Source organism: Akebia trifoliata, chromosome 13 (assembly GCF_017979445.1).
Source record: "Akebia trifoliata isolate Shusen 1 chromosome 13, ASM1797944v1, whole genome shotgun sequence".
In the NCBI taxonomy this organism is placed as follows: Eukaryota; Viridiplantae; Streptophyta; class Magnoliopsida; order Ranunculales; family Lardizabalaceae; genus Akebia; species Akebia trifoliata.
Genome location: NC_141387.1, coordinates 4,904,123 through 4,976,211, shown reverse-complemented (window position 1 = coordinate 4,976,211; position 72,089 = coordinate 4,904,123). Strand labels below are relative to the sequence as shown.

Below are 72,089 nucleotides of genomic sequence, written 5' to 3'. Positions count from 1 at the left end.
TTTTAGTAATCTATTTATCATATCATTTCACCGTGATTAATTATCCAAAAAAATACTAACTACTGAATCCATTTTCCAAGGTTTTGTTTCCCGAACTCAACAGAGAAGAGTCACAGAGATATCTAGAAGAGATGAAACTTGCACTAGGGCTTGTTTCTAATTCAAGGTCTAGGAGCAACCTATCACCTTATTCTCGTGAAACATCCATGCAGTCATTTGCTAGCCCTATACCCCCAAACCAAGCAACAGCACCAGGTTTTTGTACTAGCTTTTTCTGAAGTTAAAATTAAAGATGTATTACTTGCAAATAGCTTTTTGTTATCTTTCTTGCTAGATCTAATCGATGTGATGTTCTGATGTTACTTTCCTCCTTGTTTTACAGCCACTAGTGAACATTGGCAGAATTCTCGTTCACTTCTTCCTCCAAGTTATGATTACCCAAGGCCTCAAGAAGTAAGTTAGCATTGACATTATCTTAACTTTTCAGACTTACTTGGCTTTCTATGAAGAGGTTGTATCCAATCTATGGTTTTCAGTGGTCTTGTTTCAGACTTAGTTCTATTATGAGATAAGTTCTAAATCTAGCATGCATGGGTAATGATCTCTTCAAAATGAAATACACAAAAAGATTCCTCATTTTTTATAGAACAACCTTGATTTTAGACAATTCCTAAGAACAATTAGACCTAATTCTTATTCTAAAATTTGAATATGTTAAAAAGCCTCCTATGCCAGAATCAACCTTGTTTCTCATAAGTTTATTTTGTACTGGTTCTTAATTAATATTAGGAACCTTCATCTTTCATTTGCATGCATGAGATTTTATAATTCTTCTATTGTTGTTTAGAGGAGGGTGCCTTCTTGTGTAATTAAAAGCCTCATTCCTTTCTTTGTAACGTTCTATAATTCTTTTGTTGTTTAGTAGAGGAGGGTACCTTCTTGAGTAATCAAAAGCGACTCTCTCTCAACTAAATATGTTTGTTTTTATGGTTTTTTATTTTTTCTATCTTTTTTTTCTCTAAGTTGGAATCCATTGTAAATGGTACAGGTGAGTTCAATGTATTCTGGCCGATTACGTGGACAATCTGAATTTATTTCTGGAGGTTACAGATCCGGAGCAGGTGATCCCAATCCATCTCTTGCGAGGGATAGTCATTACGGGAATTATGATCCTTATCGAAACTATGGGGAGTTAGTTCCTACAGTAGACCTAATTATGAAAGCAAGAGTACCAGGGGTGATGCGGGCCCTTATCAGAGCTATATAGGAGTTGATACATCTTTCAAACCCTACTTTGAAAATAGTACTTCCATTCTCCAGAGTGACACAAACCCCCATCGAAGCTATGGAGGGGTTGATCCATACAGCAGGGCTAACTTTGAAAGGGAAAATTCCTTCGGATCTAACTATGGAAGTCTTGGTGCTCCTATATCATATAGAAGTCCTGGTGGCCACCTTAGAGACCCTCGGAATCCTTATTCTGCTCTACCACAAACAAGAGAACTTGCATTTGAGCCACATCATCCTTTGCCAACCTCCTATGGTAAGTCTTCTAAAGTGTGTTTTTTTCGCTTAAATTAGTTTTGATTTGTTCTATCGTAGTTTTGGAGAGATTCTATTGCCACACCAACTTTTGCTAACGCCCCCAATTCATATGTAAATAACAAATGAATTATACACATCTAGGGGTGGCATTAGCAAAAGTATTGAAGCTCTCTAGTTTTGTGCACTTCTCTTTTTTTGATCAGTAAGCTAGGATGGTATGTATGTCAACTCTTTGTTTTTGGCGGTATTTCCACAAGCTCTAAGTGGGGCTGCACCTTAACCGATTGAGCCGTGGGTTCAAGCTCTAGAGCATCTTATGTTGTTATAGGGAACTTCCAAACACAAACATTTTCAGCTATATTACTAAATTTTTTATATTTCTTAATTAATCTTGAATTGTTCAGTCCCGTGGTTGGTCATATACCCTGTGATTCCATCAAGTGAATCTGGGACGCTTTTGTATGAAAAAGATAATGCTATTTCTATCTCAACCTTCCACCCAGAATAGAACCTAGCTAATATACTCTCAGGCCTTGTTTTTTGGACTTTTCTAGCCTCAGCCCACGATTGACAATCTCCATCAAACAGATGGTTGAGATCAGAAAAACAACACAGATTTATCTTTATAGTGGTTGGAACAATTTATCTAAAGATGCATTTTCCTTGGAAATCCTTAGTATGTCAACCTTCTAGTTGATGGAGAGCTTCAACCATGGATTGTGTCTATTGGGTTTTTTTTCACAGTAGCAAATGATCATCTGAGGAATTCTAACAATTGTGAGATGACATCTAACCATGTAAAATCTGATCTCTGATCATGGTGGGAATATGGAATAAATTTGGTTTTTGGCTCTAGAGTGAGTGTGACAATGTTCCAAACCAAATTAGGGTTTGTAAGTCGCATTGACTTGGATATTTTGTCCATAAAATTGGCAAATTAAAACTGCATTTCCTTTATATAATCACAGTTTGCTGGCCAAGGGATCCTCTTGGTGTGGTTCTGATGAAACCTCCCATTTCAACATCTCTACATTGCCTTTGTTTTTTCCATTTTGCTTCAAGTCTTATATTGTGGCTTAATACAAGGTCGAAAACAGGAATATAAATTCACAAATCAAATAGTATATATTTCACTTACCCAAGAAGTATTGTACAACATAACTGTAATGAGCAGAAATCACATCCCAATTATCTCCAGTCCAAAGAATTTTGGTAAACAACCTACAAATATAGATGTGCTAAGATAAGAAGATTGACAACAAATCTCATTTTACCTCTAGTCTTAATAGGATTTTGATTAGTGACAACCTCATAGCTGAAAGGTACTACTTTGTCTTCTTTTTTTCCCTTCTATTTTTATTTCTCTCTCAAAATATTAGGCACACAAGGGTTGGTTGACAGGTGAAGACTGGTTTTAGTCTCAAGTCTTTTTAGCCAGATTAGCAAGTTGGCATCGAGTAATATTTTTCTGTAAAATTCAGTTATTTAATGTCTAATTAGTATCTTTATATTTATTCTAAAATGTCATGATTTTTATCTTTTTTTTGTATTTTTTTTAGTTAATTTGTTGCTCAAGTAACACTAATTTGAAACTATAAATGTTTATTTGTAGGCTCACCTTATGGAACTCCACCCCTCAGACCAACTTATGGAAATGTTCCAGCAACAGAATGGCCGCAATCTGGAGGATACCCCTCTCCTCGTCCAAGGTATTACTGACCGCAGAGTAGGATCAGACATGCCGTGGTGTTAAGAACCTAAAGCTCATGTATTCTTTTAAGGTTCTCTACATACTTTTCCAATTTATTGTCACAAAATATCGGGGGGGGGGGGGGGGGGGGGGGGGGGGGGAAGATATGGACAGACAGAGAAGAAATCCAGCATTTAAGCTACCATGATATCTGGTTTAATGCAGGTGTAGGACCTTGTTTTCTCTTTGTAGGTCATCTCGATCAACCATCTGTATTTATTTTCCCCTTATCTATCAAAAAATATATATATCTTGCTCAGTTATTAGTAGTGCCACGGTTATGACCATAATGGTTGGACTCTCGCCTCAATTTTTTATTCTTTCCTTTAATATATTGTGAGAAAATACCTTCGTTTTTTTATAACTAAAATTTTATTGAAAGAGGATAAGAAATCCTCAAAAGATAATATAGAACAAAAGAATCAAAAGAGCCAATATAACAAAAAAAAAAAATCAAACAACAACAGCAACAAACAAGGACCACCCCAAAACCAAGATGAGGTCACCCTCTAGAAACGAGCTTCCATCTAAACAAGAAATCCTTAAACCGGTAATCCCTGAACTCATGAAACTGCTTACACCAGTAAAACCAAAGTATATTAAAGAAAATCTTTTGAAAAGAATTCTCCTTTCCTTCAAAAAATCCAACCATTTCTTTCTCCCCATAAATCCCAACAAGATATTGGGGGACTGAAGTTCTAAAGATTCCTCCCCCTACCAATAAAATTAGTGGAACTCCAACAAGCTAGCAAGAAATGGATCGAACGAGGGGTACACCAAGAAAGATTGAACAAAGAAAAGAAGGAAAACCACACTTGATGAACCACCTCCACAATGGAGAATAAGATGGTTAGTTGACTCACAGTTACAGAGAGCAAAACTCCACAAGAACCGAACCCCTCATTCTGAGATGATCAATAGTGAGAATCTTATCCAAAGCTGCAAGCCAGAAAAAAGAACCAAGGACTATATTGAAGTACGGGAAAAGGAAACTCCTCAACCGGGTCGAGAGGGGAATAAAAGGATTTGACACTGAAGAGCCCATTGAAATTACCCACCCAAGTCCAACTGTCATCTGAAGGTAAAAGATTAAGCAGGGATGTCACCATTGGAATTTCCCAATCGTTGAAGTTTCTTCTAAATCCAAGATCCCAAGTGAGAAAATACTTCTTAATATGTGTTTCATCACTGAAAGCTATGTGTGCCTTCAATGCTTTTCAAGTTAGGCAAGGATCTATTGGTACTTCAATCCTTGTTTAAGACTATGGTTTCAAGAAATATGTATGATTACTCTTCCTGTAGACTTGTACATGTAAGAAGTTAGTATTCTGGCACATCATTTACCTTGTTCAAGACCATGGTTTCAAAAACGTAGATGACTTGGCTGGGCTTTAATAATTTATTGGAGATTTTCTAACTGTTGGGAGTTTTAGGAGCCTACCTGTTTGCACAGCAGATATCTAACCTTGATGCGTGTCACTTTTGCTGGATATCAGAGTCCAGATACCTGTCACGTCGACGCTATTAGACAAACACGAATTTCCATGCCCTAAATCCTAGGGTCCTCGATAGAAATCCAAATAATCGTGTAGAACATACAGAGGAGAAAAAACAGAGAGAATTTGAGCCTAAGGGCTGGATTTGCATGAGTGTGCTTTGATAAACATCAATGGGACAATAATAAAATTCCCAACCCAATGAATCTGTCGCACATGATTGCTGCAACATACCAAATCCAGCCCTTGGGCTCAAGTTCATTTTTATAAAACACTGGGAGTCACACGCCACTTTCCATCACGTGTTTGGCTAACAACAATGAATCAAAACAATCATGTGACAGGACTTTCCTGAAAACACCACCAGGAGTCCCTTTTACAAGAAGGCGGCAAATGGCAGTAGACCAAAACAATCATGTGAAAGACCCTCCTGAAAGTAGACTGGACCAGAACAACCATGCGAAACGACCCTCCCAAAATCAATACTAAGAGTCATTTTTCTGAGTACATGGCTACGGGAAACAATAGAATAGACAATCCACGCTTCCAATCATAAAAACTTTTATGTGCTAAGTTGATGAAACAACGGCATAACGTCATGGGTGTTGAAAAGCAATTAAATAAGAGAGATCAGAGTATGGTCGGTGTTGTGCATGCGTGAGGTTCACCAGAGAAGATGGAACGGTGTGTTAGTTCACTGGAGAAGACACAAAGATGCCAAATAAGACGTGGAACTGTTGGAAGAGGAGAACGAACCAAGAGATGCCCTTGAAAAATGAAGTTTTAATTATTTTTTTCTCTAAAATTTAGCCCGCCCTTAGAGTTTGGTGGTGTGTCAATAAAATTTCTCCAATTGTTATTGAGATTGTAATTCCTAGTGGTTGTTTAGTCATAACAAAAATTGTTTTACATATCTTGAATTGAGTTTTCCTTGGTTGACATAATCCTCAAATAGATTAGTTTTCATGTTGCTTGTCTTACATTGATCATGTAGTATTTGAATTTCATGTCAAATTATAACCTCAAAATAACTAATAGAAAATTAAATCGACGATTTTTTGCTATTGGAAAAAACGACTGTCCATAGCCATCATTTAAGCTGTCGAAAATTCGCAACAAACTTCCCATTTTTGGGGGATAAGTTTTTTATTTTAACAACTTTTTCAATTTTTTAATTAAAAAAATAATTGGTCATTTTAGATTTGTGAATTGTGATTCTTTTAATGTGTTCATGCTCTTTCACCGGGGTCTTATTAAATCCAAAATCATGTTGTCTTTTAGAAAGCTTGCACTTGTTTTCATTTTATGATGGTAGGAATCAAGACCAAAACAAGCTGGATAAACCAACAGAAATTTGCATACCATTATGACCACACCACAAAAGAATACACACACACTTTCTCAGGCTAGCAATTATTTAGAACTTGAACTTGAACAGTTGATTTCTGCTTCTGAGGTTCAGCTCTTTGTCCTTCCTTTCAGCTGTGAATTTCTCAAAACTCAGAAGTAGAACAACAATCATAATTCTAGAAAATAATCACGTCTTCCTGAGATTTGAGATTATGTAGTGGCTTGAAACTAGGAGTCTGCCACATGATTGCCCTCCATACAAGCACCGTGTCGTACTTTACTTCTCCAAGCTCATAGTTTCTTGTTTCTCTTGGAATAGCCTGCAAGAAGATTGCATTATGTAAATTGAATCTTCTCCATTTCCATAACCTCCAGTGTGTGCGTGTGTGAGAGAGAGAGAGAGAGAGAGAGTGGTGGGTTAATACCTGAAAGTCATGGTTCACTAGCATCCCTATGGTGCAAACAACAGTAGCAAATAGAGATATCACAAGCTGCATCTCCATCACTAAAGAGTAACTCTGTCTTTGCTTAGCTTTCTTATGTAAACTCCACCATCGGCAACACAGACCCATACAACACCGATGCTGTAAGAGTCTTAAAGAAACCCATATAGTACTGCAAATTCGATGCCCAGCAGGCTGGTCACTACTTTTTTGAAGCCCAAGAACAACCGATCCAACTGTCAACAACACAACCAAGTTTATAGAATAAAGTAAACTTTTGCTTAACATTTTTTTTTTTTTTTGGGAGATTTAAGGGTGGGGGTTAGGCAGACCCCCAACCAGAAGAAAAAGACCACATTCTTTCATATATTTGTCCACTGGCGTCCTTTCTTACAATTCTTTGTAAATCACTAAGAAGGTCCATAGGATACAAGGCACTATCGTCTGGGACATTGAGGTAAGAGGCTAAAAAGTCCACAGCTTGATTACTTTCCCTGTAGCAAAATGAGAATTCGATGCTGAGAAATTTGGTTGCTTCTGTCTTGATGGTTTTTACGAGTCTTTCTTCTTTCCATGGAACTTTGCCTTCCCCATTAATGCAATCTATAGCCACTTTAGATTCAGCTCTTACCTTCAAGTAGTGTATATTCAAAGAGGCAGCCATGTTCATTCCTTTAACAATTGCTTGCAGCTCACGGAAGAGGACAGATCTCCCTTCAGAATTTCCAGCAATAGCACCAACAGTTGCTCCTCTACTGTCCCTAATTATGACTCCCTCTCCTCCCACATTACCTCTGATATATCCATCAGAGTTCATCACATAGTAGTTTTCCGGAGGCTTAATCCTTTTGCATCTGACTGGGCTCCTCACCTCAACCTCAAATGCAAATTCCAAAAGCTCTTGTTGAGGAATTGTCCTCAGTGCTGGGATCGATGCTTTGGATCCTAAGCTGCACATCACGCACTATGAGCCTCTCCAATAGCTCAGGAGGCAGGAATTGTTCTTGCAAAACCAGTACTCTGGTTCAAAACTCAAACAAAACATAATACAACATCCCAATTTAGAATAAAAATAAATAAATAAAGGATATGAAGTTAGCTAACCCACCAAAAAAACTTGTTTAACCACCATCATATCATTAATCATAAGCCCACAAGCCTTCAAACCGCATCATTCTAAATAAGGCTGACTGTGATTTAGGTACTTTAGTTGCAATCTTGACTGTTGTTTTATTATAAAATATTTATTTCTGAGTTATTTTTTTCTTATTAGATTTTAAGATAGAAGACAGAGGCCTTGTGGGTCATGTGAAGTCTGATCAGTCCATTACTTACTGCTAGTCGGGTGCCCGTGCAAATTTTGGAATAAGTGGTGGCAAATACTGTTTTGGTTGTAAGATAATCTCTGCACCATTAGTGGAGGTTGAAGACACCCCGCCAAGATGCATCACATATGCACACTTGTTATATGTTGAGGGATGATATTTTGGGAGATCTTGAGGCAACCCAGAGCAGTTTTGGATTCGAGGGAATGGGGAAATTTTGGAACAAAGGGGGGATTCGTTAATTATGGTGAGCAGTTTAGAATTAGAAACACGATAGTGTGCGCGGTAGATTTAAAAAATATGCCCCCGTCAATAGACTTCTCAAAGAATGGAAAATGGTTGGGTATTGCAAAAGTTTTTGATATTGGCATTGGATGACATAAATGTAGTTGGCTCACCTGTTAGAGAATTGAGGTGGCAATTAGCACTATTTCCACACATATTGATATAAAAAAGAAAAATCAATAAAGATGTTTTTCAGCACAAACAATGGGTTGATACCGGTTGATGGTTATAAACCTTGGATCGTCCGTGTCGAAAAACATCTTTATTGAATAAAAAATTATCAATACATCCGGAAACAGTGTTGATTGCCACCTCAATTCTCTTGCAGGTGAGCCAACTACATTTATGCCATCTACACCAACCTCAAAAACTTCTGCAAGAACTAACCATTTTTGGTTCTTTGAGAAGCCTATTGACAAGGGCATACTTTCTAAATCCACCACACACATTATCATGTTTCTAATTCCAAATTGCTCACCATAATTAACGAATGCCCTTGCATTCCAAAATCTCCCCGTTCCCTCAAATCCAAAACTGCTCTGAGTTGTCCCAAGATCTCTCAAAATATCATCCCCTCGAGATATACCAAGAGTGTATACGTGAAACATCCCGGCGGGGATGTTTTCAACCTCCACTAATGGTGCAGCGATTATCTTAAGACCAAAACAATATTTACCACTGCTAATACCAAAATTTGCATGATTACTCGACCAACAGTAAGTGAAGGACTAACTAGAGCTCACATGACCCACAAGGAGCCTATCTTTTATCTTAAAATCCATTCAGAAAAAAATAACTCAGAAATAAATATTTTATAATAAAATGACGGTCAAGATTGCAACTAAAGTACCTAAATCACGATCAACCCTATTTAGAATGATGTGCTTTGAAGACTCGTAATTTGACGCCATTGAAGAGAATTCAAAAATCGAGAACATGTGAGGGATCTGTAAAAAAACTTGAATAAGGTATCAAGATTCCAATCAAATGTTGCAACTTCACTCAATATTGGGGTATTGTAAACAAGAAATGTTCAAAACCTCAATGCTACATTATTAGGAGTCGCTACCACTTTTTTTTTTTTTTTTTTTTTTGAAAAGGGTGTGAATGGGCACCTGAAATGATTTTGAAATTGGTTTTATCATTGTAGTGACTCTCATATATATATATATAAAAGACATAATCTACCTAAGATCTAAGTAAGGAGGTCTGATTAGAGGATGGGGAAGGTGTTAGGATCTCTAACCTCCCCATTTAGCCAATCATTTTTTAAAAGAACTTAAGAAAATAAAAAGTATATGAAAATGCATGCTTAAAGGTGATGTACGCAATAAATGACAATGTTCCCTTAGAAGAGGATTTTGATGTTCATGTGACATTAGCAAGACCATATGGAAAAGGATGGTCCATCTAGTCTACATATTTTTCATGAGTAGAATGTCGGTTTGAATTTTTTAAAGAGATTCATGATGGAGTTCTCTTAATGTCATAATCTTGATGCATGTATGCAAGACTAAAAACTTAATGTTTCAACCTCAACAAGAGAGTGACACATTTCTTCATCATGACCAAGTATATGTGAGTGGGTGCATAGTGTACAATATGATACATGAGATATGTTGTAATGGAAAAAAAGCTTCAACCCTCACCTTTTCAATCAAACCAAAATCCAACCTACCGAAGGGGGGAAAGGATGTGCATTATATCCTAGAAGTTTTCTAGAAAACAAATAAATAGATAGTTAAAAGTAAAACATGTAAATGTTTGAAAATAAAACCTAATCTACACCCATCTTGTCTCTTTATGTTCTTGGATGAGTTTTGAGTCTTGAGAAATGAACTTGAAGGTTAAGTGTTTTAGTTGACTGTAGATGGCTGAGGATGATGGGAGTTGTTGGTTGAAGGTTGAGAGATGGGTGAGAGTTCTTGAGTTGAAGGTTGGGTTGAGAGAGGGTTGGAGAGATAAAGTAAGGACTTTGGTAGAGTTTTAGGTTGAAAAATAGGGGCTTGAGAGCATGAATTGCTCATAGGAAATGAGACTATTTATAGAATTTTTGGAGAACTTTTGAATGTAAAGTAGTCCAACCCTAAAAACAAATGGAAAATATATGATGTTCAAGTTATTTCTTTTTGGACATTTTATTTTTATGAGGGTGAAGGTGAAATTTGTGATATGAAATCCTAAAAGCATTTTTTATCTTTAATTTTTTGATAAATAAAGGTGAGAGAACAAAAGTACTCTTGAGAAGAAGAGTAGGGGAGTGACATCTGTAAAGGTGAAGTAGTAAGTAAAAAAGTTGACATTGGTTCATTTGTAAATAATTTATAAAGCAAGGATGAATGTATATTTTTAAAATTGATTAATGAGAGAGCTCCATGTATGTACTTAAAGATTTCCACCTTTTAATGTATGATTGAAAATTCTTCCAGCTTTAAGGATTTTTACCAATGGCTAAAATGCATTTTTGGTTTGACCGCACTTTTTAAAAAGGGCATTCTTAGGATTTTTCAAGATAGTTGACCCTCCAATTAGGTTAAAGTATTGGGTATTAGGGGCTTATAAGAGACCACCATGTGTCCTCTTTTGAGAGCAGGTATAAGATCATGAACTTAGAATGGGATTAGTATAGGCTTAGAATGGGCTTAACTTTGGATTTTGATTTTGGAGTTGGGTTATGGGCTTAGGATAGTTTAGGTTTAGGTATTTGGACTAAGCTTGAATGTGAACTTGAGTATTGGGTTAGGATATGGGTAATGAATTAGTTAATTGAGAGTGAGTTTGGATTAGGGAGCAGGTTTGAAATTCGGTCGATTCATGGATTCGGAGACATGGGTTAGGAAAGTAAGTATGAAATTTGATTGGATTGGATTGGATTAAGGAAGTGGTAGTAAATATGGAATTGGATTAGATTATGAAAGTGGGTATGAAATTATACTGGATTAAGGACAAGGTGGACATGCAAAACAATATAAGATGATGCATGTGTGCATGTATGCATGAAAAAGGTGTCAAGGGGCAATGTGGGCCCATTGAAGGACTTAAAGTCTTAATTGAAATCAATTGGAAAAAATTTGAATTTTTCTAATGGGTGTTCGTGCAAATTAGGGTGTCTGTAGGGGGAAAGTCTTTATTATGTTTGTTTCCTTTCCAAAGGTAACAACTGGCGAGGATTCCGAGTTTGATTAGGGTTCATGTTTGTTCGAAGTTCAGACTCCGAGTTTGATAAGGACACGTGTTTCGCATCAATCTTATTCGAAGAACAAATCCTAGACTCCGAGTTTGATGAGGACACGCGTTTCACATCAATCTTATTCGAAATACAAATCCATGGAGGCCAATTTGATGTGTGTTCTATTATGATATTTCGATGTCTGCCCCTTAATTTTAATTGATTTGTAGCCATTGATTTTAATATAATTGATAAAATCAAATTTTCTTATTTTTATAATGCCATTATAATAAATAAAATTAAAAAGTTCGCATCCACCATTAAAATAAAATCTCAAGATCCAATCACTTTCTATCTTCTACCATACGAAATGCTTCTACATAATCCATATCATCTTCTTCTTGATTTAATCATGTGGTATCATGCTCCAAAACAACCTGTTTAGTAGTATTGAAAGTATGTGTATAAAAATACTTGCACGAAATTAATAGTGATTCTTTTTTTTTTTAAAGTCGATTTACATCTAAGGCTTATGCCTCAACAAAAATACTTGTGCCTCAATCATGTTTCAGTTGATGCATACATCGTTTATAAACCTCAGCCACGTCTTATATGTTTGGTTGCCTTACTCAATGCCTCATCACCCTTTTGGTGTGCCTCGCCTCGAGGCTTATGCCTCTAGCAAAAACCCATTATTTTTCTTTTCAATACCAGTCATCTTTGGATGAACTTCTAGCCCTCATTTTTCAACTTTAAGATTCTATTTATTAAGTCTTTAACCTCCAAATCTCAAAGCAACATATGATTTGATTTTTGAAGAACCTAATTAAACCACAATTTAGGGTGGTATGTATACAAAAGACAAAATTGGCAGAGGTAACATAGATTTGTTGTTTTGAAAATTATGTGCTAAGCTGATGAGCCAATGACACGAGGCCATGTGTACTCAAAGATTACTAAATAAAGCACTAAAACTCCCAAACCTTGAATCTCCAACAAACTAGATGACTAGACAAAGGCATGTGTTTTCAGAAACAGAACAATGCCAACACAAATTTTCCTAACACCTCAAATCTTGCAAAATTTACACATGAAAACAGTCCCAATCGACCAGCATTAAATCCTAGAATCTGTCCCAAACACCCACACATTATATCATGAAATCAGTCCCAAATAATTGCCTTCGGGGCTATTATACCCCGAAAAGTTTCCAAGATTCAATTTCGTAATACGTGACGACCCAAAAAAATGACATTTCATTTCCTTGAAAACAGCCATCAAAATTTGATTCTTATTGTGTTAAGTATATCTTTGAACCAATTCCAATAAAGTTAAATCGATTATGCCTTACCAATTCATCATGTCACCAAGATTGCCCATTACTTTAAACCGCCATTGATACCAATGGAAAGGCTCAACAACCAATCTTCTAAAATATCAAATTGGTCTTGAACGTCAAATTTGGGCACCCTGTGACCTGGTTGCACGATCGAATTGATAACTGCATTAACCAGATTTGATCAACAATGGCAATCGATCTTTCCAATTGGTTCCAATATTAGGACAACACAAATTCTGTAATGACAGGAACATCACACAGCCAAACAATCTCCTCTTATGTGGTGAATTTGTCTAATGATATGCACATCTCCCTAATATTCAACGTAAAGAACATATATCCTTACTTTTCGGAGGATGGTTTTTCTATTCTTACACCAAACTCAGAGATGCGTTTTCTCAAAGAAAGGGGGCCTGATGTAGAACACATCACTTTTGATTTTAGAAAAGATTGAATAAAGGAAACATATACTATTAGAGAAATTGATCATAAAAAGACAAAGAGAAAAGAATTTTCATGGTTAAATCAACTTATCCAGATCTGGCCAAGTTGACTTAGTTTGATCAAATCAACTCGATTTGACTAGCCTAGTTCAGGTTGACCCACTTGGATCCATACTCAACTCAATTTTTATTATAGTCATACGTCTTTAACATATTTCAACCATAGGTTTTCAACATATTTCAATTTTAAGCAATTTAAAATTTGTTTCATTAAAATTTATTTCAACTCTAGAAAGTTTCTATTTTGTCTAATTACTAAATTTTTTTAGTCTCTAATTTATTATAAATTTGTTTATATTATTTAAGTTATAATTAGAAGCGCTTAGAAATATCCAAATTTAATTTTAATAAGTTTCAAAATTAGTTTTATGTTATAGATATATTAGAAAGTTACTTTTTAATATTTTAAAAGGTTTCTAAGTCGTTAAGATGAAATTATGTATATAAGGAGATTCAAAAATGAAATTCAATCAATTAAAACATAACAATTAAATTCTCTTAATGACTTTTTAACTCTTTACTTTATTTTCTTTCGAATAATTGCTTGTTTATCTATTGATTTAAATTGATTTTGTGTGTCCCATTATACACAATCTCTCAATTCCTTTCAAATCTATTGATTCACACTCTTTCACTACATCACTTTCCACATTAGCACTCAATTTGATCTTTGTAAAAGGGTGGGAGCCTTAATAGCCCCTACTTACCAAGGGAAAAAAAATTTTTAAAAGTGATTGTAGAGATAAACGTGCTCTATAACTTCAATGTATTGGCAAGTCATGAAGTTGGCAGACCGGCTAATAGAAGAACTTATGAGGAAATGTGTTGTGAGCTCAGTAGTTTTCTACCTTGCCTAATTGTCGTGCTTACATTACATCCAGGCGCATTGTCACTATACTTGACAGGAAAAAAACAACCATCACCACCATAATCTTGTAGATTCTGACTCAGTGTTCTGGTTCTATGTTCTTGAAACAAACGGATTCTAAATTATAATAGACTGTTAAAGGAAGAAGTAATTGGAAGAACTTATTTCTAGATCGGATTTTTTTCGGCGCGGATTGGGCTAGATCCAATTCTGATCCGAAATTATTTTGGATCTAAGAATCCAATTCAAATCCGATTTTTCATGTTTTTTTTTTTTCGGATCTAACTTATTCGGACATTGGGTATATTTCGGATCATTGCCAGCCCTAATTTGTAACACTGGATAGGAAGTTTATCTTGGTATGGGAGGGGTTCTAAAACTAAAGTTCATTCTTATTTACAATATGTCGTTCATACATGTTAAACCAAGGCCCAAATAGTACCCAAAAAGTGCATTATATTGGGTCCCAAAGAGAACAGTTCCTACCTTGAAAAAATTCAGCATTAATATCAAACTCATATCTCTCTCACAAGGCAAACTTGTAAGGTCCAAATTTCATCTGCTATCATCCATCCCGAAGTGAGTGCAATCATTGTCAAAAGTACTTCTACTGTGCTCCCTCTAAAGTTGGTAAATTGTTGTGCAAAAGCTTGCATATAGCATTACGAGTGTTAATGTGTAGTTTCGATTAGGTTCCTATGTTACTTAGAATCATATATAATTGTTATTATTTTTTATTTTATTTTATTTTTTGGGTTCTTGTTGGTTTCAGTTATAAAATAAATGGAACCAGAATCGCAAAAAATCATTGTTACTTATCGATTCCGGTTCTCAAGAATCAAATGAGAAAAAAATATTTCAAATCATTATAAGATCTATTTTCTTTTCAAAACAATTAACGTATTATCTAAAAACAATTACCAAATCACCAAGTAATGGGTCTTGTTAACATGTGCCCTAAGTTATAAGTTCTAAGGGATGCATTCAATATACCTAAAATGTACTCAAATATATTTATTTTCTACCAAAAATTCCCTCAAATGCTTATTTCCAAGGTATATTTAATGCATCGTAACATGTGTCTTTTCATTAACAAAACCCCAATTTACTTACTATTTGTTCTACTAAAGATACGAGTTTAATGATTTTTTTTTCTTTTTTAAATTAAAATTCATCTTTAAAAAAAATATAATAAACTTTAGAAGATATTGTCCATTTTAAGTTCTGTGGCATAATTTATATGAAAATTTTAAGAACTTTATATAATACATTTTAAAATGGAAAACCTTTAGTTATCTATTATACAAAAAGAAATGACAAAATAAGGTGGCTCCGGGACCCATCAGATAGAAGCTGACGATTCTAATACTTATTAGTGTGATTTCCTTTTAGGCTCAGCCCTAATCAATTCCAATAAAAAGGGAACGAGGGTTTTCAGTTTCAATTTGATTCCCATTAAATTAGTTTCCATTGACAAGCCCTATATAAATTTTCTTATTTGGAATACTCAATCCATAAAGGAGATACTTCTTCAAAGTAGATTCAGTTTCAATTCCAATCCTGCTAACACTGAACTGAACGTGAGTAAGATCTTCCAAATCCATGCACTATTAATAGAAATGGAAAAAATATGAGGTTGTTCTCCATATTTAGAACAAAATGATGTGAGAAATAAACAAAATTTTATTCAAAACAAAATTTCTATCGTCCAGAAAATTTTTAAGCAATGTAATTTGCCATCCTCTTCAACCTTCCATAAAGAACTCCACTTGGGGAAGGTTAGTTCAATATAGTGGTACTAGCCTTCACAACATTCTTGGTTGTCCATTAAATTTAAACTTGGTGATGGGTTTCAACCCCTCTCCGGATTTGCAAATCATACAGCAAATGAAACCAATAAGCCAAGCATTTTATTCAAAACGATTAGATAAAACCTACATTAATTAACAGGATATGCAAACCTTGCTAGGGAAGAAGAAGAATAAAAACACATGGGAGTTCCATCCAATATATGACCTCTTTAGGAAAAATGGCATTAAATATAAGTCAACTTTCGGGACATAAATACAAGGGTTTCATTGATGTACAATCAATCACAAAGTCATTAGATCTGACATGTTTTAGAGCTTCGAAAATAGTATCTTACAAATAGCTGTAAAATGCATTAGAAGAACTTAATTACACTGTTGATCGTGCATCTCGGAAGCATTAGTATTTGTTTCCCAATCTCCAGTTTCTTCTTTGGATAGCTAGATAACCTAAAATAATAAAAGATATCCATCCTCTCCAAAACCTTGGCATTCTTCAATAAATATTTTAAAACATCGAACTCGTCCTCCTCACGAAAACACATAAATTGAACTTTCTTGAGGTGTGACAACAAACATTGAGGAACCTTTTCATATCTCAAAAGCTCTATCTCATCAACAGTAAAGACCTGAATGAAAATCAGAATTATTATATATTTGCAACAAAAAATTGTAAATCATTCAACAAGGAAATGTTAAGCACTGGGTGACTTACCTCAGCAAAGGCCAGGTATTCTAGATTTGGAGAGATTTGGAGCAAGTCCAACAGTGTTCTTCCATTTGGACAATAGACGCCCGAACTCACTTTCAAACTGTTTAAATTATTAAATGTGGGAAGATGGGTGAAGAGATCTTTTGTATTGAAGAAAATCTAAGCACAAAGCACAGTAAAACATCATCACTGTTAAGTCAGATAAACCTTAAAAACAACAACAAAAATCAATATATGCATTAAAGTCAAGTTCCAATATTTAGATAAAGAACCATACCTCATCAAAAGTTGTACCCCATATTTCTAGAACTTTTACATTACAGAGCCTTCCGAGAAACTTACTTGCACAATAACTTAATTCTTCAAAACTCCTGTCCCCAATTTTATTTGTTCCAAGACAAATATAAGCATCAGTTAGTGATGGAAAGTCGCTTAGAATAAAATCTTTCGGTAAACAACATTCATATTTGAGATACACGAGATTCGGTGCATAAAGCTCGAGTACAGTATTCCTTAAGCCAGTTACATCTTCACAAACAGAAACGTTAACAGTTAATCTCTTGAGAGCAGGCCCTGAAATAAGGAAAAAGTTCATATTCTCCCATCTGCAATTATCAAATACCAACTCTTCAAGGACAGGACAATTGGAAAAGAGTTGTTGGCTTGAGTAGTCATCGGAAAATGTCATGGATTCAAGGTGTAGGATGTTGAGTCGTGAAAAACATGCAGAGTTTGGAAGCTTGAAAATGCAATTGTCAATGTCTAGGCTCAATTTCACCAGTGATTCACAAGTTAAATGATTGGGAGGAAAGACAAAGGGTTGTTTTAAATCCAAGATGAGTTTAAGTTCCTGAATGTTATGACTTATAAGGTTTGATACCCATGCAATAACACGAGCACGAGAATATTCATCAACTTCCTTATAAAATTCGAGGCTGAACTTATGTATATTCATGTCATGGAGAAGCATAACTTCATCCACAAAATTAACGAACTTCATCACAGGTTTATGATTGGCAGTAAAACTGAGAACAGGAATAGAAGTCCACAAGTATCTCCATCTTGTTGATAAAATACTGGTACTAACAGCTTGCTCAATTGGAAGGAGAGAGAGGATGTGATGAAGAAGACAATCAGGTAACTCACTAATCCTATCCTCTCCTCCTCTCATCATGTATCCTCCTTTCGCAACCTTTTGTTTTTTCACATCCATTGTTTAATTACCTAAAAATAAATAAATTATTATTCATTATCTCCATCAAATCAAATTCTACAAAATAAAATCAGATATCTATATATATGGGGCATGTTCAGCACCCTACTATTTCCCCTACATGTTTTGTCCTACATGGGTTAGAAGTTATGGAATGGGCTGATTTTTGGTGAGGATGATCTCTGTGGTGAGGAGATCATCCTCACCAAAAATCAGCCCATGCCGAAACTTCTAACCCCATAAAAAATGGACGGTCCACGATTCTTCAACTTGTAAACATGAGGCCAAAAGCTTTGGAATGGGCTGATTTTTGGTGAAGATGATCTCTCACCCATGTAAGACAAAACAAGTAGGGCAAATTGTAGGGTGCCGAACATTTTCCTATATATATATATATATATATGGGTCCCGTTCAGCAACAAACATTTTGGCAAAACATTTTTCAAAACATGGGTTAGAGGTTTTGGAATGGGCTGATTTTTGGTGAGGACGATCTCTACGGTGAGGAGATCATCCTCATCAAAAATCAGCCCATTCCAAAACTTCTAGCCCCATGTTTACAAGTTGAAAAAATTGTGGACGTCCATTTTTGTAAACCATTTTTGATGAGTTAGAAGTTTTGGAATGGCTGATTTTTGGTGATGATGATCTCCTCACCGTAGAGATCATCCTCACCAAAAATCAGCCCATTCCAAAACCTCTAACCCATATTTTGAAAAATGTTTTGCCAAAATGTTTGTTGCTGAACATTTCCTATATATATATTCACACCTTCAAAAAAAAAATTAAATTAAATTAAATCAAAGAACAGAAATGAACTTACTAATTGCTATGCTTATTACGAATTCCTTCAGTGATTTTTTTTTCCTTAGCATAAAATATTGTTTGGGGGGGGAAGATTTTATAGGGTTTGTTTCCTTTCCAAAGGAACAACTGACGAGGATTCCGAGTTTGAATAGCGTTCATGTTTGTTAGAAGTCCAGACTCCGAGTTTGATAAGGACACGTGTTTCGCATTAATCTTACTCAAAGTACAAATCCGTAGAGAACAATTTGACATGTGTTTGTTCAGTAATTTTGATGTCTACCCCTTATTTTTAATTGATTCGTAGCCCTTATTTTAATATAATTGATTAAATCAAATTTTCTTCTTTTCATATTAAACTTTTGTATTAATCAAAATAGCAAATTCTTTTTTAGGCCCCCCTTCAAATATCAACCGCTAGCAAAAACCCATTATTTTTCTTTTCAATACCAGTCATTCTTGGATGAACTTCTTCTAACCCTCATTTTTCAACCTTCAGATTCTATTTACTTTGTCAACCTCGAAATCTCAAAGCAAGATACAATTTGATTTTTGAAGAACCCACTTAAACTACAATTTAGGGTGGTATGTATATAAATAGGTGCACTACGTATAAATGGTGGGTGCAACTGTCATGCACCTTGCACAAATGAGGTAAGATATAAAATAAAGGAACGAAGACAAGGTTGAATGGATTTATGTTACGATAGTGAAAGCTCCCTTGACACTCTTTACAAAAAATAAATTTCTAAAATAAAAAGTATCGGTGGAAATTTGGGGATTTTCTAAGATTGGGGAGTCACTAACTAATTTAGGACTAAGAACCAAAAATAACTCCAAATGGATCCAGATAGGTACACGGGTAAGAGACATAGGCAAAAGGGTCGTGTTACGTCCGAAGGTGTTAGGCACTAAACCCACCCAATTGACACAATCAATCTCTACTACAATACAAGACCATCTTGTGGTCAACCGATGAAAACTAAAGTCAAGCTAGGGACAAAGTATCCTAAAGTCAACTAAAAGAATCTAAGGTCATCCTATGGTGAAAGGTCAACTCATCATAATATTATATGCCAAATTGGCCAATCATGGCTTAAATTTTGCAAAATTAAAATTCATCATAAATTTTTTTTCCAACTTTGCACATAAAAATTTACAATCCACATAATAAACTTGATGTGGCAAAATTAACAAATTGACTTAGGGTTAATTCATCTTAGAATCATGAGATGAACATCATAAAAATAAAAAATAAAAATCATGAAAGTCTCGATTCTCCCTAACAAACCCAAAAAAACAAAAAAATAAAAAAAGGTGTGATTCGACTTACCTGAATCAAACGAAAAAAAAAAAGATTTGGTTGCCGGGATGTCCCTTCAGAAAATCAAAGTGAAGGATGAATGCTGTTCTGTGGGTGGGTCGTGAGTGAGAGAGATTTGGGGTTTGTAAAACTGTGAGTTTGGGTACGTGTGAAGGCTGCTAGAAAGCCGAATGTGAGTTTCTGTGGGTGTTGGGGCTGCTGAAAACCGAAGGCAGAGTGAGCGCTTGGGGCTGCTAGAAGAGAAGATGAAGAACGATGGATGAACCAAGTTTTTCTTCTCTTTTATAGGAGGAGGAGATGGGAGTTCTATAAGGACTCGAGATCGAACCCTTATTGAATATTGACTCTCTCTCTCTCTCCTTGTTGGTCTCTAGGGCAAATAAACGACAGGGGGTGATCCTATGCATCTCGAAACATTTGGCATCCTCTACTCCCAATTTTGATTGGTTAAAATTAAAATTTAATCTAGGTTTGATCTCATCCGTCAACTGGCTTATAATTTTTTAATCAACATTTAAAATTTTTATTAATTAATCTGATTTATGTGATAGCGATGAAAAATTTTAAATCTAGGGATTTGGGTTGATTATTGGTTATGGATTAATTGATTATATGCTTTTTCACATCCATAGTTTAATTACCTAAAAAAAAATTTTAAGTATTATTCATTCTCTCCCTCAAATCAAATTCTACAAAATAAAATCATTAATATATATTATCATCATCAACACAAGTCACCATTGTTTTTAAACTCGTTTTGGCATCTCGTTCAATAATAAGAAAAATGAACATGGGATTTAAATTTCGTCTGATACCTTGACTTTTCTATTCGTCTTGTTGGTGGACGATACCGAGACGTATCAAACGAGATTTTAAAATCATGTAAGTCACACCTTAAAAAAAATTTTAATCAAAGAACATAAATGAACTTACAAATTGCTATGTTTATTATGAATTCCTTCATTGATTTTCTTTCCTTAGAATAAAATATGGGGGGGGAAGGGGAGTTTCTATAGGGTTTGTTTCCTTTCCGAAGGTAACAATTGACAAAGATTCCGAATTTGAATAGGGTTCATGTTCGTTCGAAGTCTAGACTCCGAGTTTAATAAGGACACATGTTTCGCATCAATCTTAGTCAAAGTACAGATCCTAGATTGCGAGTTTGGTGAGGACACGTGTTTCACATTAATCTTATTCAAAGTACAAATCCGTGGAGGTCAATTTGATGTGTATTTTGTTATGATATTTTGATGTTTGCCCCTTAATTTTAATTCATTTGCAGCCATTGATTTTAATATATAAAAAAGAAGACTTAGCCATAGTTTATCTTTGTAAAAATTCGCTTCCCACTTGACTTATAACAAGACCAAGCTAAAAAAAATTTAGGCCCTCTTATATCTTGAAGAAGATAGACAATAATATTTATGTGTTGAATTTGTCTAATGATATGCACATCGCCCTAATATTTAACGTAAAGGATATATATCCTTACTTTTCAAAGAATTGTTTTTCTATTCTTACACCAAACTTGGAGATGCGTTTTCTCAAAGAAAGGGGTCTTGATGTAGAACACGGCGCTCTTGATTTTCTAAATAAAATGGATCATAAAAAGGCAAAGAGAAGAGCAATTTCATGACTAAATCAACTTATCCAGATCTGGCCAACCTGACTTAGTTTGATTGAGTCAACTAGATTTGACCAACCTATTTTAAGTTGACCCGGTTGGATTCATGCTCAACCTAATTTTTATTATGGTCATATGTTTTTAACATATTTCAATTTTAACTGATTTAAAATTTGTTTTGTTAGATTTTATTTCAACTTTAGAAAGTTCCTATTTTGTCTAATTACTAAATTTTTTAGTTTCTAATTTATTCTAAATTCGTTTATATTATTTAAGTTATAATTAGAAGTATCCAAATGTAATTTTAATAGGTTTCAAAATTAGTATTATGTTATAAATAGATTAGAAAGTTATTTTTTAATATTTTAGAAGATTTCTAAGTTGTTATGATAAAGTTATATATATAAGGAGATTCAAAAATGAAATTCAATCAATTCAAACATAACAATTAAACTCTCTTAATGACTTTTTAATTCTTTGCTTTATTTTCTTTCAAATAATTGTTTATTTATCAATTAAATATATTGATTTAAATTGGTTGTATATCCCATTTTACATAATTTCTCAATTCCTTTTAAATCTATTGATTCACACGCTTCCGCTACATCACTTTCCACGTTAGCACTCAATTTGATCTCTGTAAAAGGGTGGGAGCCTTAATAGCCTCTGCTTGCCAAGTGAAAAAATAATAAAATAATAATAAAAACTAAAAAGGTGACCGTAGAAATCAATGTGCTTTATAACTTCAATGTATTGGCAAGTCATGAAGTTGGTAGAACGGTTGATAGAAGAACTTATGAAGAAATGTGTTGTGAGCTCAGTAGTTTTCCACCTTGCCTAATTGTCAGGCTTCCATTACATCCAAGCACATTGCCACTATACTTGACAGGGAAAAAAAAAACCATCACCACCATAATGTTGTAGATTCTGATTCAGTGTTTTGGTTCTATGTTCTTGAAACAAAAGGATTCTAAATTATAATAGAATGTTAAAGCAAGAAGTAATTGGAAGAACTTATTTCTACATCGGATTTTTTTCGTAGTGGATTGGGCTAGATTTGAATCTAATCCGAAATTATTTCAGATCTAAGAATCCAATTCAAATCCGATCCGAAAAATCCGATTTTTCATATTTTGTTTCGGATCTAACTGATTTGGGCATCGGGTATATTTCGGATCATTGCCAACCCTAAATTGTAATACTAGATAGGAAGTTTTATCTTGGTAAGAGAGGGGTTTTAAAACTAAAGTTCATTCTTATTTACAATATGTCGTTCATACATGTTAAACCAATGTCCAAATAGTACCCAAAGTGCATTATATTCTCTCACAAAGCAAACTTGTAAGGCCCAAATTTCATCTGCTATCATCCATCCCCAATCATTGTCAAAAGTACTTCTAATGTGCTCCCTCTAAAGTTGGTAAATTGTTGTACAAAAGCTTGCATATAGCATTACGAGTGTTAATGCATAGTTTCGATTAGGTTCCTATGTTACTTAGAATTGTATATAATTGTTATTATTATTTTTTTTGGTTTTGGTTCTTGGTGGTTTCAGTTCTAAAATAAGTGGAATTGGCACCACAAAAAATCATTGTTACTTTTCGATTTTGGTGCTCAAGAATCAAATGAGAAAAAATATATTTCTAATCATTATACAATCTTTTTTTTTTCAAAAAATTAACATATTAACTAAAAACAATTGCCAAATCACCAAGTAATGGGTCTAGTTAACATGTACCCTGAGTTCTAAGCTCTAAGCGATGCATTCAATATACCTAAAATGTACTCAAATATATTTATTTTCTACCAAAAATTCCCTCAAATGCTTATTGTAGAAATACTGAATTTTATTGATAATTCTTGGATGACTATTACAAAAGCCCCAACAGGGTATTTATAGGCATTACATCAACCAAGATATATGAAAACTACCTAATATAAATATTCTAAAATATCCTAATTGATATATTCTAAATATCATTATATATTCTAGAATATCCTTCATCACAACCTTCCATTTGTGTAAGATAAACTAACAATGATACAATGTATCTCATGCATTTTAATACAGAGCATCTTATTCTCTAATACTTATTTCCAAGGTATTTAATGCATCGTAACATGTGCCTTTACATTAACAAAACCCCAATTTACTTACTATTTGTTCTACTAAAGATATGAGTTTAATGATTTTATTTTTTTTTCAAAATTTAAAATTCATCTTTTAAAAAAAATACTATAAACTTTTAGAAGATATGATCCATTTTAAGTTCCGTCACATAATTTATATGAAAGTTTTTAGAACTTATACAATACATTTAAAGATACATAATTATGACTCCCTCTTTTCCCACGTTACCTCTAAAAGATCCATCAGAGTTCATCAAATAGTAGTTTTACGGAGGCTTAATCCTTTTGCATCTGACTGTGCTCCTCACCTCGAACCTCGAATGCAAATTCCAAGAGCTCTTGTTGAGGAATTTTCCTCAGTGCTGGGATCAATGCTTTGGATCCTAAGCTGCACATTACGCACTATGAGCCTCTCCAATAGCTCAGGAGGCAAGAATTGTTCTTGCAAAACCAGTACTCTGATTCAAAACTCAAACAAAACATAATACAACATCCCAATTTATAATATAAATAAATAAATAAATAAAGGATATGAAGTTAGCTAACCCACCAAAGAAACTTGTTTAATCACCATCATATCATTAATCATAAGCCCAAAAGCCTTCAAACCGCACCATTCTAAATAAGGCTGACTATGATTTAGGTACTTTAGTTGCAATCTTGACTGTCGTTTTATTATAAAATATTTATGTCTTAGTTATTTTTTTCTTATTAGATTTTAAGATAGAAGACATATGCCTTGTGGGTCATGTGAAGTCTGATCAATCCTTTGCTTACTGCTAGTCGGGTGCCTGTGTAAATTTTGGAATAAGTGGAGGTAAATACTGTTTTGGTTGTAAGATAATCTCTGCGCCATTAGTAGAGGTTGAAGACACCCCGCCGGGATGCATCACATATGTACACTTGTTATATGTTGAGGGATGATATTTTGGGAGATCTTGGGGCAGCCCAGAGCAGTTTTGGATTCAAGGGAACGGGAAAATTTTGGAACAAAGGGGGATTCGTTAATTATGGTGAGCAGTTTGGAATGAGAAACACGATAGTATGCGTGGTAGATTTAAAAAATATGCCCCCGTCAGTAGACTTCTCAAAGAATGGAAAATGGTTGGGTATTGCAAAAGTTTTTGATGCTGGTGTAGATGACATAAATGTAGCTAGCTCACCTGTTACAGAATTGAAGTGGGAATTAACACTATTTCCGCACATATTGATAACAAAAAAAATTCAATAAAGATGTTTTTCAGCACAAACAATGGGTTGATACCGGTTGATGGTTATAAACCTTGGAAAAACATCTTTATTGAAAAAAAAATTATCAATACGTGCGGAAACAGTGTTGATTGCCACCTCAATTCTCTAACAGGTGAGCCAACTACATTCATGCCATTTACACCAACCTCAAAAACTTTTGCAAGATCTAACCATTTTTCGTTCTTTGTGAAGCCTATTGACGAGGGCATACTTTCTAAATCTACCACTCATATTATCGTGTTTCTAATTCCAAATTGCTCACCATAATTAACAAATGCCCGTGTGTTCCAAAATCTCCCTGTTCCCTCAAATCCAAAAGTACTCTGGGTAATCCCAAGATCTCTCAAAATATCATCCCCTCGAGATATACCAAGAGTGTATACATGATACATCCCGGCGGGGATGTTTTCAACCTCCACTAATGGTGCAGAGATTATCTTAAAACCAAAACAATATTTACCACTACTAATACCAAAATTTGCACAGTTACTCGACCAATAGTAAGCAAAGGACTGACTAGAGCTCACATGACCCACAAGGCACCTATCTTCAATCTTAAAAATCTATTAAGAAAAAAAAATAACTCAAAAATAAATATTTTATAATAAAACGCGGTCAAGATTACAACTAAAGTACCTAAATCATGATCAACCCTATTTAGAATGATGCGCTTTGAAAGCTCGTAATTCGACGCCATTGAAGAGAATTTAGGAATTGAGAACATGTGAGGGATCCGTAAAAAAACTTGAATAAGGTATCAAGATTCCAATCAAATGTTGCAACTTCACTCAATATTGGGGGCTGTAAACAAGAGATGTTCGTCATAAAACCTCAATGCTACATTATTAAGAGTCGCTACCACTTTTTTTTTTTTCGAAAGATTGTGAATGGGTATCCGAAATGATTTTGAAATTGGTTTTATCATCGTAATGACTCTCATATATATAATATATATATATATATATATATATATATATATATATATATATATATATATATATATATATATATATGGTCTACCTAAGATTTAAGTAAGGAGGTCTGGTTAGAGGATGGGGAAAGTATTGGGTTCTCTAACCGTTCCATTTGGCCAATCATTTTTTAAAATAACTTAAGAAAATAAAAAGTATATGAAAATGGATGCTTAAAGGTGGTGTATGCAATAAATGACAATGTTCCCTTAGAAGAGGGTTTTAATGTTCATGTGACATTGGAAAGACCACATGGAAAAAGATGGTCCATCTAATCTACATTATTTTTCATGAGTAAATGTCGTTTTGGATTTTCTAAAGAGTCTTCATGATGGAGTTCTCTTAATGTCATAACCTTAATGCATGTATGTAAAATTAGAAACTTAATGTTTCAACCTCAACAAGAGGGTGACACATTTCTTCATCATAGTCAAGTATATGTGAATGGATGCATGCTATACAATATGATTCATGAGATATGTTGTAAGGGAAAAAAAGCTTCAACCCTCACATTTTCGATTGAACCAAAGTCCAACCTACCGAAATGGGAGAAAAGATGTCCACTATGTCCTAAAAGTTTTCTAGAAAACAAATAAATAAATAGTTAAAAATAAAACATGTAAGTGTTTGAAAATACAACCTAATCTACACCCATCTTGTCTCTTGATGTTCTTGAATGAGTTTTAAATCTTAAGAAATGAACTTGAGGGTTAAGTGTTTTAGTTGACTATAGACAGTTAAAGATGATGGGAGTTGTTAGTTGAAGGTTGAGAGATGAGTGAGAGTTCTTGAGTTGAAGGTTGGGTTAAGAGAGGGTTGGAGAGATAAAGTAAGGATTTTGGTAGAGTTTTAGGTTGAGAAATAGGGCTTGAGAGTATGAATTACTCATAGGAAATTAGGCAATTTATAGAATTTTTAAAGAACTTTTGAGTGTAAAGTAGTCCAACCCTAAAAACAAATGGAAAAGATATGATGTTCAGGTTATTTCTTTTCAGACATTTTATTTTTATGATGGTAAAGGTGAAATTTGTGAGATGAAATCCTAAAAGCATGTTTGGTCTTTGATTTTTTGATAAATAGAGGTGAAAGAACAAAATACTTTTGAGAGGATGAGTAGGAGAGTAACATGTGTAAAGGGGAAGTAGTAGGTAAAAAGTTGACATTGGTTCATTTGTAAATAATTTATAAAATAAGGGTACATGTATATCTTTAAAATGAATTAAAAGAAGAGCTCTATGTATGTACTTAAAGATTTTCACCTTTTGAGAGTATGATTGAAAATTCTTCCAACTTTAAGGATTTTTACCAATGACTAAAATGCATTTTTGGTTTGACCACACTTTTTAAAAAGGGCATTCTTAGGATTTTCCAAGGTAGTTGACCCTCCAATTAGGTTAAAGTATTGGGTATTAGGGGCTAATATGAGACCACCATGTGTCCTCTTTTGAGCGGAGGTGTAATATCATGAACTTAGAATGGGATTGGTATAGGCTTAGAATGGGCTTAACTTTAGATTTTGATTTTGGACTTGGGTTATGGGCTTAGGATAGTTTAGGTTTGGATATTTGGATTAAACTTGAATATGGACTTGGTATTGGGTTAGGATATGGGTAATGAATTAGTTAATGGAGAGTGGATTTGGATTAGGGAGCGGGTTTAAAATTGGGTCAATCAATGGATTCGGAGACACGGGTTAGGGAAGTGAGTATGAAATTGAATTGGATTGGATTAAGGAAGTGAAAATAAATATGGAATTGGATTAGATTATGAAAGTGGGTTTAAAATTATATTGGATTAAGGATAAGCTAGACATGCAAAATGCATGTGTGCATGTATGTATGAAAAGAGTGTCAAGTGGCAATGTGGGCCCAATAAAGGACTTAAAGTCTTAATTGAAATAAATTTGAGAAAATTTGAATTTTTCTAATGGGTATTCATGCAAATTGGGGTGTCTATAGGGGGAAAGTCTTTATTAAATTTGTTTCTTTTCCAAAGGTAACAACTGGCGAGGATTCCAAGTTTGATTAGGGTTCGTGTTTGTTCAAAGTTCAGACTCTAAGTTTCATAAGGACACATGCTTCGCATCAATCTTATTCGAAGAACAAATCCTAGACTCCGAGTTTGATGAGGACACGTGTTTCGCATCAATCTTATTCAAAATACAAATCCATGGAGGCCAATTTGATGTGTGTTATATTATGATATTTTGATGTCTACCCCTTAATTTTAATTGATTTGTAGCCATTGATTTTAATATAATTGATAAAATCAAATTTTCTTATTTTTATAATGCCATTATAATAAATAAAATTAAAAAGTTCGCGTCCACCACTAAAATATAATCTCAAGATCCAATCACTTTCTATCTTCTACCATATGAAATGCTTCTACATAATCCATATCATCTTCTTCTTGATTTAATCATGTGGTATCATGCTCCAAAACAACCCGTTTAGTAGTATTGAAAGTCTGTGTATAAAAATACTTGCATGAAATTATTAGTGATTTTTTTTTTTTTCAAGTTGATTTACATCTAAGGCTTATGCCTCAACAAAAATACTTGTGCCTCAATCATGTCTCAGTCAAGGCATACGCCTTTTATACACCTCAGCGATGTCTTTTATATTTGGTCGCCTCACCCCAATGCCTCATCACCCTTTTGGTGCGCCTCGCCTCAATGCTTATGCCTCTGAAAACATGGGTCTTACTATTGTACGATTATATTAAACTCTTGTATTAATCAAAATAGCAAATTCTTTTTTAGGCCCCCGTTCAAATATCAACCTCTAGCAAAAACCCATTATTTTTCTTTTCAATACCAGTCATCTTCGGATGAACTTCTAGCCGTCAATTTTCAACCTTAAGATTCTATTTATTTCAAGTCTTTTTCCCCCAAATCTCAAAGCAACATATGATTTGATTTTGGAAGAAACCTAATTAAACCACAATTTAGGATGGTATGTATACAAAAGACAAAATTGGCAGAGGTATTATTGAAAGTCCCCATGAGGAACATAGATTTGTTGTTTTAAAAATTATGTGCTAAGCTGATGAGCCAATGACACGAGGCCATGTGTACTCAAAAGTTACTAAATAAAGCACTTAGACTCCCAAACCTTGAATCTCCAACAAACTAGATGACTAGACAAAGACATGTGTTTTTGGAATCAGAACAATGCCAACACAAATTTTCCTAACACCTCAAATCTTGCAAAATTTACACATGAAAACAGTCCTATCGACCAGCATTAAATCTTAGAATAGGTCCCAAACACCAATGCATTATATGTTTTCCCAGATTCAATTTCGTAATACGCGGCGACCCAAAAAAATGACATTTCATTTCATTGAAAACAGCCATCACAATTTGATTTTTATTGTGTTAAGTATATCTTTGAACCAATTCCAATAAAGTTAAATCATTATGCCTTACCAATTCATCATGTCACCAAGATTGCCCAATTACTTTAAACTGCCATTGATACCAATGGATGGGCTCAACAACCAATCTTCTAAAATATCAAATTGGTCTTGAACGTCAAATTTGGGCACCCTATGACCTGTTTGCACGATCGAATTGATAGCTGCATTAACCAGATTTGATCAACAATGGCAATCGATCTTTCCCATTGGTTCCAATATTTGGACAACACAAATTCTGTGATGACAGGAACATCACACAGCCAAACAATCTCCTCTTATGGAGTATCGAGCAATCTAATATGGTTCATGTAACTCTAGGAGTCCTGATTTTATTTTATTTTATTTATTTATTATTTTTATTTTTATTATTTTTTTTTTTTTGAGAAATCATGCAACCTTCCTATTCTTCAATCCTCGGGCATCCAAGTTGAGTTTTTCCACAGGTCTCCAATCACTTGTCAATGGACTCATTCCCTAGGGGCTTTGTGCAACTAAAGACTGATGGATCTTCAAGAGATAACAGAGGTGGGGAAGGGGCCATCATTGGAGATAGCATAGGAGAGCCTACGTTGGCTTATGCTAGGCTACCTCGACGACAATGAGGCAATGATTCAACCTTCATCGTGGTTGATCGCTTTTCTAAGAACCCCTTGCCACAAGACTCACAATGTGGTGAATATAGCCAACCTTTTATTTCATAAAGTCATACATCTACATAGCATCCCTAAGACCATCACTTCGAATCATGACTCTAAGTTTTTGAGTGAGTTTTGGAACATTTAATGAGCTAGATTGAAAACTGAACTTAAATTTTCAAGCACCGCATATCCTCAAATGGATGGACAAATGAAATTTGTGAAACATACTCTTGGCAACTTGATTCAGCACATTTCCAATAAAAAAATCGAGGCAATAGGACTTGGCACTTGCATAGGCTGAATTCACTTTTAATTCATTCTTCAATCGCTCTACGGACTACACACCATTTCCAGATAGTCTATTTCAAAGCGTCTAATCATACTTTGGACCTAGTGCAACTTCCTATTTTGCCCAACTCTAACATGACAACCAATGACATGATTGAGAAACATTCACAAACTCCACGAACAAAGGAAGAAGAGCCTTGAAACTTCTAATGAAAAGTATAAAACTGGTGTCGATAAGCATAGAAGATTCAAGAATTATAAGAAAGGAGACTTGATCATGATTTATCTTAATAAAGATCACTTCCCGTTAAAATTTACAACAAGACCAAGCTAAAAAAAAATTGGGCATCTTTTTATCTTGAAGAAGATAAATGATAATGTTTATGTAGTAAATTTGTCTAATGATATACACATCTCCCTAATATTCAATGTAAAGAACATATCCGTACTTTTTGAAGGATGGTTTTTCTATTCTTACACCAAACTCGGAGATGCGTTTTCTCAAAAAAGGGGGCCTGATATAGAACACATCACTCTTGATTTTTTAGAGAAAATTGAACATAAAAAGACAAAGAGAAGAGAATTTTCATGGCTAAATCAACTTATCTAGATCTAACCAAGTTGACTTAGTTTGATCAAGTAAACTCAATTTGACCAGCCTAGTTCAAGTTGACCCGATTGGATCCATACTCAACCCAATTTTTATTATAGTCATATGTCTTTTAACATATTTCAACCCAATTTTACTATAGTCATATGTTTTCAACATATTCCAATTTTAAGCAAATTAAAAATTGTTTCGTTAGATTTTATTTCAACTCTAGAATGTTTATACTTTGTCTAATTACTAAAAAAATTTAGTCTCTAATTTATTCTAAATTTGTTTATATTATTTAAACTATAATTAAAAGTGCTTAAAAATATCCAAATTTAATTTTAATAGGTTTCAAAATTAATATTATGTTATAAATAGATTAAAAAGTTACTTTTTAATATTTTAGAAGGTCTCTAAGTTGTTATGATGAAGTTATGTATATAAGAAGATTCAAAAATAAAATTCAATCAATTCAAACATAACAATTAAATTCTCTTAATGACTTTTGAATTCTTTACTTTGTTTTCTTTCAAATAATTGTCTATTTATCAATTGAATCTATTGATTTAAATTGATTTTGTGTGTCTCATTGTACACAATCTCTCAATTCCTTTTAAATCTATTGATTCACATGCTTCAACTACGTCACTTTCTACATTAGCACTCAATTTGATCTTTGTAAAAGGGTGGGAGCCTTAATAGCCCCTACTTACCAAGTGAAAAAGAAAATTAATAAAAACTAAAAAAGTGGCCATAGAGATCAATGTGTTCTATAACTTCAATGTATTGGCAAGTCATGAAGCTGGCAGACCAGCTGAATGATCGGAGAAATTATGAAGAAATGTGTTGTGAGCTCAATAGTTTTCCACCTTGCCTAATTGTCGTGCTTCCATTACATCCAGGCGCATTGTCGTTCTGGTTCTATGTTCTTGAAACAAACAGATTCTAAATTATAATAGACTGTTAAAGCAAGAAGTAATTGAAAGAACTTACTTCTAATCAGATTTTTTTCGGAGTGGATTGGGTTAGATCTGAATCTGATCCGAAATTATTTCAGATCTAAGAATCCAATTCAAATCTAATCCAAAAATCTGATTTTTCATGTTTTTTCTTCGGATCTAACTGATTCGGACATTGGGTATATTTCAAATCATTGCCAGCCATAATTTGTAACACTGGATCAGGAGTTTTATCTTTGTAAGGGAGGGGTCTAAAACTGAAGTTCATTCTTATTTACAATATGTCATTCATACATGTTAAACCAAGTTCCAAATAGTACCCAAAGTGCATTATATTGGGTCCCCAAAGAGAACAGTTCCTACCTTGAAAAAATTCAGCACTAATATCAAACTCATCCCTTCTCTCACAAAGCAAACTTGTAAGGCCCAAATTTCATCTGCTATCATCCATCCCCCAAGTGAGTGCAATCACTGTCAAAAGTACTTCTACTGTGCTCCCTCTAAAGTTGGTAAATTGTTGTGCAAAAACTTGCATATAGCATTACGAGTGTTAATGCGTCGTTCGATTAGGTTCCTATGTTACTTAGAATCATATATAATTGTCATTATTTTTTTTTAGTTTTGATTCTTGTTGGTTTCAGCTCTAAACTGAGTGGAATCGGAACCACAAAAAATCATTGTTACTTATCGATTCTGATTCCCAAGAATCAAATGAGAAAAAAATATTTTGAATCATTATAAAATCTTTTTTTTTTTTTTTTTTAAATTAACAAGCTATCTAAAAACAATTATCAAATCACCAAGTAATGGGTCTTGTTAACATGTGCCCTAAGTTCTAAGTTCTAAGGCATGCATTCAATATACCTAAAAAAAATTTACTACCTAAATTGTACTTAAATATATTTAGTTCCCACCAAAAATTCCCTCAAATGCTTATTTCCAAGGTGTATTTAATGCATCGTAATATGTGCCTTTACATTAACCAAACCCCAATTTACTTACTTTTTGTTCTACTAAGGATATGAGTTTAATGATTTTTTTTGTTTCAAAAATTAAAATTCATCTTTTGAAAAAAATATAATAAACTTTTAGAAGATATGGTCCATTTTAAGTTCTGTCGAATAATTTATATGAAAATTTTAAGAACTTTATATAATACATTTTAAAATGGAAAACCTTAAATTATCTATTATACAAAAAAAAAAATGACAAAATAAGGTGGTTTCGGGTACCCATCAAATAGAATCTGGTGATTCTAGTACTTATTAGTGCGATTTCATTTTAGGTTCAGCCCTAATCAATTCCAATAAAAAGGGAACCAGAATGAGGGTTTTCAGTTTCAATTTGATTCCCATTAAATTTGTTTCCATTGACACCCCTTATATAAATTTTCTTATTTGGAAAACTCACTCCATAAAGGAGATACTTCTTCAAAGTAGATTCAGTTTCAATTCCAATCCTGCTAACACTGACCATGAGTAAGATCTTCCAAATCCATGCACTATAAGAGAAATGGAAAAAATATGAGGTGGTTCGCCGTATTTAGAACAAAACGATGTGAGAAATAAACAAAATTTTATTCGAAACTAAATTTCTATCATCCAGAAAATTTTTAAGCAATGTAATTTGCCATCATCTTCAACCTTCCATGAAGAACTCCAAGCCAAGCATTTTATTCAAAACGATTAGATAAAACTCACACATGGGCGTTCCATCCAATATATGACCTCTTTGGGGAAAATGGTATTAAATATAAGTCAACTTTTGGGACATAAACACAAGGGTTTCATTGATGTACAATCAATTACAAAGTCATTAGGTCTGACATGTTTTAGACCTTCGAAAGTAGTATCTTACAAATAGCTGTAAAATGCATTAGGAGAACTTAATTACGCTGTTCATCGTGCATCTCGGAAGCATTAGTATTTGTTTCTCAATCTCCAGTTTCTTCTTTGGATAGCTTGATAAACTTAAACTAAAAAAGACATCCATCCTCTCCAAAACCTTGGCATTCTTCAATAAATATTTTAAAACATCGAACTCGTCTTTCCCACCAAAACACATAAATTTAACTTTCTTGAGGTGTGACAACAAACATTGAGGAACCTTTCCATATGTCAAAAACTCTTTCTCATCGACAGTAAAGGCCTGAATGAAAATCAGAATTATTATATATTTGCAACAAAAAATTTTAAATGATTCAACAAGGAAATGTGCACTTGGTGAATTACCTCAGCAAAGACCAGGTATTTTAGATTAGGTGAGATTTGGAGCAAGTCCAACAGTGTTCTTCCATTTGGACGATAGACGCCCGAACTCACTTTCAAACTGGTTAAATTATTAAATGTGGGAAGACGGGTGAAGAGATCTTTTGTATTGAAGAAAATCTAAACACAAAGCACAGTAAAACATCATCACTGTCAAGTCAGATAAACCTTAACAACAACAAAAATCAATATATGCATTAAAGTCAAATTCCAATATTTAGATAAAGAAGAACCATACCTCATCAAAAGTTCTACCCCGTATTTTTAGAACTTTCACATTACAGAGCCTTCCGAGAAACTTACTTGCACAATAACCTAATTCTTCAAAACTCCTGCCCCCAATTTCAGTTGATCCAAGACAAATATAAGCATCAGTTAGTGATGGAAAGTCGCTTAGAATAAAATCTTTCGGTAAACAACTTTCATATTTGAGATACACGAGATTCGGTGCATAAAGCTCCAGTACAGAATTCCTTAAACCAGTTACATCTTCAAAAAAAGAAACGTCAACTGTTAATCTCTTGAGTCCAGGCCCTGAAATACGGAAAAAGTTCATATTCTCCCATCTGCAGTTATCAAATACCAACTCTTCAAGGACAGGACAATTGGAAAAGAGTTGTTGGCTGGAGTAGTCATCCGAAAATGTCATGGCTTCAAGGTGTAGGATGTTGAGTCGTGAAAAACATGCAGAGTTTGGAAGCTTGAAAATGCAATTGCCAACGTCTAGGCTCAATTTCACCAGTGATTCACAAGTTAAAAGATTGGGGGGAAAGACAAAGGGTTGTTTTAAATTCAAGATGAGTTTAAGCTCCTGAACGCCATGTCTTATAAGGTTCGATACCCATGCAATAACACGAGCATGAGAATATTCATCAACTCCATCATAAAATTCGAGGCTGAACTTATGTATATTCATGTCATGGTGAAGCATAACTTCATCCACAAAATTTATGAACTTCATCACAGGTTTATGATTGGAAGTAAAACTGAGAATAGGAATCGAAGTCCACAAGTATCTCCATCTTGTTGATAAAATACTGGAACTAACAGCTTGCTCAATTGGAAGGAGAGAGAGGATGCAATGAAGAAGACAATCAGGTAACTCACTAATCCTATCCTTTCCTCCTCTCATCATGTATCCTCCTATTGCAACCTTCTGTTTTTTCACATCCATTGTTTAATTACCTAAAAATAAATAAATTATTATTCATTATCTCCATCAAATCAAATTCTACAAAATAAAATCAGTACACTTTACCCTACGCTTTACCAAACGTGTTTTGTTCTACATGGGTTAGAAGTTTTGGAATGGGCTGCTTTTTAGTGAGGATGATCTCTACGATTAGAAGATCCTCCTCATCAAAAATCAGCCCATTCCGAAATTTCTAGCCCCATGTTTACAAGTTGAAAAATCATGGACCGTCCATTTTTTGTAAACCATTTTTTATGGGGGTTAGAAGTTTTGGAATGGGCTGATTTTTGGTGAGGATGATCTCCTCACCATAGAGATCATCCTCACCAAAAATCAGCCTATTCCAAAACTTCTAACCCATGTAGGACAAAACACGTTTGGTAAAGCGTAGGGTGGTGAACGGGACCCTATATATATATATGGGGCATGTTCAACATCCTACTATTTACCCTACATTTTGCCCTACGTGTTCTGTCCTACATGGGTTAGAAGTTTTGGAATGGGCTGATTTTTGGTGAGGATGATCTCTGTGGTGAGGAGATCATCCTCACCAAAAATCAGCCCGTGCCGAAACTTCTAACCCATAAAAAATGGTTTACAAAAAATGGACAGTCCACGATTCTTCAACTTGTAAACATGGGGCTAAAAGTTTTGAAGTGGGCTGATTTTTGGTGAGGATGATCCCCCACCCATGTAAGACAAAACATGTAGGGTAAAACATAGGGCAAATAGTAGGTTGCCAAACATTTTCCTATATATATATATTTATATATTCACACCTTCAAAAAAAAATTAAATTAAATTAAATCAAAGAACGGAAATGAATTTACTAATTGCTATGCTTATTTCGAATTCCTTCAGTTATTTTTTTTCCTTAGCATAAAATATTGTTTGGGGTGGGGGGAGAGAGTTTTTATAGGGTTTGTTTCCTTTCCAAAGGTACAACTGACGAGGATTTTGAGTTTGAATAGCGTTCATGTTTGTTAGAAGTCCAGACTCCAAGTTTGATAAGGACATGTGTTTCACATTGATCTTACTCAAAGTACAAATCCGTAGAGAACAATTTGACATGTATTTTGTTCAGTAATTTTGATGTGTACACCTTATTTTTAATTGATTCGTAGCCCTTATTTTAATATAATTGATTAAATCAAATTTTCTTCCTTTCATAAATCTTGTTATATTGTCTTAATAGCATACAATTATATTAAACTTTTGTATTAATCAAAATAGCAAATTCCTTTTTAGACCCCCCTTCAAATATCAACCTCTAGCTAAAACCCATTATTTTTCTTTTCAATACCAGTCATTTTTGGATGAACTTCTTCTAAACCTCATTTTTCAATCTTAAGATTCTATTTACTTCGTCAACCTTGAAATCTCAAAGCAAGATAAGATTTGATTTTTGAAGAACCCACTTAAACTACAATTTAGGGTGGTATGTATATATTAATGTGCACTAAGCATATATGGTGGGTGCAACTATCATGTACCTTGCACAAATGAGGCAAGATATAAAATAAAGGAACGAAGACAAGGTTGAATGGATTTATGTTACCATAGTGAAAGCTCCCTTGACACTCTTTACAAAAAATAAATTTGTAAAATAAAAAGTATTGGTGGAAATTTGGGAATTTTCTGAGATTGGGGAGTCACTAACTAGTTTAGGACTAAGAACCAAAAATAATTCCAAATGGATCCGGATTGGTACACGGGTAAGAGACATAGGCAAAAGGGTCGAGTCACGGCCGGGTTCCAGAAGGTGTTAGACACTAAACCCACCCAATTGACACAATCGATCTCTACTACAAAACAAGACCATCTTGTGGTCAACGGACGAAAACTAAAGTCAAGCTAGGGTCAAAGTATCCTAAAGTCAACTAAAAGAATCTAAGGACATCCTATGGTGAAAGATCAACTGATCATAATATTATATGCCAAATTGGCCAATCAAACCTTATAGCTGAAATTTTCCAAAATTAAAATTCATCGTAAATTTTTTTCCAATTTTGCACATAAAAATTTACAATCCACATAATAAACTAGATGTGGCAAAAATTAACAAATTGACCTAGGGTTAATTCATCTTAGAATCATGAGATGAACATCATAAAAAATAAAATTAAAATTAAAAAAATTGCCTCAGAATGGCCATAAAACCATGAAAGACTCGATTCTCCCTAACAAAAGCTAGAAAACAAAAAATAAAAAAAGGGGTGATTCGACTTACCTGAATCAAACGAAATAAAAGATTTGGTTGCCGTGATGTCCCTTCAGAAAATCCAAGCGAAGTGATGTGATGGAAAGGGCACGAAAGCGAGAGCACGAGTGCTGCGGCAAACCAAAAGCCAAAGGATGAGTGCTGTTTGTGGGTGGGTTGTGAGTGAGAGAGACTTGGAGTGTAAAACTGTGAATTTGGGTGCTGGCCTTTTTATAGGTGGAGGAGATGGGAGTTCTATAAGGACTCGAGATCGAATCATTGTTTGACTAGAGAGAGAGAGAGAGAGAGGGGATCCTATGCATCTCGAAACATTTGGCATCGTCTACTCCCAATTTTGAACGGTTAAAATTAAAATTTAATCAAGATTTGATCTCATCCGTCAACTGGCTTATAATTTTTTAATCAAGATTTACAATTTTTATTGATTAATCCGATTTATGTGATAGCGTTGAAAAAATTATAAATCTAAGGATTTGGGTTGATCATTGGTTGGTCTAAAATTTTAAAGTTGATCGATTAATTGATTATATGCTTTTTCACATCCATGGTTTAATTATCTAAAAAAAATTTAAGTATTATTCATTCTACTATCAAATCAAATTCTACAAAATAAAATCATTAATCTATATTATCATCAACAACACAAGTCACCATGGTTTTAAAACTCGTTTTGACGTCTCGTTCAACAATGAGAAAAATGAACATGGGATTTAAATCTCGTCCGATACATTGACTTTTCTATTTGTCGTGTTGATAGACAATACCGAGACGTATCAAATGAGATTTTAAAACCATGCAAGTCATACCTTTCAAAAAAAAATTTAATCAAAGAACATAAATGAACTTATAAATTGCTATGTTTATTATGAATTCGTTCACTGATTTTCTTTTTTTAGAATAAAATATTGTAGAGGGGGGAGGGGGAGAGATTTTATTTTCCTTTCCGAAGGTAACAACTGACGAGGATTCCGAGTTTGATTAGGGTCGTGTTCGTTCGAAGTCTAGGGTTTGTTTCTTCCAAGGTAACAACTAGCGAGGATTCTGAGTTTGATTAAGGTTCGTTCGAAGGGAGAGATTTTATAGGGTTTGTTTCTTTTCTGAAGATAATAACTGACGAGGATTCCGAGTTTGATTAGGGTTCGTGTTCGTGTTCGTTCGAAGTCTAAACTCCAAGTTTGATAAGGACACATGTTTCGCATCAATCTTATTTGAAGTACAAATCCCAAACTTCGAGTTTGGAGAGGACACATGTTTCACATCAATCTTATTCAAAGTAGAAATCCGTAGAGGCCGAGGCCAATTTGATGTGTATTTTGTTATGATATTTTGATGTCTACCCCTTAATTTTAATTGATTTGTAGCATTATTTTAATGTAATTGATAAACTCAAATTTTCTTATTTTCATAAATTTTATTATATTGTCTTAATCAATGTTTTCAAACGCTAAAGCTTGAGGCGAGGTGTTGGGATCTCCAATGCCTCGATGCGTAAGCCTCATGCACATGATTTAAATAAAAATAGTATAAAATATATAAATAATTTTACTTAAAAATAAAAAGAAGATAACCAACATATATTTCTAATTTTAAAATTTCAAGTTTCAATCCCTATACTCAAATTCAAATTTCAATCCCTTATAATAGCCAATACCATTATAATAAACAAAATTAAAAAGTTCACGTCTACCAGTAAAAAATAATCTTAAGATCCAATCACTTTCTATCTTTCTACCATATGAAATGCTTTTACATCATCATATCATCTTCTTCTTGTTTTGATCATGTGGTATCATTTTCTAAAACATCCATAACAACCTGTTTAGTTTTAAAAGTCAATTTACATCTAAGGCTTACGCCTCAATCACGTCACAGTTGAGGCATACACCTTTTATATGCCTCAGCCACGCCTTGGATGTTTGGTCGCCTCACACCAATGCCTCGGCACCCTTTTGGTGCGCCTCACCTTGAGGCTTATGCAGCTGAAAACATGGGTCTGAATATTGTACGATTATATTAAACTTTAGTATTAATCAAAATAGCAAATTGTTTTTTAGGCCCCCGTTCAAATATCAACCTCTAGCAAAAAATCCATTATTTTTCTTTTCAATACCAATCATCTTTGGATGAACTTCTAACCCTCATTTTTCAACCTTAAGATTCTATTTACTTCAAGTCTTTAACCTCCAAATCTTAAAGCACGATACGATTTGATTTTTGAAGAATCCAATTAAACCACAAATTAAGGTGATATGTATACAAAAACAAAATGGGCAGATGTATAATTGAAAGCCCCCATGAGGAACATAGATTTGCTGTTTTGAAAGTTATGTGATAAGCTGATGAACCAATGACACGAGGCCAAGTGTACTCAAAAGCTACTAAATCAAGAACTTAAACTCTCAAAGGGTTGGTGTCAATAGATAATCTTAGTTCCCTACTGTGCAAATGTTGGACTCATTACAACAAATGATGGTTGGCCAATAAACTTCATAATGGTGAGAAAGATTCCCATAAAAATCCTAGATGTTATTACTTGTAAAAAATCTTAGCTTAGGCTTAATATCTCAAAATTTTATTTTCTTCAACCTTAAAGTCTCAAAAATAGAAATGATTTTTAAGGTACTGATGATGGATTTTGACAAGAAACTCAAAAAGATGGTTTTTCTATTTCCCAAAATTTTCCCGACTTTGTTACAAAATTTTTTCGAATTTAACCAAATTGAATCTCCATGGAATAATTACAAAATCTGAACTTTGTTAACTATGTTTCTTGAGAATGAATAGCAGTAGAAACTAGAAAGTGAGGACCCTTTACTCATTTTTTATTATTTTGGGGAGATCGAGGTCAATGAACGTCTATCGTTAGTTTGAAAACACATGGTATATCGCAAATATCCATAAAAACATGGGGGTTTAAATCACTAATTTTTTTCTGAAACTCAGTAGTATCCTTGAAAGGGATGCAAACACAAATTTATCGTTAATATCGATCAAAACATGGGTGGTAAAACACCATTGTTTTTCATTTCCCACCAATCCTATTTACAATGTTCAGAATCACTAATTATTTGGTAGGGGTTCAATTTGATTAATTCGGATTAGTTCAGAAAAATTTTATTTAAAAAGGAAAAATAATACAAATGATGTTTTCGGGTTTCTTGACAAAACACATTATCATTTTTTTTATTGATATAAAACACATTATCATCAACTTCCCTCAAATACCAATTTTATTTTTAGATTTGAATGTTGAAGAAAATAAAATTTTCGATTGGAGGATACAAGTTATTAACCATATTTAATTTCAATTGATAAATCATTTATTAAGTATTGATGCGTCGATTTAATCGGCAAGTCCCTAATTTTGAGAATTTTACAAAATTTTGGAAAATATCAGAAAATTTTGAGTAAAAACAACTTTGGGAAGATCAAGTCTTAGGATGCACTTTTGTCGATTTGAAAAATGCTCTAATATCGATTAAAATGTGTGGAGTTAAATCATGTTGTTTTTCTTTTCTTTTTGTACTTATTATCTTCTAAATAAAGTTCACTGGGGATGTATGTCCTCAGTTTAGACTATATCCATTTATCAAAAAAAAAAAAATTTATCAAAAAAAAAAAGTTTAGACTATATCTAACATCGATTAAGGTGAAATCAGTGTTTATAGCTTTTCCACAAATTCGGTTCGTAGGGGCTAGCTAAAGCATGTAAGTCTTGTGTGAAAGGTATTTCTCGGACACGTGACACGTGGCAATCTCGAAGAATCATAATTGAGTCAACTCGATTTGACCAACCTGATTGGATCCATACTCAACCCAATTTTTATTATAGTATGTTTCTAACATATTTCAACCCAATTTTTATTATAGTCTTATGTTTTCAACATATTTCTATTTTAAGCAATTTAAAATTTGTTTCATTAGATTTTATTTGAACTTTAAAAAGTTTCTATTTTGTCTAATTACTAAATTTTTTAGTCTCTAATTTATTCTAAATTTGTTTATATTATTTAAGTTATAATTAAAAGTACTTAGAAATATCCAAATTTAATTTTAATAGATTTAGAAATTAGTATTATGTTATAGATAGATTAGAAAGTTATTTTTTAATATTTTAGAAGGTTTCTAAATTGTAATGATGAAGTTATATATATAAAGAGATTCACAAATGAAATTCAATCAATTCAAACATAACAATTAAATTCTCTTAATGATTTTTTAACTCTTTACTTTATTTTCTTTTGAATAATTACTTATTTATCAATTGAATCTATTGATTTAAATTGGTTTTGTGTGTCCCATTGTACACAATCTCTCAATTCCTTTCAAATCTATTGATTTACACGCTTCCGCTACATCACTTTCCACGTTAGCACTCAATTTGATCTTTATAAAAGAATGGGAGCTTAGTAGACCTACTTACCAATTGAAAAAAAAAAGTAGCCATAGAGATCAATGTGCTCTATAACTTCAATGTATTGGCAAGTCACGAAGTTGGCAAACCAACTGATAGAAGAACTTATGAAGAAATGTGTTGTGAGCTCAGTAGTTTTCCACCTTACCTAATTGTCGTGCTTCCATTACATCCAGACGCACTGTCACTATTCTTGACAGAAAAAAAACCCCATTACTACCATAATGTTGTAGATTCTAATTCAGTGTTCTGGTTCTATGTTCTTGAAACAAATAGATTCTAAATTGTAATAGAATGTTAAAGCAAGAAGTAATTAGAAGAACTTATCGGTGACCGAGGCACTAAGAAGCCAATGTCCTTAAAATCAGTTGCACCCGCTCGGGATTGAATCCACAGTGCAGTTGGTCTTAGGCGTCTGGTTTCCAAGATTCAACAGTTACTCTCTCTGCTAACCGTGCACTCGTAATGCTCAAGAGGTCTTGAGTTCAAAACTTGACTCCAACAAAACACATGAATAAAAACTATGAATTTTATAACACATAAAATTATATTAATTCATGTTGCATCTACTGATAACATAACTTTGAGTTCATAAGCCCCTAGTGTCGATCTAACCATGTAGTCGGTTGCTGATACTGTAGATAACTTAACTTCGGATCTGGATATGGATATACTTGGATCCGGCCCAAACCCAACCCATTTTAAGCCCTAGATGCTTGAAAAACTGAGACTATCCACCAAAAACAGACAAGCACATCCACACAAAACATGAACCAATCAAATGGTCCAAAATCAATCAGACAGATGGTTCTGATGATCAATGGCCAAATCCTAGTATAACATTACCAAAATGGCACAAAATTATAAGAGTCAAGAGTATCCATAACCAAAAACCATCAATCCTCAACCGAGATGAAATATAACTAAAACAAAAAGACATACTCCACCAATCATAATACTTTGAGAAATCACTCAAGCAGCAATTGTGCAGTAGAAGCAAATTGCACAGACTCTTAATCAGAATCTTCATACACTTCACCATCAGAAAGCTCGTCAAATGACCTTATATCAAGTTGGTAACGAAGGATTCCTCCGATTCCACCAAACCCCCTACAAAACTGAGAACCCTCTTGGGATTTATTGGTGACAAATTCAAGAACGCAGCCAAACTTCTTATACTCGTTCGCAAACCACTCCAACAATGACGTCTTTTCCTGAACCTCTAATTCTGCATTGGTGGTTGCATCTCGAAAGTTGCTCTGATCAGCCTCTTGATCCTTGTTCAAGTGCTTTATAACTATCTCACCCGTGGCACTGTTCTTCAATGTGTATCTGTTTATATCAAGATTTTCCCATACAATTAGTGTCTCAACTGCACCCATTTCTAGTGCCTTTAGTGTGTCATCTACGCCAAAGACATATTTCCCAGTATCCTGACTAATCTCCTCAAAATACTTCCCAATCAATCGCTTCTCCTGAATGAACTTCACATTAGACAGAATCTCCGAAGATAGCTCAATAGCCTGATTGAAACCATTTTCCCCTCCGTAAGAAACATCCACCACATTTAGTATCTTAGCTTGGAGTCGAGGATCAAACATATCGGACTGACTCAACTCAGTCTTGAAGTCAGCAGATCCAGCAAGGATTAGTCCAGAAACATTCGGTTGACTCGTAGCTGGATTGATAAAGAATTGTGTGGCGAGCTCAGCGGTCTTCCTCACATAATTGTGACGTTTCTCCATCCGAAGCCGAGCAAAACGTAGAGCAGACTGTCCTCCTCTTCCATGTTTCTTCGGGAGATCAACAGTGAACTTATGGAGAACTTCACGTGTATTTCCACTTAATGTCCCGAAAAGGGTCCCATTCCCATCCATGATTATAAACCCAAACTTATCATCGGATTCTAAGAGTTCGTTCAGAGCCTCGGTATGAAACTTGTTATCACATAGATACAATGATGCATTTATGGGCTTGAAAGGCTCGAAGTCAATTGTAACCTTCTTCTCCTTCCCATCTTCGGTCACAATGGTTCCGGTATATAACACCAAACCATTGGGAGGAACCCTGTTGTAAAGCTTCAGCCTTTGTTGGGCAGAGGTAATGGCACCCAACACTGATTGTCGATTGACTCTGCTTTTGATGTTTGATGCCGTACCAAATTCGTCACCCAACATCTTTGTGACCCGAGATATTTGATCACGTGGAGGCATTATAAGAGAAATCATACTAGTCCCATTGCCTCTTGCGGCTTCTAGTGCCTTGATCAATTTCTTGATCTTCCATATCTCAATGTTCTTATCGGTTTCTTGACCGTCAGACATTGCAAGAGAAATGATAGCAAGCGCAAGAACGGTAATCTGCCAAACTGCAAACAAAACATACAACGAATGCACAACATGTATCTCAAAGCCTTAAAGTTTATGCAATATAGGTGCCAAGCTATAAACAAAGTGATCCTCAAAATTCACATTAGAAAGTATTGAAGACACCTGGAAGCACAATTACATTGCAACATTTCAAGACTTGATAACTACCAAAAATTTTCTCTTGGACTTCCTTTGACAGTGCGCTGACATGGCAGTGCACAGACAACCAAAGATTTTTTTTCCTTGTATCTCGAGGAAAGAAATCTATGATTCTCTGTGCACTGCCACATCAGCACAGTGTCAAAGGAAGTGAGTTTACAACGACTCTTATCTATTTATATCTACAAATAAGTAATAAAACACACTCTCCTTATTTAGTAAGATTTTAAGCCTAAGGGTGATTTTGCTAAAATGGATTACCACCAGCCCTCGAGATTTCCTGGAAAACTCAGATCCAAAAAAAAAATTCAAAATTTTTTGGGGGAGCTTCATCCAAGGTTTTGAAAATGGAGGGCTACCGAACTTCCACGGACTCCTAAATTTAAAATTAAAATTCAGCGGAGAAAAACACTAATTTTTTTTTAGTTTTTTGAAAGTTCATAGAATTTTGTCCTCTACTACCCTAAAGCATTCGATCTTGTTTTTGAAAGCATCAGATCAAGTTTTTGGATACTACAAGGTGAGCCCAAGGACCCTTAGTAAAGGTGGAATCCTTACTAACTTAGTAAGGCTAGTCAGACTGATAAGTAATAGCTGTGACTGTTCTTCAAGAACGCATGGGGATTCAATTATTAGTTAAAGACCAGAAGCAATGACAATAACATTGCATTGCTACTTCTGTTTCACTTCATCCAAATGTGTCATGGGGCATCGACCCAAGACACACATAAGGAGAGCTTCTTATGAGCATAGTTATGTGTGTTGGGGAATAAGTTGGCAAATGAAAATTTTGAAAAATCAGAAAAAAAAAAAAATTTCGCTGTGAGGTTAGGACCTATGTTACCCAATTCATTGCTACTAGTCCGAACCGGTACATAGCGAACCAGGTCGTGGTACATTTTGTACTGAGTTCGTATAATCAAGCAAACCACAAACCCATTGAATTTTGGTTGGGATCGGCGAACCAAATATTTTTTTAATTGGTGCGGTGAACCAAACCATTGTATTATTTTTTTTCATTGTTCATATCTAAAGTATAGATTCTATTTTTACTTCGAATTTTTTAACATAACAATTGTACTTATACTTGAATTCTGCACAAGCGAACCAAGCTAGTGAACTGATCTAGGAAACTAAAGCGAACCAAGAAACGAATTATCTTTACCTACCCCTACAAACCGGGTTCATTCTAAAGTGGTGAACCACGAATCCGGAACCCAAATTCAAACCAAGTGAATCGACGAACCATGGAACATAGGTTAGGACTGTGGAATTATTCCTACTAAGCGGTGTCATCATTTATATCATCAAATCCCATTTTAAACTACAATAATTAATCACCAAAATCCCACATTAATATCATCTATAAATCCACAAAAAGTAGTCTCCACAACATATTCAAGATTTATATTGTTCAAAATATTAAAAAGTTAACAACATATCATGTATTTAGGTTTTCTTACACAGATTTTAAATTGCAGCAGCTAAGCACAAAAAAGGAGATATTTCTATAGAGAAAAAATAGAAAATACTAAGCTCAAATCATGTTTGAGGCTCTCCTCTCCTTACAGATTTTTTTTATTTTTCGTAAAAAAAAAAAAAAAAAAAAAAAATCCTATAAAACAGATACTGATCCCTAAGAAATGAGATCTAATCTCAAAGAAAACTGAATTTTTTTCACTCTCGGCCATATAATTGATGTTGTGTTTAGAGAGGATGAGAGAGAGATCCACAAGTCTACAACATCAAATATATGGTTGTTGTTTCTAATCTCATTAAATACTAGACTGAGAGAGAGAGAAGAGGTACCTTATTTTCGGACAAAGCTCTTCGTAGAGATATTAGGGCTTGTACCCTTTGAATCGATTTAGGAGAATTTGAGGGAGGATCTCTCAAATATTTTATAAATATATTCTTCAACCAAACACCTCCTATGCTTTAAAACTACTGAAAAATTATGCATTATTATTATTATTATTGTACTAACGAAAAATCACCACTTAAAAAAATGATTAAATCCGTAAATGAAAAAAAATAAAAATATAATAACCGTTTTTTTGAAAAATCAACAAATTTGATGATTATGTAAAACAGTAGCATTTTTAACACCTCTCTTGATGAATCTCGAAGGTTTACATTTTTGAAATCTTTCTGATTGTTTCAATCATAGTAACAAAGTTTGGATTCAGTAATTATTCGGTGAGGCTCAATTCTTTTTAAAAAAATTGAAAAAATTTCAAGGAATTCATAAATGATTTGGATTGCTTACCAAAATCAAGTATCTTCAACTTATCTATAAACAACCCGATAGTCAAATTTAGCTAAATAAAAATGTAATTTTCTTGTTTAAATTACTTTCTAAAAAATCTACTTTTAAAAACTAAAATAAGAAAAAAAATATATTCAGACAAAAAGAAATTAATTTGTAAAAGTTACTTTCTCTACTCTCTAATTTGTATCCAAATAAAGCCTAAAACAAATATTTTTTAAAGACAACATAGAAATAATAGTGAATTTTGTTATGTCTTGTCTTATTCTCTTTTTCTTTATTGAAGAGAACTGATTGTGTGTGTGTGTGTGTGTGTGTGTGAGAGAGAGAGAGAGAGAGGGTTCGGGCTTTGCCTAGATTTTGATGAAAAAAAGGAAAAGTGAGTCAAGATTTTCTTATAGTGGGGGCAAAATATAGTTAGTGATATAGTTGAAGAACTTGAAGATAAATAGCTTTAAAAAAAAAAATTCAGAGATTTTTGATTTGAAGTTGAAGAAAATGATATTTAAATCATTTTCAATTAATCTATGAGAGAAGGCCCAGTCAGGTGGTAAGGTCACCAAGAAAATTTTAAGGGGCGAAGGGAAGGCAAAATTGAAGGGAGGTGAGGAGGTGGGGGCAATTTGGGGTGTGTAATTAGTTGAAAATATATGGGGTATCTCAAAGTTTTGTGGGGGCAAATTGCCCACAAACTCCGCCCCAATTTTTTGGTAGCGTATGACTTAGAATTTTCAGACATTGGAGTAATAATAAAATATACATTGTTTCAGACATTACTGACATGGAGGTGCCTACAGAACCATTGATGCTTTTAACTCTTATCCGATGAAAAGCATCTATGGTCCCGTACACACATCCACATCAGCAATGTGTGAAATGATATACATTTCAATGTTACTTTAGCATTTTTCAGAACAATTTTATCACCTTCAACCTTTAAACATATAGAGCAAGATAGTGTTTGTGGTGAAATTAAAAATATTAGACTTTTTGAAAAGAGGTCGAAGACAATCGATTTTTGAAACAATTAGGGAGGATTTTTTGGTAATAATTTGAAGAGGGTATTTTGATCGTTTGTTGTTAGTCTATCATGGAAGATCATAGTTTAGGGCATGTCATCAATTTGAAAGACCAGTACTGGAATATTGTTATTTATGTGCCTTTCTTCTATTGTTCCCCCTTGATTCTGATAGTGAAGAAGATCAAAACTCATATTCTTGATTTTTAAATGTTTTGTGAAATATTGATTTTTCTCAAAGAAAAAAAAAACCATCAGCTTCAATTATTGATTTATTTGCATTTAAATCACTAAAATCATTATTTTTTTTATTCTCAATGCTCTATTTAGTAGATCCTAATCCTTGCCGAAAATCCTAAAATTGGGAGGATATTAAAAGAATTGCTACATCTTTCTCTAAATTGACGAGTAGAATATGAAGAAGCAAGGATTACAGAAGAAAAAATAAAAAAATTTTGACAAAAGGTTGAAGGCAAAATTATTTCGATAATTTTCTGTTTAACTATGCCAAGAATTTCAAAGTAAAAGGGGTACTCAAATGTATACACAATTCTCACTTAGTAAACTATCTTTGATATCAGGAGTATTAATCTAAATGGTCCAAGTCTGTTGACAAGATCAAGAATACTCCCTTCGATTAAAATAAATTTATCATTGAACCATCCTAAAGAGTCGTGATTTTCTGATCGAAGCCCTCTCTAACGCCCTACCGTGGCATGGGTTAGAATCATAGATTTTTTTTCTTTCAGGATACATGATCGTACATCCCCATAAATATGTGCAATTACGTATCCTGAGAAAAAATCTATGATTCTAGCACGTGACACGATTATTTATTCAATGATAAATCAATGAATCATCCTAATAGTTTTTTGAGTCGTGCTAGAGCGACGTCAAGATTGTACTTCATATCGCACAACCTATCATGAAAGTGGGTAGGAACTATATATATTTTATGACTCATATCTCTATGAAAACGTTCTATAATTCCTATACACTTTCACGTCACGGTGTACAATATGAGGTACAATCTTGAGGTCACTTAAGCATTATTTTAAGGGTTTTTTTTTTTTTTTTCCTCTAATTGAACCATCATCCTAATAATAAATCTATGAACATAATAAAGTCTATTTTCCTTTATATAAAAAACTGTCTCTGAGACCGATTCTAGTCGACCCCACTGATAAAAATGCATATATTTATTGAGCACTTCCTTAAGTCTCGTGTCATATCCCGTAATTCAACTTGTCCAGATGATCAAAGCCAACATTTCGAATATCTCTTTAATTAAAATTAAAAGACAAAAATGAGAATTATGCGGTGAGCGTGGATCGAACACGCGACCTTCAGATCTTCAGTCTGACGCTCTCCCAACTGAGCTATCCCCGCACGTTTTATTAAAACAAGTACATTTTTATAGTTCTATAAATTTTTTTCAGACAATGGTTGACTCAAATCTTTCTGACTTAATAAACTTTACTGCAAGTAGAAGCTAAAAGATTCTAAACTTTTGTTAAGAAAAATGATAGTATTTCACTTTATAAAAAGGCCTTCATAATACATTTGCCCTTGCATATGCCATGCCACCTACAAAATGTTAGTTATTGAAACTAACAGTTACAAGCATGGAACCTTAAATACCCTATCAATTTCAATTCACAAAAGTAAGAAAAACAAGATGGACACCACACCTAATATCTTTTGGTAGTTGGAGATGGGTAGAGTCAGGATCTTATTTACGTGAAAGCAACTAATGAAGAAAATAAGAAAGGAGTGGAGGAACACAGATTCAATTATTTTCGTGATTCATCTTGTTTATTATGAATAAAAGAAGTAAACATATATAGATTACAGTGGCTGTCCATTCTAGAAAATTTCCTTAATACAAGAGGGAATCATGCTGATAAATAAAATCAAATCCTACCAACTAAGGAAATAAAAATAATTACAGCTAAGCTAAATATGGCAAATACGAGAATTAGGGCTTGAATTCCAACACTCCCCCTCAAGCCCAAATTGTAGATTTTTATCATACCCAATTTTTTCGTTAAGTCATCAAAGTTTGATCTAGCAAGAGCCTTTGTGAGAATATTAGTTGTTTGACAATGTGTTGGTGTGTAACTGACTGTGAATATTCCTTCTTCAATCTTCTCTTTAATGAAGTGCTGATCAATTTCCACATGCTTTGTTTGGTCATGATGAATAGGATTCTTTGCAATACTGATTGCTGCTTGATTATCACAAAATAACTTCATGGGGTGCTCTATCGACTTTTTTTAATTCTGATAGCTGTCTTTGTAACTAAATACCTTCACATATACCTTGAGCCATGGCACAAAATTCAACTTCTACATTACTGCGGGCTACAATAGATTGTTTCTTACTCCTCCAAGTAACCAAGTTTCCCCATAAGAACAATATCCTGAAGTTGATCGTCGATCAATAATAGATCCTGCCCAATCTGCATTTGAAAATATTTCGATATCCCTCTTAGGCATTTTTTAGAAGAATAATCCCTTACCAGGCGTCATCTTGAGAAATCTTAACACTCTGTAAACAGCAGTCATATGTTTTTTGCTTGGGCAATTTGTAAACTGGCTAATCACACTGACAGAGAAGCCTATGTTAGGTCTTACGTGTGAGAGATAGATAAGTTTTCCCACAAGATGTTGATATTTTCCTTTGTCGACAGGAGTACTACCATCATTGGCTTCTAATTTACTATTGAATCCACATGGGAATCTCAACAGGCTTGCAACCAAGCATTCATATTTCACTTAACAAGTCCAGGACGTACTTACGTTGAGAAATAGATATACCCTTCTTTGACCGGCCAATTTTCATCCCTAGGAAATACTTGAGATTTCTCTAAGTCCTTGATTTCAAATTCTTTGGCCAAGAATTGTTTGAGCAACCATATCTCCTCCTTATGATTACCTATCAAAATAATGTCGTCTACATACACAATGATAATTGCCAACTTTCCTTTTGTGGAGTGTTTCACAAACATGGTATGGTCAGATAGACACTAAAAATATCCATACCTTTTTACACCCTTTGTGAACCATTCGAACCAAGCGCAGGGAGACTATATGAGTCCATACAAGGATTTTCGAAGTCTACATATCTTGTTGGAGTTGGATTTCGTCTCAAGACCTACTAGAATATCCATGAAGACCTCTTCCTTTAGATCCCCATTGAGAAATGCATTCTTCACATCTAGTTGGTGAAGCGACTAATCGACATTAGCTGCCAATGATAGAAGTACACAAATAGTGTTGAGCTTGGCAACTGGGATAAATGTTTTCTGATAGTCAATGCCATAGGATTGAGTGAACCCTTTGGCGACCAACCGAGCCTTGTACCTGTTCACATTTCCATCTTCCTTGTACTTAATTGTGAAAATCCATTTACACCCCATCGATTTCTTGTCTTTTGGAAGGTCAACAATTTCCCAAGTACCATTCTTTTTCAGAGCCTGAACTTCTTCATTGACTGCAGCTTTCCACTTAGGACACTTAAACACTTCATGAATGTTTCGAGGCACCTATATCTTTGTGAGGCTAGAAGTAAATGAACAAAAAGAAGGTGACAGCTTTTCATAGGAAATAAAATTCCCAATGGGATGTTGAGTACAAGTTCTTACTCCTTTTCTCCAAGCTATGGGCATATTCAGAATAGCATTTTGTAACTCAGAATCAAGAGTACTATCTGAGTAGGAGACAACGTTACTTGGAATTTTGCTTGGATTAGGACCTCGTTCTGCTTCATGGATCTGTTGAGAAAGTGCTCCTTCCTCGGTTTCCTCTTGGATGTGCTCCTTATCCTGCAAGTCAACAATGAACTCGGTGGTTTCGACAAATAGAGGCTAACTAGGAGACTCTAGAGAAATGTGATTTTCTGACCTTAGGAGAATGGGATTTTCTGTGGATTTTGGTGACTTAGTGAGAGATTCAACATCCCAAAATTGATATTCTTGAGTTGAATTCTCCCCCTGAATATTAGTTTTGGGGTAGTTTGGTTGGGTTTCAAAAAAGGTGATGTCCATCGAATTGTAGAATTTTCTCGTGATTGGAGAGTAACACTTGTACCCTTTTTTATTTGAAGAATACCCAAGAAAGATACACTTGAGTGACCTAGGATCAAGTTTACTTCTATGTTGTTGATGGACATGAACGAAGGCAGAGCACCCAAAATTTTTTGGTGGAATAGTGGAAATAAGGTGAGTTGTTGGAAAGGATTTTAGGAGGCTTTGATAAGGCATTTCGAATTTTAGTACCCTAGACGACATTCTCTTAATGAGATAAGTTGCCATAAGGATAGCTTCCCCCCCAGAACAATTTTGGAACATTCGTTGAGAACATTAGCGATCTAGCCACTTCTAACAAATGTCAATTATTCTTTCAGCGATTCTGTTTTGTTGTGGGGTATCCACACATGAACTTAAGTGAACTATTCATTCTTTTTCTAGAAATTCTCCTAGAATGGAGTTGAAACAGTCCCTAGTATTATCAGACTTTAAGATTTGTATTTTTGATTGAAATTGGGTTTGAATCATATTTTTGAAAATTTTGAATATTTGACCCGTTTCTGATTTTTCTTTCATGAGGAATACCCACGTTAATCTAGTATGATCATCTATGAATGAGACAAACTACCTAGGACCTATTACATTTTTTATTTTTGATGGACCCCAGATATCACTATGGATCATTGAGAATGGACTAAACGCTTTGTAAGGTTGAATGGGAAAATGAGACCGAACATGCTTTGACAATTGACAGATTTCACACTCAAAATGTTTTGGACTTTTATTAAATAAAAATGGAAATAGGTGCTTCAGATACATAAAATTTGGATGACCTAAGCGATAGTGCCACAACATGATTGAACTATCGTTATTTTGATAAGAAATGAAAAAAGAACTACCAGTAGCTGCCGTTTGAGGTTGTTCTAGTGGATAGTGATGCTCCTTAAGGATGTAGAGTCCGAAGCATTCCTCAGCATTGCTAATCGTCTTCCCCGAATCCAAATCCTGAAATTCACAGTGAGTGGAGGAAAAATTAGTAACGCACCTCTTTTCCTTAGTGAGTTTACTAATTGACAATAAATTACAGTCAAAATTAGGGACAAGTAGAACATAGCCTTTGATAACACAGTTGAACTTGTACCGATAACCTTTGATAACAAACTACCCGCTATTCAAATAGTTAAATTATTTGGACATGAGCTATATGTATCAAATATCGTTGCATCTCCCTTCATGTGATTAGATGCTCCTGAGTCTACGATCCAATGCTTTTTTACTTCTCTTTCTCACAGTTAATGCACTAAAAAAATTACTTTTGTGAGCCAAGGTTCTGGACCCAATGACATGATTGGAAGATGAGTCGGCTTGTGATTGTGTTGATAGGAGAGGAAACATTAATTTTTGAAGCATCTCCATTTGCTCCTTGTTAAAAGGGTTTGCTTCAGGTGGATGGCTTATCGGTAGTGACATGATTTCCTTGACTTTCCTTCTCCATTTGACGAGCCGGCTTCCAATCGGTTGATTTCCCATGCAATTTTCAGCAGGTGTCCCTTAAATGCCATGGTTTCCTGCAATGATCACACCAAGCCTTCCTCTTTTATTTTTCTGACGATTATCTGAAGGGGAAAACTGAATTTCCCGAGTTACAAGAGCCGTGTTTTCAGCTATATTCAAATATTGGGGTGATCCCATCATGACCTTCTTCCTACTTTCTTCCCATCGAAGTTCAGAGAATGCTTCGTTGAGACTTGGTGATGGCTTTACTCCCATGAGTCTCCCACGGACTTCATCAAGATTTTTATTTAAACCTAGCAAAAACTTGTACACATGTGTTTTCTCTACAATCTTTTTGTCCAATAATATGTCAGCAGGACATGACCAGTTATGAACTTCATAGGTATCAAGTTGACGCCAATTGCGAGTAAGAACATTAAAGTATTAAGTTACTGTGAGATCGCCTTGTCGCAAATCGTAGAGAATCCCTTCAATCTCTACCACTTCCGAAGTGTTCTCGATATCTGAGAAAGTCTCATTGGCTGCATCCCAGATTTCCTTAGCAATTTCGAATGACAGAAAATTATCGCCTATGTCCATAGTCATTGAATTGACGAGCCATGACATGACCATGTTGTTTTCTGCCATCCACTTTTTGTAAGTTGGAGCCGTCGTTACCGAAGCCGTTGAAATACCGGTGAGATAATCATCTTTCTCTTTTCCCCGAATGAACATTAAGATGGATTGAGACCATTGTAGATAGTTTTGTCCATTTAATTTGTGAGCGGTAATAGGAACATGAGTGGCTTCTATAGATGATGATGATGATGTCGGAAGAAGAAGATGAGGAATAATTTCTTTCTGAAGCCATAACAGAGGTTGGGTTGTATTTGGGCATGAAGATTTAGAAGGAGAGAAGATAATGAATAGGAAAACTTGATGAAGAAGGTGAGAGATACATGATTAAACCTGCTCTGATATCATGAAGAAAATAAGAAAAGAGTGGAGGAACACATATTCAATTTTTTCTGTGATTCATCTTGTTTATTATGAATAGGAGAAGTAAATATATATAGATTACAATGGATGTCCGTTCTGAAAAATTTACTTAATACAGGAAGGAATCATACTGATAAATAAAATCAAATCCTATCAACTTAGGAAATAAAAATAATTACAGCTAAGCTAAATATGGTAAATACGAGAATTAGGGCTTGAATTCCAACAACTAAGACCCTTAAAAATGGGAAAAAAGAAGAAATTGTGGGGATAATAATGACGGATTTTCTTATCCACCGTTATTATCTATCACAATAACTGCTAAATCCTTGTAACTATTAAAATCTCTTGTGGGGCCATTGCACGCCAACTATAAATCCACCCATGGTTGGAGACTTGGAGTGTAATAATTAATAATATACAATTTTAATATACACCTTCAATCTTGAAGAGTATTTGGGATATTTTCTAATTTTTTAAAATTAATGACACACGTTCGATGAACTCAATCTCCTCTCATAGTTAAATAGAAAATTACTTAAATAACCATATCCTCAACCTCTAACAAAAAATGATTGATATTTCTAATCAAAATCAGCGATCTTCAACCATTTTACTCTCATTTTCAACTTAAAAGATCAACATCAAGCCTCAAGGAAAATTTTATTTTAAAGGTACAAAAGTCAAAGATTTTTTATAAATGATTAGACAAGGTTGTAAATGACGTGTTAAAGATAAGTTTGAATATTAAAAAAATTAACAAGAGGTTGAAGAGCTCGAAGAAGATGGATTTTGTGAGAAAAATAAGAATTTTTTTTTGCTAGAGGTTGAAGATAAGAGCATTTAGCATAAGTTCATAAGAAAAGAATGAAATGGAAAGCTGATCTTCATATATTTAATATATTCAGATATGGAGGGGTATATCTAAATGTGAAACACTTTCCTTACCAACAGAGTAAGATTTTAATTCCCACTAAGGCTGTTTTGCTCAAATGGATTACCACATCAGCAATCCAACATCACAGCCATCCAAGTTTCATTGAAAAAATTAGATCAAAATGTCAAAAATAATTTCTTTTCAACTTAGATCTAATGTTTTGAAAATGGACAACTACCGAACTTTCACCTAACTCCCAAACTTAAAATAAAAATTCAATGGTGCAATAACTTTTTTAGGAATTTTATTTTTTCAAAGTTCATATAATTTTGTCCTCTGCAACCTTGAAGCATAAGGGTGAAATCTTTACTAACTCAATAAGACTAGTCGGACTGTATCTAAATCACTCTATGCATCTTTTAATTGTTCGAGATGAGTCACCAATCATCGTGTTGATTGGACATTATGGACATCCAAGACAAGTCAAGAACACCCCCAAACGTGAGGCACGTAACATTTAACAAATAAATTAGAGAGTTACTATTGACACACCAACTTTTACTAACGACACACCAACTGATTCACATAGGAATTGGTGTGGCATTAGTAAATGTTGGTGTGGCAATAGCATATCTCAGATATTCACGAAAACAATTAGCATAGAAGATAACGTTTAATAATCCTAAACAAGTTCTTAGCAGAATGGATAGATAGCTTCTCTAATACTTCTGAAACGCCACGTGACTCGAAGTAATAGGTTAGAATACCTGAAACTTTCTGACAGAGAAAGCCTGACAGAGATGTACTACCTTTTTTGGATGCCACGTGTCATGACACAAGTCACACAAGTCACAAGCTTCCAAACTCACAGTCTCAGTTGTTTCGATTCGGAGGAGATCAATCATCAAAGACAGAATGCGGAGCGGTTCATCTTTCTTCAACCGAACTCTCCATCTCTCCCCTGGTTTATCCAAGCTCCTCGTTCTCTTCACTTTCAGGTTCTTGCGTTTCTCTCTCTTCTCTTCTCATTTTGATTTCTATTTCTGTTTCTTTTCTTTTTTTGTGGAGCTTGTGTTTGTTTGTAGTTTTAAAGCTGTTCTTGATTTTGTTTTTAATGAGTTCTTGAGCTTTAAAGGTTTGTATTCTTAAGGATCTACTCTGAAACTTCTTGGATTTGCTTTTGACCTTCTCTGTTTGATCATGCATTGTGGTTCTCTTACCAAAGGAGAGTGTTACCGAGACTCAATCATTTGAGCTGGAAAGAATGTTTCAGGAAGATTTTGAGTAATTTTATTTTATATTTAATTGAATTTTGGCTTTTACAATTTAAATTTGATATACTTTAAAGGTTATTAAAAAAAAAGGAAAAAAAAAAAAGAGGGATTTTTTTTTTTTTGCTACTTAAATAGGGTTATTTTTTATTTTACTAGATAACTTAGTTGTCCATTTATAAAGTTCTAATGATTCAAATCCAGTGGAAAATGTTGTAGATTTCTGTTATTTAGTGGTTTTGAAGATGGTTAGATGATGAAAACTGACATTTTTTACTTGTTGGATCGGCTTACGGGAATTTTCTAAATAGAGGTTTCATGGGATTGTCTTATGTGTTTTAAACAATTTAATGTGGAAGACGATGATGCTCTATTCATTTTTGATCAATAACATTTCTTATAATGTGAACCATAATTGATGTTTCCGAAGATGTTTATGCCAAGAAACACCAAGTTGGGTCTATGCTCGTCACTAAATTTGCCCAATAGGGGTATGTTTGGGGACAGGGCATCCCATATATCCTCAAATAGGATATGAAATACACACCAACAAGAGGATGATCACGATAGAAGATCTTAGTTTGATACATAAACCTGTCTTTTAAACAAAAAATTGAGCACAAATTTTAAGAAAACAGGCGCAATCGAAACAAGAAAGCAGATCGAAAAGAACCAAATACAAGATGCAATCACACAAAGAAAACACAGAGATTTTACGTGGTTCCCTCTAGATTGAGGTACGTCCACAAATCACACCGATTCCACTATGAAGGAAAAACTTGCAATAATAGATCACAACCTTTCACCAAAACGAGAAATATAAATACCCCAGGAAACCTAACTAGGGTTTTACATAATATTAGTGAAATTACGAAAAATACCCCTGGGAAAAGGCGTGGCTTGATTTACAGCACCTCGTTGACCTGTACTATTAGGCTACACAAACCACAACTCACAAGAATTAGCTTCCTTGTATGTATGCATGTTGTAATCTGCGTGTGCACGATGCTTTTGATCTATCATATATATTTACATTTTAAGATGTGGACTATTGATGTTAATCAATGTTTAAACTATTATTTATTTCCTTTTACACTATATTATATCTCGTCCTCCCTCACATCTTACACTTCCCATGATTGATTATTGCAGCAGTGGAGGTCTTGTGGCATACTCTGAGTCACAATCAGACCATGGTGCAAATGCTGTTGAATCATCTTCAAGAGATGTGACGAAGAAGAAGAAGAGGGTAGTGGTGCTTGGAACTGGGTGGGCAGGCACGAGTTTCATGAAAAATATAGATATTTCCTCATTTGATGTTCAGGTGGTATCACCCCGTAATTATTTCGCATTTACCCCATTGTTACCAAGTGTAACATGTGGTACGGTGGAAGCACGTAGCATTGTAGAACCGATTCGGAAAATTATAAAGAAGGTAAAGAGATGACTATTATATTTTTAAACAATGAGCTATATTATCCACTTTTGGAACTTCATTAATATTTAATTTGCAAATATGAACTCGTAGGAATTGTTGTACAGAGGTGCTACTTCATGGATAGTTCCATCTAGGGGCTTAAAATGGATCAGATTTAGCTCAGATCTGAGTATATTCTTATTCATATCCGAATTTCTTTATTTAGATCTAGATCCGACTATTCGAATCATTTTGATTTCTCTTAATCCGAATTCAAGTCCTACCCGACCGAATTGTTTGATTCAGGCCGGATAATTCTTGATAGCTCAACATTTTTTCTTCTATACTTGTTTGTTAATTGCTGTTCTATTCTATTTTATAGAAAATTATATTATATTAAAGTTATTGAAGAAAATATTTTGAAAAACCTAAAAATTTAATTTTCTAAGCAATGTATAATTTGGATCTAGGCAGATATATGGATGGATCTGTATTTGATCCGGATCTTTCTCAGATCATGTGACATCAAACGATATTCGACCCATTTTTTTATTTGGATCTACTCCAAGGACCCAAACCCTCTTTTCATATAATACAATTCTGTGCTTCCAAATAAATCATATCAAAATACAACAAGTATTACAAAGACTTCTTATCTTGTTTTTGATCTAGCAATTTCTTGGCATGCTCATTTGTTGTCTCGATTTTAACTTGATCATTGCTTTAGCAGTAATAATTATTTTTACTACTAGTTGCTGAAACACTGTTTGTTTCACTGTGTATGGTAGAAAACTGGAGAAATTCAGTTTTTGGAAGCGGAATGCATCAAGATTGATGCAGCTAACAAGAAAGTTCTTTGTCGGTCTAATGACGACCAAGTACAAGGGACAGGAGAGTTTTTCCTGGAATATGACTATTTGGTAGTAGCCATAGGAGCCCAAGTAAATACTTTTAATACTTCTGGTGTCATGGAATATTGCCATTTCCTGAAGGTAAACTCCCATTTCTTTTCCATTTGTAGATGGATTTATCCTATATTATTTGGTGGCTTGCTTGTATGAAATAATGGGATGATCATTGTTGTCACCACCATTATCATCATAACCATTAAAACCCTATCCCAAAAATTATGGTTCGTTTGAACGATTCATGTCCCTCCAGTCATTTATGTCTAAAACCACGTCTTCTATTAATTCAGATGTGTTCATATCCACTTTCATTGCCACAATCCACATCCTTATTGGTTATTTAGCTCTATTAGAACTGCCAACTTGCATGTTCCTTCTAATTAGAGCTGTTATGGGTCTTTGTTGCAACCAAACTATCTCAATGGCTTTTCCCTCGGTTTTTTACCAACTAGGGCTGCTCCTACATTTTCATGAATGCTTTCATTTCTATTTTGGTTTTTCTTTGGTCTTAGCATACTCATCCCAATTACACTAAATCTATGAACATGTTTTTTGTTTGCCAACATTTGGCTCCATAAAGCATAACAGGTCGTACCGTTGTCTAATAAATTTTTTGTTGTGATTTAATTTGATTGGGATGCATCAATCACGTAGTACTCCGGAAGCAATCAGCTTTAACCATCCAGTTCTAATATTCTTGCCACCTTCCCAAATGGTCCTTAGATGTGTATATTTGGGCTATCAATAATGGGATCAAAATTTCCCTTCATATTTTTTAGTGAGAAATTAACAACAAAGCTATGTTTTAATAAGGAATCAGGGAAATACTCGTCTCTGTGCAGGAAATAGAAGATGCTCAGAGGATCCGTAGGAGCGTGATAGATTGTTTTGAAAGAGCTGTCCTTCCAAATCTAAGTGACGAAGAAAGGAGGACAAACCTTCATTTTGTAATTGTTGGTGGGGGCCCAACTGGTGTGGAATTTGCTGCAGAGCTGCATGACTTTGTCCAAGAAGATTTAGTCAAGTTATATCCTATGGTTCAAGACCTAGTGAAAATAACAGTGGTCCAGTCAGGAGATCATATTTTGAATATGTAAGAAATGTTTATGGTATTCTTATACCGGTTTTTATAGTTCTCTGATAAATTGTTTTTGGACCTTAATGGTATATCATACGTCATTGATCATCAGTTCATCCCATGACCTACAAAAATTTGCTATGTTCCTAACTATCATACATGAAATTAATAACCATATCAAATATATATAAGAATGGAGCAATGTCTCAATTACAGAAAATCTTTATTTGAATGAAACTACAAAATGTCTTTGCTAGGGTATGTCATGTAAATATTAGCCCCTTCGATAAAAAAGGGTTGATCAAGGACCCCGAATTTGACAGTCCTTCGACCACCCTGCATGATGTTGTCACCACTCTGCAACTAAAAAAGCAAGGTCATTACTTTTAAATCTTACGACGGAAGATATTGTAATTTCTGTTTTTGTAGGTTTGATGAAAGAATCAGTTCATTTGCTGAACAAAAGTTTCAGAGAGAGGGTATTGAATTAAAAACAGGATGTCGAGTTGTAAGTGTCTCTGACAAGGAGATTACTATGAAGGTGAAATCAAAGGGAGATATTTCTTCTATACCTTATGGAATGGTTGTATGGTCTACTGGTACTGGGACTCGTCCTGTTGTCAGAGACTTAATGCAACAAATTGGTCAGGTTCATTGCACTAAACCCATGCCCGTGCCCTCATCTCTGCTTTGAGTTTGTTTGAAGTTGTCTGTGTTTAGGTTATTATTGTTTGCTTGACTGTTATAATATAGATTTCTTTACATGCAGAGTAAGAGGCGTACTTTAGCAACTGATGAATGGCTGAGAGTTGAGGGATGTGATAATGTGTATGCTCTTGGGGATTGTACTACTATAAATCAACGGAAAATCATGGTATGTGCCCCCTTCAGGTTGTTTATATTTGTTGTTCTTTCTAGAATGAAGCATTCATTTGACTTTCACAAAGGGTTTAAAATTTTAGCCAAGATTTCATTAAATTAGCCAAAGAAACACACCAAGCATGTGGAGGTCAAGACAACTATCCTAGAATGCCTGAAACAGATACAACGGAAAAGAAATGAACAAAGCTAGACCAAACCCCCCCACCAAAACTACTTATCTTCACTGATGAAAGGCTTCCACCGAAAAGATGAAATCTTCAAAGAAGAAACCCCTATATCATCAATAAACCATACACCAAAAAAACATAAAACCAATAAGATGAAGTCTGTTGGAGTGCATGGGCAGAAGTCAGGTGACTCATTTTTGGGATTGGGTACTGGCTTCACTAGGTCGTATTAGCTGATACATAATTTGTACAAAGACCTGGTCAAATCTGACAACCCACCAAGTTTGCAAAGATTTTCAGTTTTGGTGCTGGCTGTACCTCACTGCAAAACCAAGATTTGTCATCCTTGCTTTTATGACCCTGCAGTATATGGTTCAAGGTTTCTAGATTCTACAACTTGGTGTAGTTGGCAATAGCTAGCCTCAGTTTTTTGCTGCCGGCTGATCTCACAGTGAAACCAAGAATTTCCGTCCTTGCTTTCATGATCCTGCCATGTCACAAAATTCTCTGAATTTTCCTAAGATTCGTAAAATTCTCCAAATAGGGGACTAGCCAATTAATTCGATGAATTATCGATTGATTGAGAATTATTGTAAAAATTTTACCTATCAACCTCAAAATTATTTTCTTCAACATTCAAATCTCAAGAACAAAATTGGGTTATTTAGGGGTCGAAGATGATGGATTTTGGTAAGAAAAAAAAAAAAAAACATTGTTTCATATTTCCCAAAACTTTCCCGATTTTTTTTTTTTGAAACTTTTACGAACTTAACAAATTAGAGCCCCACCGAATCCAAACTTTGTTACTATTTCCTATGATATATGCAGAGAGGTTTCTAGCAAGCATGATACAGAATCAGTTTGCAGCTAACCATTTCCAGCATTCGGTTGTCATGCAGTTACTAGATTTTGCTAAGCCTCACTGGCCATTTCCAACAAAATATATTTAAACAATGAATTATAAAGGATCTCACTAAAATACATTGCTACTGTAATAATTTTTATTCAATTTCATGCAATTCAAATATTGAGCTTAAAATGACTTAAATTTGGACGCTATACTTGTAAGCATACTGTGTTCACTCAGGAAATGGAGTGCCACATCCTTACTTATCAACTTCATACCTGTATTGGAGCATCATAGTGTACCACATTAAAACTTTTTTAAATTGTGTAACCAAACATGGATTCATGTCATGATACATGACAACCTTATGAAATGTATATGTTGGATGCAATACCTATATGCATATCTGTGTCCTGGATCTCGGGAAATGGGGTGTTGTATTTCTACTTCCTTATACGACCGTGTCCATATCCATATTTATATTGGTGCATCAATGTAAACCACGGTAGAACTTACTTGAAGTCTAAACCGTGCAATGTAACATGGACTAATGGTGTGATTCATGATAACCTCATGAAACAGGACAATTGACTAACTTGTAAATTAATGAAGGTTGAACATTCTGTAAATGTCAGTTTGTATTTATTACCAAATAAAAAATGTCATTCGTAGAAGTGAAAGAATATATAAAATCATCAATCGAAAGAAAAATAATGTGGCCAATGCTTTGGAAAAATTTGCTGCAAGGACTAAGAAATCCCTGGTGATGGATTATATAACTTTTTTACCTTCTGAGGCAAAACAAACTGTGCAAGGCGACCTTGGCCTCCATTCGTGTTATGTAAAAACTTGTCTGGGCTTATCCCTTATACTGTAATTTTTCCCATTAATATAAAATCTTTGCTTGAATAGCAATATATATATTCACCATAATAAATTCATCATTATTGTTACCTCATCCAACACATAAAACATCTCATTTATAAAAATAGATTAAAACTATATAATGTAAGTTTTCCCTCTTCTGGTGTTCAGACAAGAATTTCTTAAGAACTGTGGCTTACTTGTTCACCATAGGCCGATAAGCAAATCAATTTGAATTTCGTAACTGTGGAATCTGTTGACCATAGGCTTATAACAAATAGTGCCTTAAACTTCTTAATGTAGAGCCTCTAATGCATACTATTTTCAGGCCATTTTTCTAATGTATTCTATTTAATGCCGTTATTCTTTCAGGAAGATATTTCATTGATATTTAGTGCTGCTGACAAAGACAAGTCTGGCACCTTAACTTTAACAGAATTCCAAGACGTAATTGAAGACATCCTTGTAAGGTATCCTCAAGTGGACCTTTATTTAAAGAATAATCATCTACACAGTGTGAAAGAACTGTTGAAGGATGCCCAAGGGAATGACAGAAAGGAAGTAGATATTGAAGGATTCAAGTCAGCACTTTCTCATGTTGATTCGCAGATGAAGAGTCTTCCTGCAACTGCTCAAGTAATTCTTTTTTATTTCTTGGGGAAGCTAATTTTTTATTTATAATTTCTTGAATATTTTTTGAAACAGATTATAGGGAATCTAATACAATTGCATTTTCTTACATAAGGTCGCCGCTCAACAAGGAACATATCTTGCTAGGTGCTTTAACCATATGGAGGACTGCAAAGTAAATCCCGAAGGTCCGATTCGTTTTGGGGAATCGGGTCATCATCAATTTCGCCCCTTCAGGTACACAACTCATAGTGAAAAGAATAGGAAAAATAAAATTAGAAATTAACACATTTGAGAAAATGTAAGAGTAACTCTAATCAGCGATAAACTAAAACTCAACATAAACTAAAACTCAACGTAAGAGTAACTCTAACATGCACAACTCATATTTCTTCTGCATGATTAAGCTCCATGCAGAAGAAATATTCAAGTTGAAGGTTCTAAGTGAGTAAGAGGAAGACCAAAAAGAACGTGGATTGAGATGGTGACAGAGGACATGAACACACTTTTAATAACAGAAGGCATGGCTCCGGACAAGTGGAATGGAGAAACATGATTTGTGTAGTCAATCATAAATCCATGGGATAAACCTTTGATGATTATGACCGATGGTTCAATCATCAATGTTCTTGGTAGGGGAAAATGGCGAAGTTGAAAATGCCACAATATCACTCACTTTCACTAAACTATAACTCTTAACATAATCATAAAAAATAAAAAATAAAAACTATAACATGTTCTTTAGGTATTGGAGTGCACAATAGGGAGGAAACAAGGTTTTCCTACAAGTTTAGTAACTAGCCGACAATGTCCTGGTTACATTGGTCCGAGTTCTTGGTGCAATTGTAGTTCATATTAGTCCGTTTTTTCACCATTTACTATGTGATAATGTTTTCTTTAGTCTTGCTTCCCTTCTATCCAATAACACGAATTCCCATCAATTTCTAATTATTTGAGGTACAAGCACTTTGGGCAATTTGCTCCTTTAGGAGGAGAGCAGGCGGCTGCTGAACTGCCAGGGGACTGGGTTTCTGTGGGTCACAGTACACAGTGGCTCTGGTATTCTGTGTATGCAAGGTAATCTTGTGCTTGTAGCGTATAAATGTGGAGTATTGTGCATGTATACTTGATATGGGTGTTACAAGATTTTGATGCGCTCTGACGCTCTTTCCATGTTTAGCAAGCAAGTCAGCTGGCGCACAAGGGTCTTAGTGATGTCTGACTGGACAAGGAGATTCATTTTTGGGAGGGACTCGAGTCGAATCTGAGGCAACGTGAGTAGACACCTCTTCTACTATCTTGGAACACAAGCTTCTTCCATGTTTGTGTGTACATGGTCCAATATTGTGTATGTTAAACTGTATTCTTTCCTTTTCTTTGTTTCCTTTTTAAACAGGTTGACATGACTGTTGTTATTAACAGCTTAGTATATATATGTAATCTTTCACTTAGCAAATATATATATATATATAGGGTCCCGTTCGGCACCCTAAGTTTTACCACACATTTTAACAAATGCGTTTTGTCCTACATGGGTTAGAAGTTTCGGAATGGGCTGATTTTTGGTGAGGATGATCTCTATGGTGAGGAGACCATCCTCACCAAAAATCAGCTCATTCCAAAACTTCTAACCCCATCAAAAATGATTTACAAAAAATGGACGGTCCACGATTTTTCAACTTGTAAACATGGGGCTAAACATTTCGGAATGGGCTGATTTTTGGGGAGGATGATCTTCTAATCATAGAGATCATTCTCACCAAAAATCAGCCCATTCCAAAACTTCTAACCCATGTAGGACAAAAAACGTTTGTTAAAGTGTGTGGTAAAACTTAGGGGGCGATTGATTGCGCTTCAAAACGCGGCGTTTTGAAGTTGAATCAAACACAACGAAACTCAATTTTTTGAAATTGCGTTACGAAATTGCGTTTAGAAACGCAAATATGAAAAGTAGTTAAAAGAAGCTTTTCCAATTTGCGTTTGCGGGAGAAGCGAACTACCGAAAAAACGGCTCAATGAAAAGACCAAAATGCCCCGATCTATTTTCTTCTCTTCTTTCTCTTCTTCTCTTCGACGAACATGGCGGAAACTCGCACAGTCTCTCTGTCTCTCTCTCACAGCTCTCTCTTTCTTCTTCTCTACTTTGTCGACAGAACCTCACACATCTCTCTCTCTCTCTCTCTCTCTCCATCTTTAGCTAGAAACTCTGGTTCATCTGAAACCCTAGAATAGAAAACCAGTATTATTATTCAGATGTGTTGAGTGTCGACTACGGCTGCTAGTAAAGAAGACGGAGAGAGTTGGTGACCAACGAAACCGTCAAAATCAAGGACAAAAAAAACACATTTTTTTTCTCTTCGAGGATCGCATTCCAAAGGTACCCTCATCGTTTCTACTTCTCCAATTCTCCTTTTTGGTTTCCAAATCTTGGTAGATTTTTTTATTTTGATCTTTTTAAGACTTTAATCTCGTTTTGCATCAACTTTAGTAGTTTTTTCAGTTGAAATTCGATTAAATCTCTTGGTTAGTTTCAGATTAATTTCATTTGAGTTCTTTCGATTCGTGAACTAGTAGCTTATCGATTTCTTTCGCAATTTTTTATCTTGAATTCGACTCTTGGACTCTGGATCTCTCTGTTTTATCTTTTTCAGCAAATTTAGATGACAAACTTAACTTTTGATCTGATATTTTAGATTTTTTTTTTTTAATATTCTTTTGTTTTTTGTTCATTTTTGCCTCTGTTACTAAGGGATCCATGTACATAGTGCTGAATCGCTCAATTTTGTAGCTGAATCTCTGTGTTTTTTGTTTTTTTTGTTCTTTAAATTCAGATTTACCAGGAAATTTTTGTTCTTGTCTGATTCACAATGGTATCGTCGATCGAAAGAAGATCTAGTTTTGGGAGTGACCATTAGAAATGTTCATATTGTAAATCAAAAATGAAACAAATATGGCCTTTCAATTGTTCATCAATTTTTGTTGGGTAAACTAACTACCAGTATCATTTTTGGTGGATGCATTAGTAGATGAGATCTTTTCGATCTCTTTAAGCACACTAACTACTATAGCCATGTTGCACCATGGTCTCAATCTTGGACCATCTAGGATGCCTCCACTAGCTTTTGCATTTAGAAATTTTATATCGTCCTTGGGGAAAACCTTGGAATTAAGGGTACCTCCACGGTTTTGAGTTTTTTCATCTACACATGATGCTTTAGAAGTTCCCAATTCTGTTTCAAACTTGTCTTGCTTTTGGTTTTCAGCTTCCTCTTTGCAACAAGTAAATAATGTCCAACGTCAATTGTTGAGAAAGAGAGTGATTCTCAAGTAAGTATTTATCCATCTTTTAATCAATCTTAAAAGATAGTCAAACATCTTTTAATCAGAAATATCAAGTGATAGAGACCTTGAAATTAACTTACAACTATTTTTTTATGTAGAAGAGAGTGAGAATTGAAATCCACAAATTAAGAACTATTAAGAACATTCAGAAAATGGTGGTTGTAAAGCTTATATAGTCTATATTGTATACAATGTATCTCTTTGCATTAACCTAAGACAAGATTCAATGTTATTTATCAAAGATGCACGTGTCTGTGAGCTCACCAGATCATAAAACATGTATGATGTTAGTCATTACGAGTTTAGGAATTAGAGCTTCAGATTGTGATTCTCTAAAGGAACACTGGATGGTTTCTATCTCTTGTTTTAGATTATGAGGTACAATTTTATTGTTTTCAGGTATAAATTTTGGGATTTGTGTCAGCCCTCACCCCTGTTATGGTTGTTGAATTTTGGTGAAAAAACGACCACGCATCGATGGATTTGTAGTATGAGCAATGCCCATGAACGTTTCAGGAATATAGGGTTGTAGGTTGGTTTTTTTTATTTTTTGTGAATTCTTGATGTCAGAATATGAATGTGTTATGTATATACGATGTAATGTAAATGTTGGATTGCGTACTATGCAGGTATTTTGTTTGTTAGGAAAATTTCATGTCTATTTTTAAGAGGAGATGCTGTCGAAATTTCTATAGAATTATAAATTTTCTATATTTTTTTTAGAATTATAAATATTTTAAAATTAATTCAATTATTTTTTTAACTTTTTATATAATTTTATTATATTTATATATATGTACTGTAATTATATATTTGTTGGGGTATTCTGGTAATTTTTAATGCACTCTGGGTGCACTAGCAACCTTAAGGGTATTCTGGTCATTTTACCCTAATACAGCAGATTCTTGAAGTTGTATCAAACAGTAATTACCAGATTCTGGTCAACAGCACAGCACTTTTACAAAGCTCTATCAAACAGGCTTTTCAATGTTTCAGCTTCTGACAGCAGATTCAGACAGCAAATTCTGACAGCAGAAGCTGACAGCAGATTGAAGAAGCTGAATCAATCAGCACCTTAGGGTGCTGAACATTTCCCATATATATATATATATATATATATATATATATATATATATATATATATGGCGGATCATGGGACATATGTAAAAACAATGGTTTTTCAAAATATGGGTTTGAAGTTTCGGATTAAGCTAATTTTTTGTGAGGAGGTCTCTATGATGAGAAGATCATCCTCACAAAAAATCAGCTCAATCTGAAACTTCTAAGTCCATCAAAAGTGGTTTACAAATAATTGGTAAAAAAATCGACGGTCCACATTCTAAATCACTTTTGATGGGGTTAGAAGTTTCAGATTGGACTGATTCTTTATTAGGATGATCTTTTCATCATAGAGATCATCCTCACTAAAAATCAGCTCAATCCAAAACCTCTAACCCATATTTTGAAAAATTATTATTATTACGTTCTTTTTACGTGTCCCATGATCTGTCACCGATATGTATAATCTTTGTTTGCTAAGTAGGAATGAATCAGAGAAAAGTCATATTTGGTCTACATAATTGAGCAATCATGCCAGAGTCAAGATCCGACATTTGATGTGTACTTTGGATGTCTTATGTCTTAGCTTAAATTGGATGATTATTAGTGGTAATGATACATGCCCATTTTATTGCAGGACCTAGAACTATCTGTTTCAATACCAAAACCATAACCGATAGAAATCAGAACTATTGTATATAAAGTCTCATATTATGGTTGCCCACAAAAATAGAAGAAGATAGTGATGAGGATGAAAATAAGAATGAACTAGCTTGCACTAACAAAATAGTGGGAAAAATGATGATGAAAAATCCTGGCCCACCCAACAACTAAAAATAATTTGGGGAAAAGTAATTAATGGTCATGTGGGAGGGGACTTCTTTCTTAATATCCTCTAATTTTAAGGCGATAAGTTTGTTGAGAAGTGCAGTGTTGGAATTGGGTTGAAATGCCAATTGGCTCTAGATTCGGGGATTTCCATTATGAGTCGTGCGGAGTGACTTCAAGATTGGACCTCATATAGCACATCTTGACGTTAAAGTGGATTGGGAAAGATCATTTTTATTGATACTAACAAGATCATTTTATCACGTAATGGAGATTCTATAAGCATTCCATTGGTTATCTATCAATGTTCCATATGTATATGATATAATTTTAGATGTATATAATTTTGTAATAAAAATAACTAAAACATATATCATAAAATAACAAATTCACTGTCATCTTTAATTATTTTTCAACTTGATAGAGATATGACTCTATTTTGATGATAAATAGTATCAAGAGCCTAACAGTTTCAAATGGTGCAATAAGCTCAAGATTGGACCTCATATGCCACTTCTTCACGTGAAAGTGGATAGGAATCATAGTTGATTTTGAAAAACATATGTGATTCTCATACGCTTACACGTGGGGGCATCCGATGTGAGGTCCAATCGTGAAGGTCACTTCAGCATTATTCAATTTAACATTTTTTGAGTCGTGTTGGGCTTAGCTGATCTTAGGGCCAATGAGGGTGTAGGGTTGGTCTAAGGTATAGTTCGCCTCTTTAGGATTTGTCTATGGCTCATCCAACCACCATAAACCCGCGCATTGATACTCATGAGACTAAATGATCTTTTAAATTATGGGTGATTTGGACATGCCCCACCACATTTTGGTCAATAATAAAGTTACATCATGTGTTTTCAAACAAGTGATGTGACCTCTTGATCTGGATTTTGTCTGACCTAAATGACTTTATCTTCAATTTCTTGTCAAAATCTTTGATGTTTCTCCTAAAAACATGTCATTTTTAAGTGGTTGACGTATAGATAAAGTATTCCCGACTTATTCAACCTTGTCTTTAATATCTTATAGAAAAAAAAAATTTATGTTTTTTTTTATTATTCAAAAAACCATTATATTTCTCCCAAAATCCTACATTGTTTTTAAGATTTGAAGGTTGAAAAGGTTCGAAATTTTCAACATAAATATCTGTCATATTCAACTTATTAACTCTTAGGTTAAAATATTTTTAACTTTGTCTTCAATGTTTCGTAGAAATCCTTGATTTTTCAGCTTAAAATCTATTTTTCCTCCAAAATTGTATCTTGTTCTTGAGATTGAAAGTTGAAGGTGATAGAACATAAGGATGAATGCAAGGACAAATGATTTCAATGTAAGATTTTGTTTGATTGTGAATGAAAAATAGGATGAAAAATCATTTTTCATGGAAAATAATATTTTCGACGCGTTTGATCGCATTTTTACATGAAAAATAATTTTCCAAATCCCTTAAAAAGTCCTACTCATTTTTACATTAAAACGTGAATTTCATTTTTCAGCCTATACCCATGAAAAAAATGAATTTCACTCATATTTTTTTTTATCTCCAAATCAAAATCCTAACTCCATCTCGTCTTCTTCCCCACCACCACCATTACATTCATCCTTTCCATTGTTGTTATCATCGCCACCATCTCCATCATTGGCCACATTCTTCTTATTCTTTCTTTCTTTCTCCACCCCCAACACTCTCAATCTCCTCATTTTCTTCTTCTTCTTTCTCCTCCTCCCTCCTCCACCCAATCCTCTCTCTCTCTCCTCATCTTGTTCTTCTTCTTCAGATTTTTTTCCCATGATTTTGTTTCAATAAAATCAAACAAAGAAATTTAATTTTTCAATCCTATCCATTTTTTATAACTAGTTTTTCATGAATTTCAAATTTCATGTAAAGTCACTTTCCATGCAATCAAACAATCTTAAGATCAAAATGATTGATGGGAGAAGATGAAGGATTTTCTACTTGAAGATGAAGATGATGACATTTAGATCATTTATGTTAGTTTCTTTAAGAACATCTAGGTCAAGAGGGCACATCATAAATTTGAAAACATGGATATTGACAAAAATATGGAGGGGCATGATTTAAATTTAAGGCTGAGTAAGAGTTTGTTAGACATCAAATGTTAAAATTTCAAAAATGCTCTATATTACATTTGAACTTACTATTGTTATCTTTAAATAACACAAATTAATATTTTAATTTATAAAAATAGTCTAAAATACATACAAAATATCTATTCTTTTATGATTATAATGATAGCAGACCGAACAAGATGTCGATCACCAAATTTTAAAATTTCAAGAATTTCCTTACCTAGTTAGTCATGAAGATTAATTAGGGGTGTAACTTAGTTTAGTTTGGTTTGGTTTGAAGTCAAATTGAAATCGAACCGACATAGGTCGATTCCATTGGCACCAAACCAACCCAAACCGAATTAAAGTTGGTTTGGTTCGGTTTGGATTTATGGATTGTCCATATTTTATAAATTGTAAGTAATATTTTTTTAATTAAAAAATAAATATAAAATTTCATACAATAAATTACAAATCTATCCATAAAAAATCATTAATTTATTCATAAAAGATCACTAATTTATGTCCTAACTCTTAAAATAATTCATAATAATTATTATATATAATTCACTAATTTGATTCGATTCTATACAAACTTGATCCAAGAACCAAATCAAGTTGATCAGTTCTCCTTTTTCTTAATCCAAAATTGAACCGCAACTTGTTTCAAATCAAATCAAATCAAACCACCCAAAACTATGGGTTTGAACGGGATCAAATTGCACCACTAAAGAAGATAATTTCAATTTTATAAAGACAATCTGAAAAGTAAGTTTTAAGTTTTTAAACTAACAGTAAATAAAACAATAAATAAATAATTAATTTTTAACAGAAAACAGTACAATCTTCCAAAAAAAGGCAATAGTGTTGCTTGCCTTTCAACACAAGTAAAAGGCCAAGGGCATCATTGTTATTATATGAAAAATAAGTGTCATTTTTGAGGACACGCACGGCTTACGCCTAACTTACTATAAAGAAACAAAGAAGAGAGATATACGTGTTCCGTGGTTAGCGGCCCTCATTCTGTGGCCTTTTTGACATTAAAACTGGTGATTTGCAAACAAACAAAAGGCGCGAAGCTGCAACGAACCTCCATTTTTCGAATTTATACGAGACAGCCCTCTCTTACCCTCCTATGTCAATTTCACTTTCTCCTAAGATGTCCTCTTCATCTTTTTAAAATTTCTAAATTGCCCTTGATAGATGTCCACTATCTAGACTTTTTGTTGAATAAGATTAGTTACTTCAAATCAAAGGTGATTTTGACATTATACTCTTTGACTTTTGTGAATAATTGAGATGCCCTAATCTCAAAGTCGTAGTATGGGTTTAAATAAGGGGAAATTTTGTGAAAATAATGTTGAAAATGAATTTTAAAAAAATTGATAAAAATAAAAGATAAAAAATATATATATTAAAAATTATCAAAAATATATATATTTAATAAAAATTTATAAAATCAAGTTATTATCATCAAATCCCTTATTTTTTACATTTATGAATCATCAAATTCTATTATGTATTAAATCCCACATTGAAAAAAATAAGAAACTGTTTAATTTTTTTTTTCCTATGATAAAAAATATGAAAAAGAGAAA

The 72,089-nt window shown here is 34.1% G+C and overlaps 5 protein-coding genes and 1 non-coding gene across 18 annotated transcripts in view; 2 read left to right on the top strand and 4 right to left on the bottom strand.

The window, feature by feature from the left end:
- Positions 1 to 3,334, top strand: part of LOC147387468 (uncharacterized) — a 5,519-nt gene extending 2,185 nt beyond the window's left edge. The window contains exons 7-10 of the mRNA XM_086421429.1: positions 81 to 255; positions 383 to 453; positions 1,049 to 1,543; positions 3,158 to 3,334. Coding sequence (XP_086277555.1) covers positions 81 to 255; positions 383 to 453; positions 1,049 to 1,267 — 465 coding nt within the window. The 3' untranslated portion in view covers positions 1,268 to 1,543; positions 3,158 to 3,334. The remainder of the gene's footprint in view (positions 1 to 80; positions 256 to 382; positions 454 to 1,048; positions 1,544 to 3,157) is intronic.
- Positions 3,335 to 16,085: 12,751 nt separating this feature from the next.
- LOC147387467 (F-box/LRR-repeat protein At4g14103-like) lies at positions 16,086 to 20,307 on the bottom strand. Its single transcript, XM_086420804.1, has 4 exons — positions 19,944 to 20,307; positions 16,871 to 17,817; positions 16,597 to 16,752; positions 16,086 to 16,510 (listed from the first exon to the last, which is right to left on the bottom strand). Exons 2-4 carry the CDS (start codon positions 17,804 to 17,806, stop codon positions 16,238 to 16,240), a joined length of 1,365 nt encoding a protein of 454 aa, XP_086276930.1. The 5' UTR covers positions 17,807 to 17,817; positions 19,944 to 20,307; the 3' UTR covers positions 16,086 to 16,237.
- Positions 20,308 to 33,575: 13,268 nt separating this feature from the next.
- On the bottom strand, positions 33,576 to 37,716 carry LOC147387466 (F-box/LRR-repeat protein At4g14103-like). The gene is made up of 4 exons (XM_086420805.1): positions 37,503 to 37,716; positions 34,319 to 35,265; positions 34,045 to 34,200; positions 33,576 to 33,961 (listed from the first exon to the last, which is right to left on the bottom strand). Exons 2-4 carry the CDS (start codon positions 35,252 to 35,254, stop codon positions 33,689 to 33,691), a joined length of 1,365 nt encoding a protein of 454 aa, XP_086276931.1. The 5' UTR covers positions 35,255 to 35,265; positions 37,503 to 37,716; the 3' UTR covers positions 33,576 to 33,688.
- Positions 37,717 to 42,452: 4,736 nt separating this feature from the next.
- LOC147387465 (eukaryotic peptide chain release factor subunit 1-3) lies at positions 42,453 to 46,383 on the bottom strand. The gene is made up of 2 exons (XM_086421272.1): positions 46,245 to 46,383; positions 42,453 to 44,275 (listed from the first exon to the last, which is right to left on the bottom strand). The coding sequence occupies exon 2, from the start codon at positions 44,229 to 44,231 to the stop codon at positions 42,921 to 42,923; it is 1,311 nt and encodes a 436-aa protein (XP_086277398.1). The 5' UTR covers positions 44,232 to 44,275; positions 46,245 to 46,383; the 3' UTR covers positions 42,453 to 42,920.
- A 2,655-nt stretch (positions 46,384 to 49,038) lies between these two features.
- TRNAF-GAA (transfer RNA phenylalanine (anticodon GAA)) lies at positions 49,039 to 49,111 on the bottom strand. The gene has a single exon. It is a non-coding gene; the product is annotated as a tRNA-Phe (tRNA).
- A 6,852-nt stretch (positions 49,112 to 55,963) lies between these two features.
- On the top strand, positions 55,964 to 68,728 carry LOC147387463 (external alternative NAD(P)H-ubiquinone oxidoreductase B1, mitochondrial-like). 13 transcript variants are annotated; one of them, XR_015171180.1, is made up of 12 exons: positions 55,964 to 56,120; positions 57,546 to 57,828; positions 58,599 to 58,802; positions 59,561 to 59,811; positions 60,226 to 60,445; positions 60,566 to 60,670; positions 62,929 to 63,192; positions 63,302 to 63,423; positions 64,144 to 64,263; positions 64,371 to 64,460; positions 66,450 to 66,513; positions 66,928 to 67,239. XR_015171180.1 is itself a non-coding variant. In XM_086420356.1 (11 exons), exons 1-10 carry the CDS (start codon positions 56,038 to 56,040, stop codon positions 64,452 to 64,454), a joined length of 1,740 nt encoding a protein of 579 aa, XP_086276482.1. In that variant the 5' UTR covers positions 55,964 to 56,037; the 3' UTR covers positions 64,455 to 64,460; positions 68,225 to 68,720. The 13 variants fall into 13 exon arrangements, 6 of the variants coding, with proteins under 6 accessions (XP_086276482.1, XP_086276481.1, XP_086276484.1 ...); XR_015171178.1 differs by having other exon boundaries at positions 64,367 to 64,460; XR_015171182.1 differs by lacking the exons at positions 66,450 to 66,513; positions 66,928 to 67,239 and adding an exon at positions 68,225 to 68,728.
- The last annotated feature ends 3,361 nt before the right edge of the window (positions 68,729 to 72,089 follow it).

Bases quoted from the DNA above. Each gene is read 5' to 3' on its own strand.
- LOC147387467 (XM_086420804.1), bottom strand. From the start codon at position 17,806: ATGGATGTGAAAAAACAAAAGGTTGCGAAAGGAGGATACATGATGAGA. The intron at 16,753-16,870 runs GTATGGTTCTTT...CTTTGTGCTTAG, and splicing joins GGGGTACAACTTTTGATGAG to ATTTTCTTCAATACAAAAGA. The intron at 16,511-16,596 runs GTAAGTCACCCA...ATTTTCATTCAG, and splicing joins AATACCTGGCCTTTGCTGAG to GTCTTTACTGTTGATGAGAT.
- LOC147387466 (XM_086420805.1), bottom strand. From the start codon at position 35,254: ATGGATGTGAAAAAACAGAAGGTTGCAATAGGAGGATACATGATGAGA. The intron at 34,201-34,318 runs GTATGGTTCTTC...CTTTGTGTTTAG, and splicing joins GGGGTAGAACTTTTGATGAG to ATTTTCTTCAATACAAAAGA. The intron at 33,962-34,044 runs GTAATTCACCAA...ATTTTCATTCAG, and splicing joins AATACCTGGTCTTTGCTGAG to GCCTTTACTGTCGATGAGAA.
- LOC147387465 (XM_086421272.1), bottom strand. From the start codon at position 44,231: ATGTCTGACGGTCAAGAAACCGATAAGAACATTGAGATATGGAAGATC.
- LOC147387463 (XM_086420356.1), top strand. From the start codon at position 56,038: ATGCGGAGCGGTTCATCTTTCTTCAACCGAACTCTCCATCTCTCCCCT. The intron at 59,812-60,225 runs GTAAGAAATGTT...CTGTTTTTGTAG, and splicing joins GGAGATCATATTTTGAATAT to GTTTGATGAAAGAATCAGTT. The intron at 64,264-64,366 runs GTAATCTTGTGC...TTCCATGTTTAG, and splicing joins TGGTATTCTGTGTATGCAAG to CAAGCAAGTCAGCTGGCGCA.